The sequence below is a fragment of the Triturus cristatus genome, chromosome 11 (genome assembly GCF_964204655.1).
Source record: "Triturus cristatus chromosome 11, aTriCri1.1, whole genome shotgun sequence".
NCBI classification, from domain to species: Eukaryota; Metazoa; Chordata; class Amphibia; order Caudata; family Salamandridae; genus Triturus; species Triturus cristatus.
The window spans coordinates 92,349,366-92,421,454 of NC_140594.1; positions in this window are offsets into that span (position 1 = coordinate 92,349,366).

Genomic DNA, 72,089 nt, shown 5'->3' on the forward strand with positions numbered 1-72,089 from the left:
TTGCTGTGTTCTATTGCTGTGTCGATGCCAAGCACCATGCAGTGCCTGGAGCAGGTGGTGGCCAGATGACTAAAGCCAGTGTGAAATTTTGGATCCTGAGTAAAAATAGCTGAAACGTTGCATATTTGTAATCCTATGCGTATGGTGTTTGATTTGAGGTAGTCAGCAAGCATGTGAGCATGCAGGTCAGTGCGATTTGTTTCTCAAGCAGTACCCTGGAGGTGTTGGGTGCTGAAGGGAGAGGCGTAGAGATCTGGGACAATAGAGAGGAGCCACTGAGGATGTTCCGGATGTAATCTTCCGAGTAGGAGGGAGTCTCCCTGGAGGTCATAATATGCAGATTAGTTGAACATTATATAATACAATGATGTGTATCGTAGAGGATTTAACAAGTCTTCAGATCAGCACACTGAGCTCATGCTAAAGAGTGTAACATAAAACTCAGCACAGACAAAATTATGAGTACATCAAGCAAGAACTAACAGAGCATGACTACATCAAACATTGTACATATTTGTTGTTTGAGTAACAGAGTTTGGCATTTGAAGTTAAGATGGAGGGATCTGATTGTACATTGCCCAGGGCCCAATTTATGCTTATGAATATTTAAGCTTATTGCATTTGAATGATGTTTGAAAAGCAGGTGCTGTAAAACAAACTCACTAACTGTGGTGCAATATATGCAGTGATGTGAGGAGCCATAGTGGATCGCATCTATGACCCAAGCTGCTCCACTTACCGACTAGCTTTTGTATGTCATGCCTGCTGATTTGAAGATTGTGCGCAGTGTGCTCCCCTCCTCCACTGTTACCCCAATTGTCTCAGATTGTTCATAACACACCAGTGAGGGCCCAGCAGTTTTAAAGTAAAAAAGGGACCACTGAGGTCAACATGTTCTCAATGATGAAGTCCTTTACAGGTATGCCACCTTCATTGTGGCCAAGCTCCATCCCCTTTGTTGACTTATTTATATTTCCTGGTAAAGTACTAAGCCTGACTGGATGAAGCCTTCCTTCATATAATCTTCTTTCTCGAACACAAAATAATTTATGCTAGAATATGGATCAAAATTGCTTCATTTTTGTAGTACTGTCATTGTGCAAATGACTGATTACCTGCACCTTATTCACTACTAGTAATTATTTTTCCAAAGTTACAATACTCACAGGATTGCATTGATCTAAGAAGGTCCCTGGTTGTTATGTATATTATGTGCCCAAGTTCATCTTAACATTTCAGATGATCTGTTTTGATTCATATCTACATAAGAACCTGTAATGAAAGTGCTCCATTTCATTATGGAGGAGTGCTCTCATTGCAGGTCATTCTGTGCATAACCTTGGATTGGCTGCAGTAGTTTCTAACAAACAAGGGCCAGCAAGTGAAGCTGGGTCAATTTACTTTTCAATTGCTGCTAATTGCTATTCAATTTCAACTGGATCGACACACTCTCTCAATATTTTGTGTTAGTATTGTTAGTATAATTGTTATTACCTTTTTAAAATTAAGGGCCAGTTGTACGACCTTTTTTTTAGTCACACATTGAGAATCGGGCGATTTGCATGGCTTCAATGGATTGAGCAAAGTACCAACCCTAATTTGCGAGTTAGTAGCCTATGACCGACTTGCAAAATAGGGTTTGCGAGTCTCTATTAGAAGGGGCGTGCCAAGAGCGTCCCCTCGTAATAGCGAGTCACAATGGCATGTACAATTGTTTTGCGACCGGAATGCACACACACCCACAGTATTTGACTGCTTTTAGTGGAGTTCTCTAAAGAAGCAAACTCATCATCACAAGACCCCAACCCAGTGGTGGATGTCAAGTGTTTGAGTGATTATTCGCTTTTAAGGTATGCCTCACCTCGTTGTACATAGAAAATGTGGATTCTCTCTCCATTTTTATTTTTTCTTAAAATCGTGCCATACTTTGAAATGCTCTATATACCAATTCCTTGCTCATTTCTATTTAGACCACAAACTGTTGGTGGAGGTCTTCCACGATGTATTCATATTCTGAATTACACCAGAAGGTGGATAATAACCAATCGCATTAACCTTGGATACAAAGATTGGGTCCTAAACGTACCCTGACTATCAGCAGGATTCTTGGTAAGGGCTATTTACAGCTGTACCATTCGTAGCTGTTGCACCCACACAACTTTAGCTACCTTTTCACTATTAATGATGTTTTCTGGTTTTTGTCCCACATTAGGATCACAGTCTTCTAATTCCATTGATTGGATTATCTGTCTTTGCGGTAAGCTATTCCTCAGCTACTGCATTATACATGATAGTCCCTTTGACTATTGGAACACACCTGATCTAATTCCTCTTCAATTAATCCTATCGGCTGTCCACACCACCCTTCGCAATACTGAAGAAGACCTGCCCTGACACGTATAACTTTGCACTATCTCCAAGGGTCGAAACGTCAACGTTATTATCATACTAGTCCATATGGTCATCTTGACCCTAACACTAAATCATTCTTGGGTCTTGTATGCATGTGTAAAGTTAAAGGGAAAGAATGAAATAACCTTTGAATCCACTGCATGTATGTCACTTATGTATGTCATGTATATAATGAACCATTGACTCCACGTGTCACCACGTGTCACTTATTTCTTCTCACAACAGTCACTATTGTATCGCTGCTATTCAATGATTTTCATGACAGCCATATTCAATTCCATTGTAAATAACAAAAGAGTAAAAAACTTTATTTTTGGCAAAAAAAATGTGTTCTCTTAGTGTGTTCTCGCTATAAGGTTTCATTCCTTCTTTCAAAAAATCATTCTGCATTTGTTGATAACGGATTGAAATATACCTTTACCTGTGTCTTGAGTAGATATATCAAAGCAATTGTAATACCCAACAGAACTACGTGTTCTGTAGGCATGATAATCAAGTCAACATTGTGTCTTAATGACTCAAGACTGCTCCTTTAATCTTTAGTGATATTGTGTTTGATTTACTTTTTTTCATCAAATAGTTTGAGAACATCTCTCAGAACTACTTGTTCAAACACAAGAATCTTGCTAGACATAAGATGTGTAGGGGTGAAAGTACATGGTGTGCAGAGTGATGTAACTGAACTATTCCCACCATCTACTGGGCTTGGACTTTTGTAAAAGTAATGTCTTAGTCTTATTTTCCTGAAAAAATGATGCAACTAGGTCTTATTATTAAAACTGCTGGAAGAAGCAGAGGGTAGAAAACCTAAGCTACTTGAGAGGACAGATATTTCTGTTGGAGACAAATTAGATTTAGAGAGATTGATAATCGGATTATCCAATGCATTATTTCTTATAGCAATAAATTCCGTGAGTTGGATAATCAAAGGGGTGGTTGTGACTAAAATAGTCTCCCCTGTTTTGATATTAATAGGTACTGTTACCACCTGTAAGTTAGTCTCCTCGTCTGTATTTCCCCATGTGTCACCTGTGGGGAAAATCTCACTGCTTTCCGGCCTCCCCCCTGCCTCTGTTCCATCCTCTGTTCTGACCTCTGTCTTCCTGCAAACCCTGAGGAGGAGCCCCACCCCTGGGGGTTGGCCATCGAGTGTCACCTAAAAAAGGACCTGAGGTCAAGTCCTGGTAAATAGTCCCCTGATAGTTAGGACCTTGATAGCTGGGACCCTGAATCCTTGAGTCCTTGGTAACCTTGCTGCCTGTTGGAACTAGTACTGGCTTGGTCGTAGTCACTGTACCCACCGCTGGAGTATGAGGATCTGAGAATGTTTTGAACTTACTACCACCGTATCTACCTCTATTTATGTAGTGGCCTTTGGTGTCCTGCTGATAGTATTCTCTGTCGTTTATGGATAAGGGACTTATTTATCATATATGCTCATATCCTTAGAAAGTTTGTCTAATATCTTAGTTTCTGTGACAGTGTTAAATTAAATTATGGGTTTTTCTAGTCTTTCAAGAGTCTCTTTATCATTAGTTAGGGCCCTGTCTTCTATGATTTCTTTCCGTAATTTCTCAATTTCTTTTGATAGTTTCTTAATGTATTCAAGGACTGTCTCCACTCCCAGCACCATCCAGGGCCAGGAGCAGTTATTTACCACAAAACTGTTCTCTCAAAACTTTGGGATATCTATCACAATTGCAGGTTCATTCTTCACCTGGACGCCAACAGGGATAATGTTTGCCTGGAGATATTTGGTAAGCAAATGACCATGCCATCTGGTTCTAACTATCTTCTTCTCCAATCTCTCAAGTTTGTTTAGTTTCTCATTAAGTGTGTTGTCAAATGGGATGGCGGCAGTTCCCAGAAAGAAACCGTCATCCTGACCTTGAATCAGTCTGCCTATATACTCTTCACTGTATGCAAGCATGTCTGACATTGCATATATAAGTTATTTGTTCAATTTTGATAAGGACAACCTTCGCAGACTAGCGTCTGCTCAAGTAGTTTAGTCATCTCAATGCGGTAACCCAGTATTGTGCAGAACCTGGGGACAACTACAGAATAGGAACAGTGGTTCTCCTACATAAAACACTCCTCTGTTTATGTCCCACTTCCCGATCGGATCTTCACAACATATGTGTAAGCAGCACACAACTGATAAAACAACAATTTTTATTCATCATTTTTTTTGTATTAGAAAAATTAGAGGGATAAACAAAAATACAAATTGACAATATTTGACATACACAACAAAATACACAAAAATATATTCACAATAGTGACATGAACTGGTGACAGATTGTGACAATACACATACAAAAATCTTTACATGTATTAACAAAGAGAGAAAAACATCAACTAGCAACCACAGAAACCCTAACAAGACTACTTCAATTTTATAGAACTTGCTGGGCTGAAAACATGCTAATTCTTGAACGTCGACGTTTCAACCCCTATTTTCGTGTGTGTTTTATTAACATCACAGTGGGGTCTTCTTCAGGGCAATAAACTATTGTGTATGCCCTGTTTTAAAAGAAAAAGAACAGGTATTTTTAGATATCAGGGTGTGCGTTTCTTTAAAAAATTAGAAAGGGTGTCTAAAACATTGGCTCACCTTGTAGACTGTGTCTATGGATTGCACTTTTCATTAGATAAGAAATATTCAAATGGTCCCAAAATATTCTGGTGTCTTGTTCCTGTAGGAAAAAATATGTGTGTCAATAATTGATGACCCACCAACCATGGTTTACATTTGTAATCCATCATTGATTTCGGATGAGGACCTGAGCTTCCCACAACTTAAATTTGCCTTGGACATTTGAAATAATATTCCTGATACATCCTCATTATCATGAAGGGACAATTTGACATCCATATAATCTATGGATATTTGAGTCAAATGTATCAATTATTGTACATATTGGTACTCACAAATTGCGCATGCTCATAGGAATGAATAGGAAGCCATTCCTTAATTGCGACTCGCAATTTGCGTGTCGCAATTAAGGAATGTTAAGAAATTGCTCTTTTAATAGCAATTTCTACATGCATACGCTTTTGAGATTCCTTTAATCGCAAAAGCATTTCTTGATGCATGTAGCCCTTAGTGTCTCTAAATGTCTCTAAATGTGTATCTAAGGAGCAGTATCCAAATACTTTCAAGCTATGTTACTGAGTATTTGCCTATGCAACTGTGTGTGCAGAAGTGCCCCTAGTAGAGCTAGATACATATGATGTATCAGTATATTTGAGTGAATGCTTTGGTGCTAATGTAACTGAGTGGCTTGATGTATTAATGATGACTCTCTGTAGGGCTATGTACATATGATGTATCTACATATCTGAGCATGAATCAGTAACTGAGAGTGTGTGTAATGGTTGTGTCAGCGACTATTTCACTAAATAAGTGGTGGTGTGATACACTGTATGAATTAAGTAGTGGGTATGAGTGTATGAATAATTGTTTGGATGATATGTTGTATGAGTGTCTGTAATTCTGCAATTTCATACAGAAACATACAAAATAGGCCAAAGAAAACTATGAGAACTTATCACAAGACCGCTTTAAGTATTTCAAAACTCTCCATGTATATCCCTAATCAATATGTTTGTGTTAGAAAACATATTTTGAAACATCTTAAAATGTTGAACGTAGCCACTATTAGAAACAAAAGCACAGAAAAATATATTATTATGTGGTGTTCAAAATTTCTTATACTATAACACTGTATTACAATGTGATAAAAAATACCAATTTCCCTTTTTTAGTGTTTTCAACTTTAATACTACTTCACCACACATAGTGATCTGTAGGTAGCATCATCTACGAACAGTGAGAACAAAATCAATCAAATGTATTGTACAAAAAAAGAGCTGCACAGTATTTCATTGTAAATATTTGTTACTATGCTTTGCGCTCACTACAATTTGCTTATCAATTGTTTTACCTACACTTATTCTTCATATGTAAACAACTGCATCTGAAAACATTTTCTGTTATTAGTATACCTGGTACAGTACTACGAATAAATGTATAAAACACTTGAAATTTGAAGATTCTTTTTAAAATATCACCCCTAGTAGCCCGAATGATGTCTGAAGTCCTCCTGAGGCTTGATCGGGGAGTAGACCACCGATTCGTTTTAAATCTGTTCTTAAAAACATGAAATCTTGCCTACTTTGCACGTGCAATATTTGCACTGCTTAGAATCTTTAGGCTCCCGGGGTCTGCATTTGACATGCGCGGCCGCCATTATGGGAGTACACAGGGCTGCGGGCTAGTCTTTCCCCCCAAAGGTATTTAAATGCAGGCTGGCACGAGCGCGCAGCGAACGTGCGCAGCGGGCGTGCCTAAAGCAAGCCCGTCGGCGCCCGTCCAAGCTTGTTCCGCGCTCAGCGCCAGCCACCATGCACAAAACGCATTAGGTAAGTTTATGCCTTTACAATGTTCTAGCAGTTTCCTAAAAGGTTTAAACATGACTAACACAGACAAGAATTGCTGTGCTATTCATCTTGAATCCAGGTCCCTACAGGCACAAATGACTTGCCCAAGCTGCAGTACTAAACTACCAGAACTATTGTTCCAACCAGTCGCTGTCATAAACAATCAACAACCAGGAAGAGAAAAGGAGAATCCTTCTATAGTTTGGAAGAGTGTTCTTCTCAATGCAAGGTCCATAGTCAAACACAGCACTGATTGTGCCTCGCTCATCGAGGATGAGAAGATAAATATTGCATTTATCACAGAAGCTTGGACCGACGATGCATCTGGCCCTGACATAGTTAAAGCCACTCCTCCGGAGTATCTCCACTATACGTTGAATAGATATTAGAGGAAAGAAGGGGGTTTAGCTGTCATATATCATGAATAGGGCTCCCGGTTTTCCATTTAAACAGATTTTTTTATATAAATACAGACGGAAAACAATTTTTCCTTTGTCTGTATTTATATGTAAAAACGGCAAAATACTAGAAAATGTCGCCGCGCTGCCGTGCTCGAATCCAGAGTTATCTCACCACGCCCCCTTCGTGCTGCTGGAAATTCCTTCCCGGGCCCACACACCCGAGAACTTCACAGGTCTTTTGAAGAATATTTACTTGTTAACGAGGCTTTATCTGCTATATTTTAGATATATGTTTTCTATTTTTTAACTGTTTCTCCCCATTTGTTTGTATGCCAGGACTGTGGCACTGGCTGTGCTGTGCGCAGTAATGCTGAAGTCTTTTAAAAACGGATTCTTCTTTGTAATTGCGTTTCCTTCCAGTAGGCTGCAGAGTACCAGTGCTACGTCCTTCAATAATTTATACCAGTTAAATAACTGCTAGTCTGTGTCAGTCACTTTACATTAGGAGCACAGCGCCTTCTCCTGGAGGGATGAGGAAAGCCCCTCTCCTCTATTGGAAACCACGTCACCTCCACCAGTGGGTAAAAGTTACCTGTTCATTTTTATGCCATAAGTAGGCGTCGCTGTGCGAAGCAGCAGGGGCTGAACCCTATGAATATTGTAAACTGTGTGCCCTGAGGCCAAAGATGCACACACAGACAAAGCTGCTGCTTCTCTGGAACCGGTCCTGCAGCCCTTTCTGGCATCAAAACCTCCACTTCCGGGGTTCTTTATCTAAGTAAACAGCACAGTTCCTACTACTAAGGGCCCTTGTATGGTGCACTCAACCCCCTAAATCAATCAACCCTTCTACCCACTAGCTAGTGAGGAATGTGAAGTGCTGGATTTCTGCTTTCATCTCTCACATCACTATACATTTAGAGGCACCCTCATCTATAGGCCTCCGGGCCACAGAAGAAGGTTTCTAAATGAAGCAGGCTGTATTATGGAAAATGGGATAAGTGCCAACTCCTACACAGTATTGGGAGACTTTAACTTCCATTTGGAGCTGCTTTCAGATCTAGATACCATCAGTCTTCTAGACCTGATGAATGGCGGACGTTTAGAGCAAGTAGTGACTGCTGCCACTCACCTAGCAGGTCACATATTAGATGGCATTTTCTCTAATAATGATTTAGATGATAGTCGTGCACAGCTCCAAGGTAATCTTTAGGTTAAAGGCGTAAATCGTGCTCCTTTGTTTACTCCCTGCTTTGGAGTATGTGCTATGAACTGAGGAAAGCACTAGCGCTGATCAGTGCTAGTGTCACAAAGGGCACTGATTTTTGGTGTGCTGGATTCACCAGCAAATTTTGATCAATAAAGTTTTCCAAACTTGAAGTTACTCTTCATTGCAGTATTTTATTCATACTTATGAAAATATATTCATGGAAGTATTCAATAGTTTATACTTGGTATTCAATTCCTTTTACAACAATCCATATATTCCAATGCATTTCGGCCTGCTGGCCTTCATCTGGGAAATCTATGAAACAAAGAGTGGTATCTATCACTAATAATTCTTCAAAAACAAACAATGTTTAACTCACTAAATCTTTGTCACATATTATCTGGCACCATCAAGTGATATACATACTATGCTACGTTCGACAATTGAAGTAGCCATTTACATTTACGCGTATGGATTATTTTCCGTTGTTAAAACCAAATGCATGCGTGCTTTTTCTGCTGTTAACTGGAGCCTAGTGACATTACAAATTAATCTCGCAGTCAGATTGGCTAGCGCAGCGCGTTAACTAACAAGCATTCGTTGACGCTTTAAACCAATTTTAGCGGTTCTAATGTTAAAAAGGTTCAAGTTGCCTCGAGTGGGCTGCAAGCATTAAACGTAACGTGGTAACGTTACTATTTCAACTTACAGACAGGTTAAGTGGCGTGGCACATTAGCCGACAAATGTTTGTAAGCGCTTAAAGCAAATGCTCGCGGTTCCGATATTAAATGAGTGCAAGCTGCTTCGGGTGGGTTACAAGCATTTAAACGTAATTCCTTCTTACCGAATATGCAGGAAACTGAATTCTATCAGCGCTGAAAGCAGAACGTTCTCAGTGCAATGCAAGTTGGCGTGTGACGCGTGTGGGCTGTACTACGATGTTTTAAAGTCGCACATGTATCAGTTAAATGGCCAGTGTCTATATGTGTGTTTCATACTACGCAATACTAACACTTAATGACAATGATGATAGTTACAAGATATTGTACCACGGAAACAGTGTATCATAATGTACAATTAACATAATCATAACAGAATATTAATGGATTTATAAATAACAACTAAATTCAGTTCTTTCATTTATCCCCTGAGGACGCAGGGTTTGTAAGTGGAATATCCAGTGATTTTCACGTGTCAATAAAGTCTTTCTATTATCTCTCTCTTCATTTTTTTCCACAATTTCCAATATACATGCTCTGATCTGGTTAATCTGACTTTATTGACACGTGAAAATCACTGGATATTCCACTTACAAACCCTGGTACAATATATTGTAACTATCATCATTGTCATTAAGTGTTAGTATTGCTTAGTATGAAACACACATATAGACACTGGCCCTTTAACTGATACATGCGCGACTTTAAAACATCGTAGTACAGCCCACACGCGTCACACGCCAACTTGCATCGCGCTGAGAACGTTCTGCTTTCAGCGCTGATAGAATTCAGTTTCCTGCATATTCGGTAAGAAGGAATTACGTTTAAATGCTTGTAACCCACCCGAAGCAGCTTGCACTCATTTAATATCGGAACCGCGAGCATTTGCTTTAAGCGCTTACAAACATTTGTCGGCTAATGTGCCACGCCACTTAACCTGTCTGTAAGTTGAAATAGTAACGTTACCACGTTACGTTTAATGCTTGCAGCCCACTCGAGGCAACTTGAACCTTTTTAACATTAGAACCGCTAAAATTGGTTTAAAGCGTCAACGAATGCTTGTTAGTTAACGCGCTGCGTTAGCCAATCTGACTGCGAGATTAATTTGTAATGTCACTAGGCTCCAGTTAACAGCAGAAAAAACACGCATGCATTTGGTTTTAACAACGGAAAATAATCCATACGCGTAAATGTAAATGGCTACTTCAATTGTCGAACGTAGCATAGTATGTATATCACTTGATGGTGCCAGATAATATGTGACAAAGATTTAGTGAGTTAAACATTGTTTGTTTTTGAAGAATTATTAGTGATAGATACCACTCTTTGTTTCATAGATTTCCCAGATGAAGGCCAGCAGGCCGAAATGCATTGGAATATATGGATTGTTGTAAAAGGAATTGAATACCAAGTATAAACTATTGAATACTTCCATGAATATATTTTCATAAGTATGAATAAAATACTGCAATGAAGAGTAACTTCAAGTTTGGAAAACTTTATTGATCAAAATTTGCTGGTGAATCCAGCACACCAAAAATCAGTGCCCTTTGTGACACTAGCACTGATCAGCGCTAGTGCTTTCCTCAGTTCATTTTCTCTAATAACCCACAGTTGAGCTTCACTGGCCTTTTTCCATTAGTCTAGTCAGACCATAGGGCCGTACTGTTCGAGCTCACGGTCACGGACCACGCCACTCCCAAACCTCGAACAAAATATTTAGAGAAAAGAGCTTGGGATGAGGTCGAAGTCGAGAATTTACAGGAAGTATTATCCTCGACCTGCACCATGCTACCCATAGATTTGGACAAAGCAACCAGCAGGCACATGCATCATCCATTTAAAGAATCGCAAAAATTGTGAATCGCTAAAATAGCCCATTAGGGATCGCAAAATACTCCCCAGCAATGCATGAATGCTAATATAGTGAAAACATATGTTTCCGCTAAAATAACAAGTCGCTAAAAATTCCAGCAAATAGAATTGCGATTCTGGAACAAAATTGAGCGGACATTTGGGCTGTTGAAGAGCCGCTTCAGATGCCTACACAAAACAGGTGGAGCATTAAAATACAGCCCAGAACAATTGTGCAGGATAGTGGCTGCATGTGCAATTTTATACAACATTGCCACAAGGAAAGGCTTTCCTATAGATGTATCTCAGAGGACGAAAACCAGCAAGGGCCACATCCACGTGCTGCACATGGGACAAGCGCAGCAGAAGGGCGCAGGAGACCCTCGGAAATCTCACAAAACTTCTTCTGAGGTGAGTAATAATGAGACAACACATGGCTATTGCTATCCACACTCATTTTTATAACAAATTATAGGGATTTTAGTGTTGATGCACACCTGACATGTTCCCAGTTGGCCAGGAATGGCAAAAATGAAAAGACATAAATGTAAATAATATCAGTAATAAAAAGTCTGTCCCAACTGTTGTCTCCGCACACCCAGGCGCCTTTCGGATGCTGCATCTTCATTCCTCATGTTGGTAGCGGAGGCTGTACTGCTGCGTGTATTGTACCTACTTGCTGTGGGGACAGGCATAGATATACTGCTGAGGCTTGAGGCCTCCTCACTTCCCTCTTCCAGTCTGGCAATATTATACCCAACTGAATGAGCCTGCATTATTTCCACTACAGCCGTCACCTGGCCCAGGGCCTTAGCCACATCCCCACTCCAATGGGACATCTCAGTCTGCATTGCCACAGACCTACGTGCCAGCAGTGCTGTTGTGGTGGCCAGCCTATTATTCGATCGGGCATAAATGTGCATGCGCTGCATTAACTGGTGATGGTGTCTCCTCTGTGACACATGTCCCTCCCTCATCACCCTGGTCAGTTCTCGCACGCAATCTGTCAGGCTTCCAATGTTGCCTGACATCTTCCCGATTTGAGCCTGTACTAAGCGCATGTTCTTCGCCTGCAGGTGCTGCACCCGGAGCATATGCCCCTCCAGCCCACCCCAGACATCAGTTGGTGTTTCCTCCTGCCGAGTGTTATGTGGCCTGGGTCTTCGACTTCCAGAATTGGACAGAGCTGCTCTGGACCTGTGCTTGGGGAGCTGGCATGCTGGACACTGGTGTTTCATGTGCCTCATCCTCAGTTTCCATTGTCACTAGAGGTGGTACTGTAGCCCTGCGTGTTGTAGGTGCCTCTGCTGTGGTTCCACTGGTATGTCTGTCTCATGTACAGCGGTATCTCCCTGTGTCTCCATGCAGTCATTGTCATCTGCCTCTTCTCGTTCTGCATCTGTGATGTTAAACAGTGCAAATCTGCATTAATTTCTGTATGTGATTTAATGTCACATGAATCATCATATTCCTACAAATAAATATTTTGCTGTTTCACTCTGTTATTTTTCTTAATTTCAATATGTGTGTTTGCCAAGGTACCTGCCTGACCTGCCTGCATCTCCCATAATGCACTTTGATATGAAAGTAAAATGTGGACTGGATTAGAATTATGGACACTTGTGCTGTACTGAGCAGATGTGATTCCTGACCGATGTTCACTTGCATGCATTATACCTTAAGTTGTGTTCGCCGCTCCAGAGGTGTACAGCTGCATTACACCAACAACAGCTTCAGGCTGGAGTGTTGCCTCCACCATGTCCTCCAAAGGTGTGTTCCCAGTCTGTGTGGATGTCCCCCCTCCTGCTTCCTGGCTTCCTTCAACCTGTCTGCGATGCGTTCTTTCGCTTGTTTGCGCAGGTCATAACATCTTTTTTTTAACTCTTCAATAGTGCGGTGTGTCACCCCAACAGCATTCACTTTCGGTTGGATACGGTTCCATATTTTGCTTTTCTCCTGCTCAGGAACTTTCAGGGACAATTTCCCAACCAGTTTATCATGGCTGGTTGACACATCCTCTATTAGTGACTCTATTTCCTTTTCAGAGAATTAAATTTTTCTCTTCCTCCCTGTTTGGTTGTCTCTTGCTGTTGTTGCACCCATTTTAGGCAAGGGACAGGTGTTTATCCACGTGTTTGTATCAGTCCTCTTCAGCTCCTGCACTCTGCTCCCTCCTCTCCGTGTGACTGTGCACTGAATGGAGCATGAGCTGCTGACTTCCTGGTCCTGATGTCATCGCTATGCATCAACTGTGCGCCCTCGCTCTTTGCGATTTCACTATTAGCGAATTCGCTAATACCGAAATGGCTAAATGCAAAATCACTATTTGCGAGTTTGCTAAATACGGTCTTGCAAAATGCTTTTGTGATTTTCTGCGAATCAGTATTTTTTTGCTGGATTTTTTATGCATTCCGATTTGCGATTCCTTATTTGCAAATCCTTCTTTCTCGCAAATAAGGAATCACAATTTTTTCGGTTGATGCATGTGCCTGCATGTCTTATGCAAATTGGTAGGAAGCAGCAGTAAACAAACCAGCACTGAAAAAATGTCTTCACTTTAATAGACAGCGGTCTTCATCTCCATGGTACTCGCAGGAACTTAAAAATCAAAAATTACGTTGTAAGCACCTGGAAATAAGGAAAAAAAGGAATATAAGTTGAGTATTGCTCTATATAAACAATTGCTTCAAAAAAACAATTTAGACTATTTCACCAAGAAAATCAACTCCTCTAAAAATTCGCCAAAAGAACTCTTTAAAACTGTTACCACCCTGGCCCTCCCTATCGTTCCCACCATCCCGGCTAGCGAAGAACTGTGCAATAAAGTAGCGAAGTTCTTTTTTGATAAAGTCCATGCTAATTTTTTACTTTTCTCAGAGTCAACTATCAAGAATACTACCGATCAGATGAGATGAAAATAAGGTCTTTGTACTGTATAGTCTTGCCCCTTTATCAGTCTCAGACAGTTTCAATCTTCTCATGAAAGTGAAATCGGGCTCCTCGTACGATCCCTGCCTAGTATTCATAGTAAAATTGGCAGCTAAGCCAGTCTCACGCACTCTGACCTCTATCATAAATTCAATGTATTCAGAGGGCTACTTTTCCAGAGATTGGAAACAGGCATCCATTCAGCCCCTGCTAAAAAAAACAAGCCTGGATGCTAAAGACCCTAATAATTTCAGGCCCATATCTAGATTACCACTCCCGGCGAAAATTATAGAGAGAAACATGAACATGCAACTCAAGGTGTTTTTACAAGAATCACAGGCACTAAAACCAACCCAGTATGGTTTCAGAGAGGGGCATAGCACAAGACAGCGCTGCTCAAATCCATGGAGGAGATTAGGACCATTCTGGATCAGGGAGGAAAGGCTGCATTGATTATGCTGGATCTCTCAGCAGCCTTTGATTAGGTCCATCATGCTTGCTGATGGACTGATTGCACAAGATAGGAGTCCAGGGCTCTGCCTGGAAAGTTTTCAATTCCTTCCTATCCAACAGAATGAAAAATGGTTGCCCTCGGCGAATACAAGGCTGATTCATTCTCACTATCCTGTGGAGTGCCGCAAGGGTCTTCATTGAGTCTGACACGTTTTAATATTTATGTGTCCTCATTGGCGCCGCTAATTGAATCTTTTGGCTCAATCTGACTTCCTACAGGGACAACACCCAAATTGTGGTGTCTATACAGCCTGAGGAGATGCCAGGAACTGTGTCCCGGCTCCAGGATTGTGTGAAGTCCGTATGGGTCTGGATGGCACAAATTGCCTAAAACTCAACTCCGGTAAAACGGAGGTTGTATTGTTTGGTGATAACCCCAACTTTTGGACCTCTGATTGTTTGCCGGACATTTTAGGGCCCCTTCCCATTCCCAATAGGAAAGTGAAACATTTGGGAGTATGGATTGATAACAACCTTAGCTTTAGGGACCAGATCAACACAGTGGCATTGCGGATTTCCTATATCTTGAGATCCTGCAGGAAAATAATGCCAGTGCTCCCCAAAGACTCCCAAAAAACAGTCATCACAGCTTTAACAATGTCCAGACTCGACTATTGTAACAGCTTATATTTTAATATCCAGGAAGGACTGATGAACAAATTACAGATCCTGCAGAATGTGGCGGCCAGACTCCTGAGTGGAATACCCAAACATGCCTCCATCTCGGCTGAGATAAAAAAAACTGCCAGTTAGAAAACGCACCCGATTTAAAGCCTTATGTTTGGTCTTCAAAGCCCTTCATGGAACCGGGCCAGACTACCTTCAACAGAGATTTCACTGGTATGCACCGAAAAGATCGTTGAGGTCATCAGATGCAAAAATGGTGATGGTGCCACGTGTGAAAAAAGCTAGTTGGGGGGCAGACGTTTTGTAGCCAATGCTGCCAAGGCATGGAACGATCTCCCAATACACAGAAATATGACCAATCTACTGGCCTTTAGGAAAGCATTAAAAACATGGCTCCTCTGATACACCCTATTCATTACTCTTGAATGTTTTCCCACAGGTTGTATTTTCACTTACCTCCTTTATGTTTTGCATAATGGCTGAAGACAACTCTGTACAGCGCTATGATACCCCTTTGGGTCTTGTTCGTGCTCTATCAAACTTTTCAAAGAAATAAATGGATTTTCATAAAATAATATTGTTGTTACTTCTTCCACTCTCTTATTCTTCGGCAGGACTTCATACAGCGCCAGGACACCTCCGGGTTGCAGTAGCCCTCAAAAAATGTCAATAACAATAACAAACACTGATGATCCATGCCAGTGAAATCCATTACATTACTTTTTCTGTAGAAATAGTACATAGAATTTTGGTTGAAGGAAGAAAATATAACAATTTGTACTTCCAAAGGCAATTTTGGTTTCAATTGAAGTTTGATATAATTCCATTCTATTCTTCCAGTTTCAAACTGTAACTATACAGTGTTGTATATACATGTTATATTAACTCCTTTGCAGAAGATAAAAGGACTGTTGTATTGTAGACACTTTTTAAGGGTCTCCCTCCCAATCGGCCGAATGATATCCGTAGAAATTTGCTTGAAGAAACAAGAGATAAGAATTTCATAGTTTGAATGGTGGTTTAGCTTTGAATTTAAGGTTGCTATCACTTACAATCCGTCCATTTTCTGACACACTTTAAACAGACAGACGTTATATTAAATCATTCATCAAAGATGATAGCCATTGTTGTGTTTGTTCTTGCAGAAATTCATATTTAACCTGCTTTGAAGTTTGTAATTTTGGTTTCCAATTTAGATCCTTCCACAGCCCTATATGCTCTGAACATCATCAAGAACAACAACTGCAAACTCTCCTCACCCCTCAACACCCACAGATCATTCACCTGCCGACACTGATGACACTCCTTCACTGTCATGCGACTCATGCCCCTCCTCCTCCATCCAACAACAACACTACATGACCACAAATCCTGCAATGCATCCTCTTCAACATTTGCTCCATCCACAGATATGCCACAGAAATCTGGGACCCCTGACATCGCCTTCCTCACCGAAACCTGGACAAAAGCCACCTCAGAACCCGACATCACAATCACCATTCCGGAAAGAATACCCCGGAGAAGGCATCGCCATCACCCACAAGGCCCACCTGTGCCTGACACCCACACAGATGGACCTACAGACCTGATGGAACACCTCCACTTCAAAAATGTAGACCAACCCATCTACCACCTTCTGAGGCACCCTCATCTACAAACCCCCCGGGCCCCGTGCTCCTTTCTACGAGTCCATCACTGACATCATCTCCCCATAAGCCATCACCTCAACTGACTACAACCTGCTGGGAGACCTCAACTTCCACCTTGCGAACCTCCAAGACTCCAACTCCTCCTCCCTCCTGGACAACCTCCACAACATCGGAATCAAACAGATCGTACCAGAACCAAAGCACTCAGTAGGACACACCCTCAACTCCATCTTCACAGCACGAAAATCCATCAACTTCAGCCACACCTCCGAATTCCCATGGACGGACCATCGCTGTGTCTGCTTCACCTTCAAAACCATCATCACCCAACTTCCTCACTGGCTCAGGAACTTGAACAAGATCCCTGATGACCAGCTCACCGCCTCTCTCAACAGCTCTGCAGCTACCCATACAGTCGATGACCCAACCACTGCCGCCCGAACCCTATACAATGGGATCACCGACTGCACCAACACCATCACCCCCTTCAAGCAAACCTCCAAATCACCCACCAAGAAAGCCTGCTGGATCTCCACCGAACTCCGAGAATCTAGGCGAACTTGTAGATGCCTCAAAAAGCTAAGGAGGAGCTCCAAAACAACAACAGACTTCGACTGCTTCAAAACAGCCACCCATTCAAAAACACATCAGATACTCAAGGAAGAAAGCACTCCTGGACAGAATCTCTACCCACGCATTATCAAAATGTTTGCCCAGCCTAACAGCGAGACTGCCGGCATCCCACTCTCCTAGGACCTCTGTGACAGACTCAGCACTTTTTTTCATCTCAAAATCAAGATTATCTACGACAACTTTGACAACAGCAACCCCTACGCAGAACCCACACCCTCCACACCCTGCAACACACAGCTGATACTTGACATCTGGATCACCCTCAGGATTGAAGACACCCTGAAGACCATGAAGACAACCCACTCTGGGGCCCCACAGACCCTTGCCTCTACCACTCGCTGCTAAGTCTACGAGGCTACTGCCAGGAATCTGATCTACCTCAGCCAGCTATTGTGGGAAACTCTATTTTTAAGTTGTTACTTTTATCCGTGGAATTTGAATCTTGCTCATTTGCACATGACTGCTCCATGCTATATTTGCACATCCTTTAATACATTTTAAATTGTACTGTTTGTCCGTGAAACCTCAACTTTGCTCATTTGCACACGACTGTTTCATGCTATATTTGCACATCTTTTAAAACATTTAAAATTGCACTGTTCGCTTCTCGCCCGCTTCGCAGCCCCTGACCCCGTTCCGCCACGGCTGATGCCGATTGAGCGGAGGGTCGCTGGGGCTTATACTCACTTCCGGCTGCACTGAAAGCTGGCGTTCTAGCTTCGCACGCCTCGCACGTCCCCCTCACTATTTAACCGGGCTGAGGGCGCGGACGCGCGCAGCGCTGCTAAGTCTACGAGGCTACTGCCAGGAATCTGTTCTACCTCAGCCAGCTATTGTGGGAAACTCTATTTTTAAGTTGTTACTTTTATCCGTGGAATTTGAATCTTGCTCATTTGCACATGACTGCTCCATGCTATATTTGCACATCCTTTAATACATTTTAAATTGTACTGTTTGTCCGTGAAACCTCAACTTTGCTCATTTGCACACGACTGTTTCATGCTATATTTGCACATCTTTTAAAACATTTAAAATTGCACTGTTCGCTTCTCGCCCGCTTCGCAGCCCCTGACCCCGTTCCGCCACGGCTGGTGCCGATTGAGCGGAGGGTCGCTGGGGCTTATACTCACTTCCGGCTGCACTGAAAGCTGGCGTTCTAGCTTCGCACGCCTCGCACGTCCCCCTCACTATTTAACCGGGCTGAGGGCGCGGACGCGCGCAGCGGCGCGCCGGCGGCCCTCCCATGCCCGTCTGCGCCCGTCCGCGCTAAGCCCGGGCTTCTGATTTAGCTCCCTCCTGGCCCTGCAAGTTCCATTCGGGATTCTCTGGTGGCTACTGTCTCCACTATGACTCTGAATTTCGCTAATTTTAGCCTATTGGGAGACTTAAACCTTCACTTCGAAAGCAGTGAGACACCCATGGTGAGAGGTCTCCTAGATGACTTAGAAGCATGCCAATTTATACAACTTGTCAAAGGGCCCTCCCATGCAGCCGGCCACTTATTGGACCAAGTTTTTTCTAACATTTCGGCCATTACTGCCTTCCCCCCTTATCCTCTCAGCTGGACGGACCACTATCTGGTTCATATCACCATCCAGGTAGCTGGCAATTTTAAAAGACAGCCCCCCCCTCCTATCCCTAGGCGCCCATGGCATAAACTAGATAGTAGTCTGTTTATAGACAACCTGAAAACCACATGTCCTATCTGGTCGACGAATCTGGAGGAAGCTGATGCCACATACAGAGAATGGATTAACAAATCATTAGACCAGCAGATTCCCCTAATACTATCTAAATCTAAACGCGGAAAATCTCACCTCTGGTACTCAGAGACACTTGCTGAACAAAAAAAGCAATGTAAGTTGCTTGAACGTGCTTGGAGAAAATCCTATGATCCCCAAGCCAAAATTACATTTAGGTCTGCTACAAAAAGGTATCACAAACTAATAAAAAAAGCTAAAGCTAGATACTATACTGACATGATCTTGTCAAGCACAAATCAATCAAAAACAATATTCTCTATGATTAAAGAAATGACTAAACTTCCTGAAGGACCTAGTAATATGATTACTTCCAATGCTCACTGTAACGAGATTGCCACCTTCTTTATAAATAAAGTAGAGGGTATTTATAAGTCCTTCCCCTCAAATGTCGCAAGCTCCGACTGTACCACAGCTGAGTCTTTACAAGATCTCCCATACTCCCTCGACACCCTCCCATCTATCTCTGCAGACCAGATGGATAGGCTAACTGTTAAAATTAAATCCGGTTCCCCTGAGGATCCTGTAAAACCCGAAATAGCGCGACTTCATAAGGATCCGATTTTGTCAGAAGGTTTGAATCTGATCAATAAAACCCTGGAATCTACTACAATACCTAGATCCTGGAAGCACGCTAAGGTCGTCCCTCTATTAAAAAAACCCACTCTAGATCCTTCCAAGCCGGAAAATTTCCGTCCGATATCCTTGCTACCTTACCTATCCAAGATAGCGGAATCCCATGTAAACTCCACTCTGATCAACTACTTAGAAGCCAATGGTATTTTAGATGACTCCCAAAATGGCTTTCGGGCGAATCACAGTACTGAATCGGCCCTGCTAGCCGTTACGGAACAATTGAGGGAGGTGCAGGACCGAGGTGGCACAGCAGCGCTGGTCTTGTTGGACCTGAGTGCAGCATTCGACACGGTCTCCCATGAGATCCTCTTAAGAAGACTGTGGGAGATCGGGGTCCGAGATGGAGCCCTAAAGTGGTTTGCTTCATTCTTGAAGGACCGCTCCTTCCAGGTGCATGCTCCACCGTATAAATCAGGAAGGTTTCCACTGTGTTATGGCATCCCCCAGGGGTCCGCACTTAGCCCTACGTTATTTAACGTATACGTCCGCCCCCTAGCCATTTTGGCTAGAGCTCATAACATCAAACTAACATCTTATGCGGACGACACACAGTTCATCTTCTCCTTCTCCAGTGATACCAATGCCGACAAAATTAAATTTCAAGAAGATCTATCGGTCATTGCAAACTGGATGACTGAAAATCGTCTCCAGGTTAATTCATCTAAGACTGAGGTGTTACTGGTTGGAAAGGAGACCCTAAAATGGGACGACCAGTGGTGGCCATCTGCACTGGGACCTGCACCCACCCCTAAGAAGGAAGTTAAAAACTTGGGTATCATGGTCGATAATCGACTAGACCTTGACTCCCACGCCAAAAAGGTAGCAGGCATGTGCTATGGCCGCTTACGGTCTCTGAGACCCAAGTCCGTCAGACGATCATTCAGGCCATGGTGCTATCAAACATCGACTACTGCAATGTCCTCATGTTGGGTTCCAACCAATTCACGATTTATAGACTGCAAAGAGCTCAGAATGCGGCCGCACGTAGCCTGTTCGGTCTGCCTAAAAATTGTCATATTTCTCCCATTCTTCATCATTTGCACTGGTTGCCTGTAAAGCAGCGTATACAATTTAAGGCACTCTGCCTTATCCATAAAATTCTTTATTCCTCGGGCCCTAAAATTCTGCAGAATTTAGGTTCACTATATGCCCCTACACGCGCTCTTCGCTCTGCAGATTTGACTCTGGCCCACATTCCTATGATCAAAAGGAGCAGAGCAGGAGGCCGATCCTTCAGATATTTGGCCTCGAAATTGTGGAACACAATCCCACTTGAAGCTCGTGCTATTACAAATCATTTGGCCTTCAGAAAGAAAATTAAGACCTGGCTATTTACTACTCTTTAGGCCCGACTTTCTGTAGCTCTTCCTACACCTGGCTCGGTCGCTGCGTATCTAGTTGTCTGCAAGCGCTGGGACGCCCCGTTGCTGGGGTAGCCATGCGCTATATAAGCTACCTTAACATAACATAACATAACATAACATCTACTACAGAGCTACAGACATCATTGCCCCCGTGCTCCAATGAATCATCAACCACTCCTTCGACAGAGGACTCTCATCACACCCTAGCCCGCAGACTCTACAAAGAGGGAATCCCAAACAAGGCCCTTGACTGGATCCGCTCATTCCTCTCCGACAGAACACAATGGGTCAGACTCCCCCCTTTCTCGGGACCCACACCAACCACCTGCACAGTCCCCCAAGGTTCCAGGAATCAAGCTATCCTGGCTTAAGAGGGGTGAAACCCCGAAACCGGTCCTAGGATGCTTGTTTCCGGTCCAGGGAGGACCTGGCTTGGTTGTTCGGGCTGGACTGTTCCCATGAGGCACAGGGTCAAGACTGATTTGCATATGGCCAGGTCTAAACTGGGGTGGCATGGTGAGCAAAAGAATGATGGATTTAACCAAGATCTCTTTACTGGGGGTGAATGTTTTGATTTGTTCTGCATTCCGTCCATCAATTGTGTGTCTTTTGCTTTCTTGCCCTAAGTGCGCCAGGTATGCTCAGATGTGGATCCTGGGCTCACTGTGCCATTGGAATCAAGCTATCCTGGATGAAGAGGGGTGAAACCCTGAAACCGGTCCTAGGATGCTTGTTTCCATTCCAGGGAGGACCTGGCTTGGCTGTTCGGGCTGGACTGTTCCCATGAGGCACAGGGTCAAGACTGATTTGCATATGGCCAGGTCTAAACTGGGGTGGCATGGTGAGCAAAAGAATGATGGATTTAACCCGGATCTCTTGACTGGGGGTGAATGTTTTGATTTGTTCTGCATTCCGTCCATCAATTGTGTGTCTTTTGCTTTCTTGCCCTAAGTGCACCAGGTATGCTCAGACGTGAGTCCTGGGCTCCCTGTGCCACTGGAATCAAGCTATCCTGGCTGAAGAGGGGTGAAACCCCGAAACCGGTCCTAGGATGCTTGTTTTCGGTCCAGGGAGGACCTGGCTTGGCTGTTCGGGCTGGACTGTTCCGATGAGGCACAGGGTCAAGACTGATTTGCATATGGCCAGGTCTAAACTGGGGTGGCATGGTGAGCAACAGAATGATGGATTTAACTCAGATCTCTTGACTGGGGGTGAATGTTTTTATTTGTTCTGCATTCCGTCCATCAATTGTGTGTCTTTTGCCCCAAGGTTCCTCCATCAGCCCAACCCTGTTCAACGTCTACATGGCCCCACTCGCATCCATCGTTAGATCACACAGACTCAATATCGTTTTGTACACTGACGACACCCAACTCATCCTCTCCCTACCCAGCGAACCCAACATCTCCAAACACAACTCCCAAAAAGGAATGAAAGCAGTAGCCAGGTGGATGAAGAACTTCTGCCTACAACTTTACATGGAAAAAACCGAAGTACTCATCATGGGCCCACATCCCAATGCCTGGAGTGACCCTCCCAACAGACCACACACGCAACCTCAGAATCATCCTGGATTCTGAACTCAAAATGGACCGCCAGATCAATGCTGTAACCTCCTCCGGCTACCACTCCCTCTGCCTCTTCCAAAGAATCTTCAATTGGATTCCCCTCAAACACAGGAAAACAGTCACCCACGCCCTCATCACCAGCATACTGGACTAAGGCAATGCATTCTACAATAGGATCAACAAGAACCTCACCCACAAACTCCAGAACGTCCAGAGCGCCACCGCTAGACTGGTCATCAACCACATCAGCTAACACCTACAGACACCACACTGGCTCTCAGTCGAGAAGAGAATCACTTTCAAGCTCCTCACCCATGCCCACAAAGCCCACCACAACACCTGACCAACCTACACAAACCACCGCCTTTTGTTCCACCCACCACAAAGGCCCAGCTCTCTTCGGCGGCGGAACACTGCATCAAGAAGACCAACACAGGAGGACGCTCCTTCTCCTTCCTTGTGGCCAAGCAATGGAACGCCCGCCCTCTTCACCTTTTATAGACACCCTCACTCACCAAGTTCCTGAGGGGACGCAAGGCCTGGCTCTTTGCCGTTGTACCATAACATCCTGGAGACACATGCCCCCTCCTCCAGAGCCTTGAGACCCTCTTGGGTGAGTAGTGTGCTTTACAAACCCCTGATTGATTGATTGATTGATTGATTTGTATTACTGATCTGCTACATGTATCCAAAAGATCTTGAATACCTGAAGCAGATGTATTAATTTTCTCTCACTGACTAATTGTTAGAGTAAATGATACAGTACAGAAAATAGCTTTTTTCACATTTTTGTTCAATTTGATTAACAAGATGTGGTAAATGAAACACTACATTGAGAACCACATTTGCCTAGCAGTTGATATCTGAATTCTTTTCCAACTGGTTTCCTACAATATATCCCTCAGTTTCCACTTTTTTTTTCTTACAGCCTTCTACCTTGTCTTGGTTTCCTTTCTTTTCTTTGACAAAAGTTGAGTCTTTTGTATTCTTCCACTTTGGACAAATTATTTGTTTTTTATAAATCGGTATTGGCCTAAATAGGGAGCGCATAGACTTCTTAACCAATTATACTCTCTTTTACAACTTCCATCAGCACTAACTTTTTTGTCATCAAATTCCATCAAATACAATCCGCAAAATGTTCTTACTCGAGACAATGAAACATCTGCCATTTATTCTTTTTAGTGTTTTAAGAAACTGCTTAATTCTTTTACCAACGTATCTCAGAATGCCTAGATAGAAATAATACTATTGTAAACAATAAGGCACAAAACTCAGATTGCTGTATAGTGCGTACGTTTTATTCAAATGTTAACATTAACATTCATTACACATACATTGAGGGCTGCCAGTAAAATAAATGATTTGTGAATAAGGTGATAGTGACATTAGTGCTCAGTGAGCAGTGCAATATATACAGTGTGGTGAAGGTATTTACATGTGGGTAATGGGTCGGATATAATAAATGAAAAACAATGGGGCTGTCGGAAGGTGATTCTTTCCTTGGGCAGTACCTTTGGATGATCCGGGCCTAGTGTGGTTGTCGACGTTTCGACCCTGTTATGCTCCCTTAGGTAGTCAAAAGCTGGTCTTCATCAGGAATGGAGTCGGGGTGGGGGAACAGCCTACAAGGTTAAGGAGGGTATTATTTATCTGGCAGAGATGCGAAATCAGTCACGACAATTATTTGATAATTGGCGGGAAACACTCACCCTAAAGATGCCCAGGGAGAATCCTGGATCAAGTACAGATGGTACGATTAATGAAACCACTGGCGGTGGTGATCTACAAAATAAAAGATGTCTAATTAAATATAACATCTACAAGTGCCATCCTAGTTCTGGCTAGGAGCAAAGTATTGCCTACAATTTCAGGACAGTAAGAAAAGGCTCAAGAGCCTCAGCGTTTATGGGACTTACAGCTGTAGCCATGGGTAATAGTCCACATGGGAATGCGGTTAGTACGCCCGTACTACGTGGGAAAATTAGCACGTTAAAAGCAATTAAGGGTCAATTAAAGTCTGTGCGTCCATTCTGGTTACCTGATCAAACGTGAGGACTAAGCGGTTGTTAAGCCATGGGCCCTGGAGTTACTTGGGAAATAGACTCCTGTAAAAGTCGGGCTCAAACGCGGTTCAGATTTGACACGGTGTTGGGCGATTCAAAGGCAGTCTCTTCTGGGACGGTCTAATAGCCGTTCATCAGGTACTGAGAGTACTGTGTGATTCAATGGCTGTCGCTGCTGGGACGATCTGCCAGCCGTTGCTGGGACGGTCTGACAGCTGTACATCAAGTATTAAGAGTCGATATGGGACCCACACCTGTCGCTGTATAAAGAGCTGCGCATTCAAGGGCTGTAGCTGCTGTGACAGCCGTGCAAAAAGGCACTGAAAAGAGGGTAAAGAGGGCGCTGTGGAGCTAAGTGTGGGATCCCACAACTCCCACTCAAGAAGGAGCTGCGGGTGTGGCAATCCGCTGCATATCTTACCTTGAGAAGCGGCTGTAGGTGAATACGTGGCTCGATGGGAGAGCGTAGGCAAACGTCCTATCTCTTTGCTGCAAAGTCAGGGAATGGCACCGTTCGCCGCTCAAGTATATATGAGCTAAGCAGACGTTGCTGACGTGCACGCATGCTTGCATGCGTGGCGGCAGTCTGCCTAATCGAGAATCCTATGATGCATCGGATGCATCGGAGATTCTGGAATCATAGAGCGTGGTCTGTGTAGAAGCATATGTAGTGGTGTGTCAACATATGACAGTTGCTAGTATCATCTAATACTGCTAAGGCTACGCAATATTCAATGTGGTACGTCCCTTTGGCATAAGTGCATTTAAAATTGGCATGCTCACGCAAGTACAGTTAAAAACAAAGAAAATAAATCATAAATGTCATTAACAAACATTCAAAAGCATAATGTCATATACAGTACGGTTGGCCTACGGGTGTCTGTTTGATGGAGTAAAAAACAATCCACTAATCGGCAAAACTCTGAGATGGCATGCTCACATGTGTACATTTAAGATTAAGGTATAAGTGGCCTTAGAACACCATTCGGTGATGCTTTAAGTACATTGCATTACAATAGATATAGTCCATTAATCGGCAAAACTATGAAATGGCATGCTCACGTGTGTGCATTTAAAATTAAGGTATAAGTGACCTTAGAGCACATTTCGGTGATGCTTTAAGCACATATAATTATATACATTACTGGTGGAGTACACATTACGGTGATGCTTTAAGTATATATTGTTACAAATGGCAAGGTTGGCCTGCTCTGGTATTTTTGAGAAAATAAATTAAATAAAATACAATGTAAGGGAGCCAATTCACTGAGTATAAGTGAAGGTAATCAGTGATAAGCCTATTTAGACGCGTGAGGTGTCAACTCTGAGCAAAGGTAAGCAAGCAAAGCAAGAACTGCAAGGGTTTCCAAGGTGTCAACTCTGAGCAAAGGTAAGCAAGCAAACCAAGAACTGCAAGGGTTTCCAAGGTGTCAACTCTGAGCAAAGGTAAGCAAGCAAAGCAAGAACTGCAAGGGATTCCAAGGTGTCAACTCTGAGCAAAGGTAAGCAAGAAAAGCAAGAACTGCAAGGGTTTCCAAGGTGTCAACTCTGAGCAAAGGTAAGCAAGCAAAGCAAGAACTGCAAGGGTTTCCAAGGTGTCAACTCTGAGCAAAGGTAAGCAAGCAAAGCAAGAACTGCAAGGGTTTCCAAGGTGTCAACTCTGAGCAAAGGTAAGCAAGCAAAGCAAGAACTGCAAGGGTTTCCAAGGTGTCAACTCTGAGCAAAGGTAAGCAAGAAAAGCAAGAACTGCAAGGGTTTCCAAGGTGTCAACTCTGAGCAAAGGTAAGCAAGCAAAGCAAGAACTGCAAGGGTTTCCAAGGTGTCAACTCTGAGCAAAGGTAAGCAAGCAAAGCAAGAACTGCAAGGGTTTCCAAGGTGTCAACTCTGAGCAAAGGTAAGCAAGAAAAGCAAGAACTGCAAGGGTTTCCAAGGTGTCAACTCTGAGCAAAGGTAAGCAAGCAAAGCAAGAACTGCAAGGGTTTCCAAGGTGTCAACTCTGAGCAAAGGTAAGCAAGCAAAGCAAGAACTGCAAGGGTTTCCAAGGTGTCAACTCTGAGCAAAGGTAAGCAAGCAAAGCAAGAACTGCAAGGGTTTCCAAGGTGTCAACTCTGAGCAAAGGTAAGCAAGCAAAGCAAGAACTGCAAAAGTTTACAAGGTGTCAACTCTGGAGGAGAGCATGGATGCAGTATAGAGGTGGCTGACTCAGGTACAACTAGCGAAGGGCAATGTGGTATTGTCAGAGTTGGCCCATCTGCTTTGCTGTCTCTTCATGTTCATTTAGGCCGTTAGCCACTGAGTTGAGAGAATGAATCCACCTGCATTCCTTATAGTTCGAGATTTGGTAACAGAACCACCTCTTGGGTGGGGGGAAACTTTTTCAACTACTCGCCATCTAATGCTTTCTAGGGAATGATTGTAGGAGGTGAAATGTTCCACTAGAGGCGCTCCCTGAGTCTTGCATCTGATTCTGCTCATATGTTGAAGGATCCGAACCTTCACCTTCTGAGTGGTCTGGCCTGTATAAACAAAGTTACATGGGCAACGGATGATGTTGACCACATTCATACTGTTGCAGTTCGAAAATGATGTGAGTTTGTGCGTCTGATTACTGTGTGTGAAGCTAGCCCCTTCCATGGTTAGAGGACACGCTTTACATTGCTCACACTTGAAATGCCCAATTATGGGAGGGAGACCCAGTTGACTTCTAAGATCCTGTTGTTTCGGTGGTTCCAGGTATGCTTTAACCACATTGTCCTTGATATTTCTTCCTCTCTTGAAGGCAAATAACGGACTTTCTGTGCAGTTTAGTTCGCTGGATACCAGGTTCCAGTATTTTTTGATGATTTTCTTTATACCATTGCTTTTTTAAATGAATGTGGTTACACACACAATATTCTCACTCTGGGCCTTCTTTTCTTTGGTTTGCAGTAATAGATCGCGTGGACAGGATCCTTCAACATATGAGCAGAATCAGATGCAAGACTCAAGGAGCGCCTCTAGTGGAACATTTCACCTCCCACAATCATTCCCCAGAAAGCATTGCCCTTTTCTATGTAGTTATATGAGATTTAATTTAAAGTAAAACACTGGATGTATAACTGAGCAAATGGGCCTTTAATTGTGCATGTAGCTCACTGAAACTACTAAATACATACATTTTATGCACATACATTTTATGCACATAAGAGTGTACGCTATGGTCTAGCTATTGGCTACCTTACAGGTAACTTATATGTTCGAGAACAGAAGATTAAGGCTTGTCAAGGGGTTTTAAATGTCAAGTCGGGATGCAGAGCCTCAAGTGTACCAGGCCTGAGTCATGTTTAAAGGGCTACATTCCTAGATGGGTGACTTGGTAGTGTCAGTTCTTAGTCACTCTGTGGGTCTGTAAGTATGTATAGAGAGAGCTGCATGGATTGGTTACTGGATGTATTACAGAGCATTGGGGAATGTGCGGCTTTGTGCAACTGCCTCCATTAGGTCTAGTTACATAAGAGCCCTCTCATTCTGGGAGTGAATGTTTGTAGTGCCTCTATGAATGTCTGTCTTCTGCTCTGTAAGTGCCTGTATCATTTTACAGATACGTATGTGAGATTGCATGTAATGCTGGGCATATCAGCCTGTAACTGCATAACAAAACACATTGAAACTTGAAATATTATATTATGTTTTTAGTACATATGTCACTTCCAACGGCCTATTAACAGTCTACCTTATGAGTGACTTATATGTATTAAAAGAAGGCTTTTTATCATGTAAACATATTGCAAGTGTCAAGTCTACCTAGCAGTAACCCTGCACACACACGCTCTGCAGTTGCAGGCCTGAGACATGTTAAAACGGGAAGTGGTCCTCATGGCTGACGTCATACTGTCAGCTCCTTAGTACATATCTGTATAAATGTGTCAACCCCAACTTGAGTCTGTCTTTGCATATTTAAAGAATTATGCTAGCATCTGAGTGCCTCTTTTACTGACTTGATGTGTCTGTAACTGTGCATGGAGAGAGCTGCATGGATCGATTACTAGTTATTACTGAGCACTGGGAAATGTAAGACTTGTGCAACTACCTACATTAGGCCTAGCTACATTGGAGGTCTGTGTGCTCCAACAAATCATTTTGAAGGCTGAATGGCTGCCTTGCTCTGTAAGTGTCTGTTTCCTTTTTGCAGATAAATATGTGAGTTGCAGAATCGATGTGGGACTACAAGTACTGCTGGGCATATGAGTCTATAGGTGCACGAGAAAGACACTGAAACTTGAAAATATATGTGTTATGTTTTTAGCACATATCTCATTGTCTATGGCCTGCTTAGAGCCCACCTTAAGGTTGACTTACATGTAGAGCTCGAGGGCTTTTCACTCTTCAAAACATGTTGTAAATATAAACTATGCCTAGCACCCACACTGCACACACAGGCAGCCTAGTTGCAGGCCTGAGATAGTTCTTCAGCATAAATCTGAATGAGCGTATCAGTCCCTACTTTGGTGCGTTTGCATATTTAAAGAAATGAGTTGGGATATAACTACCTCTATTTCTGTGTATAGAGTGTGCTGCATGGATTAGTTACTGGGTGCATTGCAGAGAAGTGGGGTATTTAAAGCTGTGTACAGCTGCCTCCATTAGGCATAGTTAAATAAGAGCTCTCTGTGTCTGGGAGTGGATGATGTAGTGCCTCCATTAATATCTCTCTTGCTCTGTTAGTGCCTGCATCTTTTTTCAGATGGGTATGTGAATTACATGATAGGTGTGAGACTGCATGTAATGCTGGGCATATAATTCTGTAACTACACAAGAAACACATTGAAACTTGAAATTTTATATGTTGCGTATTAGCACAAATGTCATTACCTACAGCCTACTTACAGTCTACCTTAAGGGTAACTTAGATTTAGTAGAAGAGCACTTTTTATTCTTAAAACATGTTGTAAATTTCATGCTACCTAGCAGTAAAATACACCCACACACTTTGCAGGAGCAGGCCTGAGACTTGTTAAAAGGGAAAGTGATCAGCATGGCTGGCGTCTTACTGTTAGTTCCTCAGTGTTCATCTGTACAAATGTGTCCACCCCTTCTTGAGTGTGTCTTTGTATATTTAAGGAAGCATGCTAGTATCTGAGTGCCTATCTTTCTGATTCTATAGTTCTGTAAATGTGTATGGAGAGAGATACATGGACTGATTTCGAGGTTTATGACAGAGTACTTGCATTTGTAAGGCTGTGTCCTCCATTAGGCCTAGGAGCTCTGTTTGTTTAGGAGTAAATGTTGTAGAGCTCTGTGAATGGCTCACTTGCTCTGTAAGTGCCTGTTTCCTTTGTGAAATAGGTATGTGATTTGTAGAATAGGTGTGAGACTTCAGGTAATGCTGTGCATATAAGCCTATAAGTTCACAAAAAAGACCCAGAAACTTGAAAGTATGGGCCACATGCATCAAACTGTGCATTTGTGATTCCTAAATTGCAATTTTTAAGAAATCACAATTTAGGAATCGCAAATGCATATGCAAGTAGGAATCCTACACATTCCTTATTTGCGACTCGCAAATTGCGATTTCGCAAATAAGGAATTGCTTCCCATTCATTCATATAGGAATCAATGGGAATTGCATGCGCAATTTGTGAGTACCAAATAGGTACTCGCAAATTGTGCATGCAATTTCAAGGGTGCAATGGTGCCAAAAGGACACCCTTATCCACCCCTGAAATTGCAACTCCTACACATGTTGCATACACACATGCCCCAAGGACATGTATGGATGCAACATACAACTTTGAAAAATGCACTTTTGTGCATTTTTCAAAGTTTTCGCAAATTACCATCAACTTTGACTTGATAGTAATTTGTGTTTCATAATTGCGAAATCGTAATTTATTTTGATTTGTTGCATTGCATTTCGGGCATCGCAATTTGTGATTCCCTAAATGAAATTGTAATTTAAATAATCACCAATTTAGTGATTAGTTAAATAGATATTTTTGCATTTGGGATGATGCATCCCAAATGAAAAAAATGTGGTTGCAATTTACAATGATGCATGTGGCCCTATATGCCTTATGTTTTTAGCACATATCTCATTGTCTTTGGCCTACTTAGAGCCTACTTTAAGAGTGACTTAAATATAGTGCAGGAGGGTTTTTTACTCTTTAAAACATGTTGCACATATCAACTTTGCCTACCACCAACACTGCACACACCGGCTGCCCAGTAGCTGGCCCAAGATATGTTGAAATGGCAAGAGGTCTGCACGACTGACTTATTAGTGTCAGTTTCTCAGTACATGCCTTAATGAGTGGTCAGCCTTTGTTTGGGTGTGACTTTCCAAATGTAAGGCATAAGTTTGTATATGACTGCTTCTCTTACCTACTCTATGGATCTGTAAATCTTTATAGAAGGAACTGCATGGATTGGTTACTGCGTGTGTTTGAGAGAATATCGCAATAGGGAATTGCAAGGTGCACACCTGCTTAGCTCAATATTATGTTCAGTCAAAAATGTGAAAGAAATATATACATATAGGTGCCACGGTACTACATCATCTGTCATACAGGATGAAAAGGGAAAGAGAGAATATCGCATGCATCTGTATGTGCAACTGTCTCAATTACACCTCATCACATGAGATCTGTTATGTCAGGGAGTGGATATTGAACAGCCACCCTCCATATCTGACTAGGTGTGTAGGAGGCTGTATCCTTTTCTAGATAGCTATATGAGTTGCAATACAGGTCTCAGGCTGGATGTATACGTAGAAATATGGATCTATAAGTGCAGATATGAGTCACTGAAACTTAAAACTATATGTCTTATGTTTCAAGGACATACCACACTACCTATACCCTAGTTACAGCCTACCCTATGGGTGACCTTTGTATAGTACTAGAGGAATTTATAGAGTTGGGAACATGTTTTAAATATCAAGTCTGCCTAGCAGTTACACTGCACACCCAGACTGTACAGTTGAACAGCCATGTTGAAAGGGAAAGTGGTCTGCATGTCTGATTTATTAGTGTCAGTTCCTCAGTATATATCAGTCCCTACATGGGTGTGTCTTTTCATATTTAAGTATCTGAGCGTTTCTCTTACTGACTCTATCTGTATGTAAATGTATATGGAGACAGTGCAGGGATTAGTTCCTGGGTGTATTACAGAGCATTTGGGTATGTAAGGCAACTGCCTCCATTAGGTCTAGTTACATAAGACCTCTGTGTATTTGGGAGTGAATGTTGTAGAGCCTCTGTGAATGGCTCTCTTTCTCTGTAGGTACCTGTTTCCTTTTCCAGATAAGTATGTGATTTGCAAAAAGGTTTTAGACTGCATGTAATGCTGGGCATATGAGCCTATAATTGCATAAGAAAGACACTGAAACTTGAAAGTTGAGAGTATATGTCTAAGGTTTTTAGCACAGATATCATTGTCTGTGGCCTACTGAGGGCTTACCTTAAGGGTGTCTTATATGTAGTGCAAGAGGGTTTTTACTCTTCGAAACATGTTACAAATATCGACTATACCTAGCACCAACACAGCACACATAGGCTGTACAGCAGCATGCTCAAGATATGGTGAAAGGGAAAGTGCTAGTACATGAGTGGCTATCTTACTGAGTAAATGGCTCTCTAAAAATTTATGGTAAAACCTGTATAGATTATTTGCTGGGTGTGTTACACATTTTTGGAGTATGTAAGCCTGTATACAATTGACTGCATCAGTCCTACTCACATTACAGCTGTGTGTGTGAGAGGAAATATTGAAGTGTCTCTATGAATGTCTCTCTGGGTGTTTTAGTCACTCTACCATGTTATAGATAGGTATGTGAGTTCCAGTGTGGACGTGAAAACTACACATATTTGTCTGTAAGTGCACATGGAACACACCTATGATTTAAAGTATATAATTTACATTTAACACACATACCTCATTCAGTGTTTGTTGCGTACACTCTAGCTAACACTTATATGTAGTACAACACCAATTTAAGAGTTGGCAATGAGTTTTAAATCTCAAATCAAGCAAACAGTAACACTACATACAAATGCTGTAAATACCAGATCCTATTGTAAGTAGCACTGAAGTTGAGTCTTACAAAGTGATTAAATAGACCAATTGCAGATAAGGTACCAAAACTATTTCTAGGACATAAAAATATTCACTTAACCACCAACAATGTTTTCGGTTATCTAATTCCAAATAGATGATTCATCGCATATCTTCGTTTGCTACTTAGCGTTGAATTATGAAAATGCCTATATTTAATGCTTTTTACATGTATATATCAGGTACTACTTAGTTAGTAAATAGTTACCTAGTTCCAGTCCTCAAGTATTAGCACTCTTTCTGTTCAAATGTTTTTTCAAGGAAAATGATTAGTACCACTCTCTGTAAGTAAAAACTAGTGATGGCAAAGTTTCCCTCTCTTTTTCCAGTGATACTGATTTAGTTAGCAAATGAAAACGTTTCCCTCATTGTTTCCTTGTCTTATACCAGTCTTCATTGGACATTTTTCAACCCTTTGTTCCATCATAAGAAGCCAAATTTGGTAGTAGCTGTGAGTGGATCAGTGACCCTGTCACGTTGCCCAGCACGGCCCCCATGTATCTCTGTGACAGTCACAACGCCCTAACAGGAGTCCGTTAGAGCATAAACTAAGATAGTGCTATGTATTTTCAACTACATTTTCGAATCAATGACAATACTGAATTTGGAAAATCATATTTTGCAACAGATGCTATGTTAAAACTACTATACTTTGCAGATTCAAAGTACACTATAATTGGAACCCTTCCTCCACACTGATTTCTCTCAGGTGCCCTACTACCTGGTTTGAAGCACTCAACTGTACTAGTAAGTCAAAAGTTCATACAAGTTCTAACCAGAGCATACCTGCTTCAAGTTCAACTGTAGCAGGTATGGTTGACTGTTCGAAAATATAAGCATATCCACAATAGCGTAACTTGTGTACAATTTATCCTATTTTATTAATAAAATCACTACCCTTACTTTTAATTATCCATTATTCACATAACCCTATCAAATACATCCTTTTGTAAAAGCAGGTACACTCCTAAATTTTAACTACCTTTCAATTTACCAACTGTTACATTCAGCTGCAGCCTTCTCTTGTGTGCTACTGCTCCCTCCTTTAAAATGGCTAGAGTGTGGATTGTGGGTGACAGCAATATCAACCCGGGCCAGAGAGTCTGCTAGAAAGAGTAGTATTGACACAGACTTGGGTATGCCCAATGTGGAAATTATAAGGATTGGCCAGAGATGGTTAAAGTGGCAGCAATTGCTGCCTTTGGTTGAGAGTATTACAGATTGAAAATATCCGGACCTCTTTAATGTGCACTGTGTGGACAATGACCTAGGCACTGTTACTGGGGTTGGGTTGGAAATCACAATGAAGGAATTCTTAGGCCAATTATGGGCACTTTTCCCTCACACTCACTTGGTGTACTCCAACGTATGCTATAGGCAGAAATGGAGATGGTCAAATCAATTCTGTCCACAGATTGACAAAGCCAGGAAGCATGTTAATAAAGCTGTTTCTGCATTCCTCAGAGACTGTAACATGACGGGTAAGTTGAAATCAAAACTAGATTGTTTAGAAAAAAAAATATCTAAAACTGCTGGTTTGGAAAAGACACTGAATGTGTCTGTAAACTGTCGGGTAATTTTAAGGTGTAATTTGGATGTAGAGAAAGGTTTAGTTAATGGTGCAATGGACAAAGTGGTGGATTTTGTGAATTATCAGAAAAAAGAAAGAATTGAATTTTTAAAAATTAAATTTGATCGGATTGATGAAGTTAAAGAAATTGGTCGTTGTTCAGTTCGTTTTTTGCTTGTTAAAGATTTATATGTCCGTAGGAAACAATTTCCATTTTCTTTTGCATATGCAGTGACTATTCATAAATCTCAAGGATTAAGTGTAGACAGTGCATTGGTGAACATTGGACCTACTGTATTTAAAGAGGGTATGGCATATGTTGCTTTGTCGCGTGTCAGAACATTATCTGGTTTGTTTTTGATTGATTTTGATGAGACATAGGTTACTGCATATGCAAACTGTGTAAAAGAGTATAATAGGTTAAGAAGGATGTATGCTCCAAATTTGGGTCAATATCCTGTATTTGAAAAGCGTATGGTTGGGCGAAAAAGAAGGTTAGAGAATATCTGTTCTGAAGGTATGAAGAAAAGAAAATAAGAAGCTAATGTTGTGATTGCAGGTAAAAAGAAATTGGACACTGTTGAAGAGATTGTTGGTTATCAGTTTGAAAATAGTTCTGGTGTCAACTGCTATGCTAATGTAGTGGTCAATGTTTGTTTTTTATCTGGAAGGTTTGCAAGCACAAATTATGCAGAATCGGGAAAAAAGATTTTGTTCTCTGTTGCATTCTGTTTATGAAAAATTGACAACAGATAGAAATAAAATACAATCTGTTTCAGATGTACGTAATCTTTTGGATGTGTGTTCTGGTTCTACACAATTTTCACAAAATATCCAACAAGATGCTCAGGAATTTTTAATGTATATGCTTACAATTTTTGAAAATGAAGGTGTAGAAATAGAAAATATTTTTGGCCTTTCTTACAAATGGGAACATTATTGTGAAAATTGCATGTATACATGTAGCACCAATGTAGACACTGTGAGATTTCTGTATTTAACATTACCAGACTGTAAATCAATGTTATCCACAATATTTTTAAGAAAATATGGAGAATACATCATTTTAATGATGCAACGTTGTACAGCTGACAAAAGAAAATTGGATACTTTAATAAAACAATTTGTAGCAGCACAACTATCAATATCAGGAAGGACTTTTGTAGCAATTGCAATAATTTTCCCTGATGGTCCTTCCACCACATCTGGACATTACACTGCCTATCTAAAAGGTGACAAAGGCTGGACACTTTGTAATGATGCCCAGTTGGTTTTCAAACAACGTTTGCCTAGGGAATTACAAAATTCCTACCTAATATTTTTAAAGCCAAAGTTTTAGGAAGATAATTCACTCTCTGAGGAATTTATTATTATAATTTATTAGGACTACCATTGGACAATTTACATAAAGAAGAAGTGCTAAAATACCATTTGGTCTCAAGGAAAGGTATATTTTTGAATTATGGACTTTTTGGTGGTCATTGTTCGGTGATTATTTTAATGCGGCAACATTTACAGTTTTTATAAGTTAAAGTTATACAATTTTGAAATCTGTAAGCATTTCATATATGTATGATTTGTATTTTCTGGTATTTTACTGAGAATAATATGTTGGGTTTTTTTTAACAATCTTTCTGATTGTTTTTTTTTTTGCCCGCTGTTAAGTGATGAGTACTATTGAAATCATTATTTCTAGTGAAATTCAATATATTCTGAGAACAGCAAAAAAGGCAAATAAATTACTTTGTGGACATTATGTTGTGTTGTAAAAAATGTATTATTATAAGTTATAATTTTTTTTTTCTTTTCTTTCACAGATCCAAAATTTAAAATAAGCAATTTTTAACAATTTATATTAGATTGAAAAACAGCAAAAAATGAATACTATTTTTTATTCGTATTACTGTGAAGGTAAGTTTAACTAAGTCTCAATATGCAGAATGAAGAGGCCTGCAAGAAGCTACAAAGTAGAAACACGTTTCTAAAAACACTCTGTTTATGTATTTTTGAAATCTGACCATAATCAGATATCATGTGACCTGCAAAAAAAGATTTGAGGGGTTCATATTATTTCACCTTTTTAGCTATTGAAGCACTGCAATCATTTCAATCATTCTTCTTTGAACATCTTTGCAGACAAAACTCTGTGCTTACTTTTATCATTCGCTAGGAATTTTAAAAACGGAAATATTACAGTTTTTGTAAAATAGTTATTGTGTAAGATACTGTTTCATATTTAGAAAGAGAGGAAAAGGCACTCTGTGCACTTTTTATACTCCATGTAAATACAACCTCATCATGCAGACCACTTTGCGTTGATAGGGTGTTCTATAAGTGTTGTTGTGCATGATTGCACTGAATCCTCATAGAACAAGACATATGTTTAGATTTATCAGAAATCATGAATCTCGATATGTGTGTGAATGCTGTACCATTCTACAATTGGTGTAGGAAAGCACAACAAGAAGGATTGTTTTCATTTCTCCATATTTTTATATCTTCATGCATGCTGAAACGTTCAGCATACATTGAAGGAGAAAAATGCATTTTCTCATTGTTTTTGTGCAGGAAGGTGTGTCTTCCTGCAGAAAAACAAACAGCACATGACACAGATATCCTTGCACTATGGTGCAAGGGTGCCTGTGTCACTACGTGGCTGCAGTTTAAGCAGCCGTGCAGAGAGAAGCATAGACTTGCAACATATTTATGTACATATGTTGTATCCCTGTGCTTCGGAAGTACTACAGCACACTGCAGTTAAAGAGGTTACTGTGTGATGCTGCAGCACTTCCTCATAGTTCTGCACTTATACATTCGCCGTACACAACTAATGCATTCATTCAGTCAATTACGTACTACCCATACATTCATCTAAACTTTCACACACTAACAAAGAAATTAAGCTCCTTTTTGAAACCAGGAAAGTTAGTTCTTACAAGAACTTTTTTTTTTCTTCTTTCTTCTTTTATATATTTTTTTTTGTTATTGGTTATTGGTATTGGAGGATCTATGGTTGTCAAAATGGCCGTCTGAAATTTTGAGTTGGTGTATCAAAGGTTATATTAGGGTGTGAGAAGATGTACTAATTTATCACATGGATGACGTCATCAGTGATGTCATCAGTGATGTCATTTGAGATGTCATCAGTGATGTCATCAGTGATGTCACTGAGCATGTCATGAGTGATGTAATATGTGACGTCATCAGCAGTGCATTGCGGGGGCACGAGTTATAGTTAGCTGAACTAACTATAACAGGGGAATTGCTAGGGTTTTGTACGAGGGAAATGTCCAGCTAACTATAACACACCTGAAACCTATGGTTTTTCAGTGAATATAGATATATTTGAGAATTCTGAGATCTGATTGGCTGAGCCCTCCTGAGCATGAGCTTGACTTTGATTGGCTGCCAACACTTCAAACCAGGAAGTGTTAGCAGGCATCTTTTGCCTCGGACCGAGTGAGAGGGGAAAAAGGTAAGAGAAACGTTTAAAAACAAAAGAAGGGGGCATGGTAGGAATACCCTGATACCCTGACCTCCAGGCCTGCTCAGGGGGTCCCACAGGGAACCCCAGGCCCCAAAAAAGCATTATTTTTTACATTTTTGGCTGGGTCGCACTGGGTGCGTGAACCCCGTCAAAAATTAAAGAAAAATGAAGCACTTCTTTTTTTAAACCCCTCGGGTGGGCCAAGTCCCGGGGGCATTCCTTAATTGTGTAGCGGGGGCCCCTGCAGCCCCAAGGACCACAACCTCCCCAGTTCATATGGGTGGGGGGCACGCAGCCCCCCTGCAGCCCGTGGACCGACACCTCCCGGGGCTTTATGATTATAGGGTGGGGGCACCTCATGGGCCTTCCCAAGCCCGGGGACTACCACCTCCTGGGGCTTTAGTATTATAGGGTGGGGGCCTCACAGGCCCCCCCAAGCCCCGGGGACCGCCACCTCCCCAGGGCTTAATTAAAAACTTTAAAGTGTGTGGGGGGCTCCTGCTCCCCCCCACTGCCCCGGGGACCTCCACCTCCCAGGGGCTTGGAAAATGTAGGGAGGGGGGCTGTGCATCCCTCCTCCTGGAGCCCTTGAAGGCCCTGAGGACCGCCACCCCTCCAGGGCCAGATTCTGCAATGTCCCGGGGTGCCCACCCCCGGGACATTGCTGTTTGCTATGGCAGGGCGGTAGCACGGCTACCGCCATGCCATAGCAAACTTCATTGAAGCAAGCGCAGGAAAACCTGCTCTTCCTTCAATGTATCAAAGCAGGATTGCTTTTGCACAAGGGCAGCTGTATGTCAGCAGCTCTCCTTGTGCAACAGCAATGCCAGCTCCCGCAGGAGGCAGAGAGCCGGCGGGACCATGGGGACATTGGGGCTCCCCCTACAGTCCCCAACAGAGAGGCCAGGCCCCAGGGGATTAAAATTTTAAAAATAAATAAAAAATGCAAAGGCCGGCTCCGGGGGATCGGGTCCCTGGGGCCATAATTGGCCTGAAGAGGGGAGCCACGCGGCTCCCCTCCCAAAAAAATAAAAGAAATAAGGCTTCCAGGCCACGGGGATGGGGTCCCCGGGGCCATAATTGGCCTCGGGATCCCCTCTCCAAAATGTGGCCCAGGGAAGGGGGGCCATGCAGCCCCGCCACAATAAAAGAAAAAAAAGTAAAAAGTAACCGGCAACTCGCTGGAGGCCCTGTCCCCTCCCTGCACCACACTGCAAACGCGACCCCTGGGGGCCAACTTGCCCACCAGGTACCTCCAGTAAGCACCACAGAGGTGGATTGCAGAGAGGTGGTCCGAGGCCACGCCCATTTTTACACCACTCTGCAAAGGCAGGTCCTGGCGCACTGCTTCTCAGAGTATGAAGTCCACTTGTGTCCTAAGGTCCTCAGAACACAAGAGGACCTCATCACCCCACCAGCAGTGTGCCAAGAGGCGCGTTTGCAGAGGACTAGGAAAAATAATGATTACACAGAGAGTGGTAAATGACACTGATTATGTGTTTTACCTTATACTGCAGAATTTGTATTTATTGCATGTGTAAATACTGAATGTTTGGTATTTACTGCATCAATATCACATGTACAAACATCAATGGGGGATATTCACAAGGATCTATCACCGAGTTAATGGCACTTTATCGCAGCCAAAGTTGCGATAAACTAATCGCCCTAATCACAAGCTGGTGTTAACATACCACAGCACCAGTTTACCCGTGATAGCAGCCGCAAAAAACATCGCCACAGATGACCCCCGAAACTATCGCTGATGAGATGCAGAGTAGGCATTCCCGTGCCAAAAGCCGCGACAACATCACTCCACAACATTCACAAAGACCAGCCAGAACTGCAATAAGAACATTAAACAGGCGATAAGGCGCTTTAGCAGCAGGAAAATGACACCTGCTCTGACCTGGTGCAAAGTCGGACCACAGCCTGCACAACAAAAGGGAGCCCAGACCACAGCCACATCGGAAGGGCAACAGATGCCATGGAGCCACTGGTCATGCGGCCCGGACACCCAAGAGGGCCACAAAACCCACCGCCACCACCCCAGGACACCAACCCCCACCTGGAACACACCCCCAGACCGCCACAGAGGCTGCGCAGACAAAGACAGCGGACCCCCAGGAAACGCACCAGCCTCACAGACCCAACACCTGACAATGTCATTGCCCACTACAGGCTCAAAAGGACAACCATCATACGCATCCTGACCAAATACGCCCAATAGGCCGACGGCACCACCACAGCAGACAACCAACATCCCACCCCACACAAAGCTGCTGGCTGTGCTGCACCTGTTGGCCCCTGGTACCCCCCAACCAACACCCACAAGAGTTGGAGGAGTCCAACAGCCAGCCACATCCAAGTCCCTCACACCTGTCCTGGACATCACCATCAGCTTGGTACCCCAGTCTCTAAACATCCAACACAATGTGCAGGATCTGCTGGAGACCAAGCAAGGACCATACGCCATATCTGAATGCACGCACGTCTTGGGGGAATCCACAGCACACGTGTCCTAACTGTGCCCCCTGGTGACACAGCACACAATCACCGCAACAGAAAGCACACGTCTCACATCAATGTGCAGGCAACATCGGAACACCGTGGAACTTCCAACAATCTCACCTCCAATTACCCAGCCAGTGTGCATGATTATTTCATCCTCCGACAGTCCATCAGCATCCAGTGTTCCCAGAATGGCACCAAAGGAAATGCACAGCCCTTGGCAAGTTCCAAATGAACACCCCACTCACCTCAACTCCACAACCATGCAACTCATAACTTTGGCAATGCACACGTCACAAAATCACAACCAACATGCAAAACAACATGCCCACCCACCAGACATGACAGAGCAACTCACAATGGTAACCTGGGCAAGCCGTGAACATGAGCCATCAACGGCATGGCGCCTAAGCCACACGCGAGCCAAATGTGGGGAGAGATGGCAACCAGGCATGTGTGAAGGATGCAGGAGAACCATGATTGGGAAAGTACACAATGCCAAGAGTGGCAGAGGTGTGCTGGACAGACCGCAGTATGCTGAACACACCCATATCCATGGTGACATACACCGCTGGTGTATGGAGTGTAGTGGACAGTGGATGCAACCATTCACCCCAGCCAGTCGGGGAGTACACGGAAATGTTGCCAGTTACGTCCCGCCTATAAGCGTGAGTGGAGTGGGATGGCCCGGTGTATGCCAGGCCAGCGTAGGGGTGTGAATAAAAAGCACGTAGCCCTGGGCATGGTCATCTTCCAGAAAGTCGAACATCTCTGTCAGGGCGGCGCCTCTCACCACGCCACAAGGCCGACGCCGTCCTCATGAGTGGAGTTGCCTGCGATCCTGCGCGCCTGCCGTACCCCGGCACGCTGGACCCCGAACCCGTCAGACCCACCCCTGCGCAGCCAGGCCACACTGATCACCTTCCGACACCGGCATGTGTCAAGGAGGGCCCACCACATGCCTGCTTAAGCTCCAAGCCCGAGGCCCGCGACCTTGGCAGCCTCTCAGACCATCACGGCCTCCACGACACAGGCCCGCTGTAGTCCTTTCTCGTTGATGTACTCAACTGCCGCCTCTGTACTACACCACGGTCAAGTAGGTCACACATTTGGAACTGAGTCTTGATTACACCATGGCAGTGAACATTATTTAAGGCAGAGTTCATGTCACTATACTCCCTTCGATGTGGTGCCACCAAGTCTCTGCATAGCATTACAACCACACGTGTCTGTGGGCCTACGAGGACTACTGCCCTCGGCCTATGCTGCGCACAAGTAGGTCACAGAATTGGAACTGAACATCGATTATTCAATGGCAGAATACATATCATTGCACACAAGGAGAGGTGTAAGAGGATGACGCATTGCAGTCCAGAGGGAACAGGATCATCATTATGGAAGTGATCGAACACTACCGACAACTGCCCTGGTGTCACTAACTCTGTGCATTGGGAGCCAACAACAGGTGGGTGTGGTCCCCTGCTGACTACTGCCTTCGGCCCACACTACGGACAAGTAGGTCATGTGAGACGTTGGCCTGGCATATGCTGTCCACTAGTTATAGTGGGCACCATGCACCTGTCCAATCAGCGCTTTTTGATGATAGGTTTAAAGACAACCTTTATTGAAAGCTATCCTAGTGGTAGCTATGGAGAGCAGCCTTACGGCTAAGTCTTGAAGAAGTGTGAAGCAGCTTGGAGAACCACACAAGGTATATATATAAAATATATGTATTTATTTCTAAACACTCTCTACTAACCTCTTTATGAAGTTAAAGAGCAAGGCACACAATAATAGAGTTCTAAAATGACAGTAAATAGCACAATATACAATGGGCCCTAGGGGCGGACCAAACCATATATTTAGAAAGTGGTATAAGAACCACGACTTGACTAGATACAGTGCATAGAGCACGTAGAATCGCTGGGACCCCAAGGAACCACCGAAGGTAGTGACACAGGAGACCCACAGGGGATGCGTGCAGTGTGAGAACACAGGCACAGGCCGCTTACTATTCTATGGGAAAGTCGTGGTTGGAATTTTAGAAGTTAAGAACACTTAGGGGAGGACTTTGAGCAAACCCCTTTTGACCTAGGGGGTTCTAGGGCCAGCACCCATGGGAGCACCGGAGTACTCGAGTTACCTCACCCAGGGAAGCCGGGTGCATAGGTGTCAAATGGTGTCGGGAATCGACGTTGATTTCAATGGCGATCTGTTGCAAAGTTCTGCTGCCGGGAAGGAGAAAAGTGTCCAGTGTGATCCAAACCTGGATCGAAGATCAGAAGAACCTGAAAGCAGAAAGGACCAGGAGGCGTTGACGACAACCAGGAGCTGGATTCGAGCAGTCCCACAAAGGATGTCAAGTGCTGCCGTGTCGGAGCCCGGATTGGACCAAACATGCCTTGTCAATAGCAACCCACGCAGGAAAAGAAAAGATGCTTCGGTGTGAACCGGCAAGGTCCTGGGGACTCCCCAAGTGATGGAGAGTCAGGGCACGTCTAGAGCAACCAGGTAAGCCCAATTAGAAGTAAAGTTGCCTTCACGTACTAGGGATCGCGAAGGGGCCTCAATAGAAAACACAAAGGGCCAGCTCACGGAACACTCGAAGTGTAAGCAGGCAATCTTCAGTGCAAATGCTGCTCAGGGACAGGGCTACAAGTAACCCAAAGCTCAGATGCAGGAGTCGCTGAAAAGCTGATGCTTCTACAAATGGTCGCAGTGTCCAGGGGTTTGGATTGCACGGTCTTCCACAAGGGATACAGGCCTCAGAATTTCTGAGGGCACAGATCGACCTCAGAGACTACGGAAACCCACATCCTGTGTTGCAAAATTCTTTGGAGTCCGGCAGGAGCGTCGGAGATGCAAACCGGACAGATGCGTCTTTGGTGCCTGCCTTGCAAGGGAGTAGCTCCTTTACTCCAAGGGAGATTCTTCAGTCATCTAGTTCAATGTAGATCAATGAAGTTCCAGGATTCAGTATCAAAGTTTTGTCCAGGTGTAATCTAAGGTCCTGTAGATAGGGGTTCCTTTCTTATACCCAAGGAAGGGGTTGGACAAACTCTTGGGACCCACCTATGGGAACGTCAGGAAAGAGGGGTGGCTACACACATTCCCTTTGTCCAGTTTCATGCCAGAGCTGGGGCTGGTAGTCCCTGCAACCAGTTTTAACTGGACTATGAACAGGGACACCCAGTGTACCCCCAGTGCTGAACTTCAAAGCACTCTTGGAGTGCTCCCACCCAGCCCCAATGCACTAAAGCCTGTCTGGGAGGTGGTGACAACTCCCTGTGACAGAAAACCTATTGTCCAGGCCTCCCCTGCCAGAGTTTCTTCAAGCAGCAGGCGGGCAGACTCGTGTCTTTGGCTGGCAGCATCCATTTTGTGATGCCAGGATTCTGTTAGCTGGTACTGGGTACACTGGTGCTGTCATATATCTCCCTCTAGAAGTATGGGATCATACTCCCACACCAGTTACTGGTGTGGGGGTATGATTCCAAGGTGTTTGACACCAAACACAAAATGTTTCCGCGCAGCCATCCCAAAGTTAGCATTTACCATTTGGTTATAATGCACTTAACAGTATATGGTTTGGCTGCATCATAAAGAACCCCGAAATAAAGGTTCCGAAGGCTGCAGAGGGTCTTTGCTCATGCATGGGCACCCTTTCACATAAAACCAGCACCCTGCCTTCAGGATTAGTAAGGCCTGCCATAGGGGTGACTGATAGGTTTATGTGTGCAGTGATATGGAGAGATATAGTGAACATATATCTCAGTAAGGGGTGCATGCACCACCTTACCCAGGCAGCAGTAGCAGTCCTGTGGTGTCATTTTGGAAGGCTTCCTAGGGGTGGCATAATACATGCTGGGGCCCCTGGTAGGCCTCTGGGTACATAGTATACCATATACACTAAAGTACTTGTAATCAATTTAAGGTAGAAAGCAGATAGGCTGGCGTCCTGAATAGCAGGATCCCAGCCAGACTAAGTCAAGAACCAGCAACACACCAGGAAAAAAGTGGGGGCAACCATGCAGTTATAGTCCACCTTCCTACAGGTCACACATTTGGAGCTGTGTCAATCAATCAATCAAAAGCTTTATTTCGATAAAAATTGTATCATAAAAGCGTTGACATACAAACATACAAGATACAATATATCAAAGGGGAAGCATTAAATTTAAAATATGAGGAAATGTAAATAAAAACAAAAATTTAAGCTGGTCAACTAATCTTCTTAACGCCAGCGTACAAAATATAACAGTTTTAAAAATATGTATAAAAAATCAGTATGGAGTATATTCATTGAAAATTAGTGAGAAAAATGTTTACATTTCGATACTAAAAAGACGGTTTCCCTAAAAAGTGAGTAAAAAGGAATTCATAATGATAGGCGTAAGAATTTAGCCCTAATATTCCAAGACAACCCAAAGAATTTAGCCACACCACAAACTAGCACTGGGCTGGGGTCGGAACGTAATATTCAACCCGGAAGTTCGACGTGCACAGCAATCGACATACTGGTCCCAACCATCGACTTCTTGGGTTTTTATAGGCTGGGCATTCGAACATAATATGCGCCGTATTTTCCACCAACCCACTGCAACTCAAACAAGTTGATGGGGTTTGGTAGGGTGGCTTCCATTTGCTGGTGCGCTCACGGGTTGGCAATACATCAAGTCTGAATTGGATGTACAGCGATCTATCCCTAGGGTTCTGTACAAAATCCAAATACGGCTCAAGGCTGGCGGCCTGTTTGTGTATATAGAAGGCTTCGGTCAGGTTACCCAGATTAGGGTTACTGGACTCCTGGGTGTCTATCCAAGTCCAATAGGCTCTCTTCAAGTCTGCCTTACCCAAGGGTGCACCTTGCTCCCAAACTTCTCTAAGGCCTTGCTGCAGTAGAGACTTCTTAATACAACAAAGCCAACTGATTCTGTGAGACCCCGGGGAGCTCATTACTTCTCTTAAGCCCTCAGTATATTTCGTTAATTCTGGGGTACGCCATAGTCGAGCCCAGAAGAGCAGGGGGCGTAATCTTGCCATGTCCTTGATCGTGCGTCTGCCCAGATCTCTTAAGAGAGGTTTGAGTGGAGTTCCCCTTGGGAGTGAGACCAGTTCTCTCATGAATTTATTTTCAGACCTGGAGATTTGTTCGAGATTGTTGAAGCCCCAGAGTTCGGCACCATACAGTGCCGAACTAACAGCTTTAGCCTGATAAATCACTAGAGCGGGGGCGATTGGTCTGCTGTGCGAGGTACGATGTTTTTTGATGATTGTTCCCGCGGCCCGTTTGTGATTTAGCAGCATCTTATCAATATGGGGTCTCCAACTTAGTCTGTCAGAAATTCTTATGCCAAGATAGTCAAATGTTTTAACAAGCTCCAAGGGTGCACTGTCAAGCTTGAGGGTGACTCTAGATGGTTTTCGTAAATTAAACGAGAGAAGCTTGGTCTTTAAGGTGTTAATACCTAAACCTCTCAAATTACAGAACAAGTGAAATCTGTCCAGGAGCTTTTGCAGCCCTGCCGGGGTTTTAGAAATTAGCAGGGTATCCTCAGCAAATTATAATGTAGGGACTCTATCGCCAGCCAATGCCGGGGCGTCGGCGGGAATATCTTGTAAAAACTTCACCACCCCATTTACAAATAGAGAAAAACGGGTGGGGGCCAATACACAGCCCTGTCGAACTCCCCTTTTTACGGGCATCTTTTCAGTCTTCTGGGCCTGGGTACCCCATCTCACCGGAGCGTAATTGCCCTCGTGCAGTCAGACCAAAAGGTCAAGGACAGGGGAAGGTACACCCATATCCTTCATGACCAGCCATAATCGATCTCGAGGGACCAGATCGAAGGCAGTCTTCAGATCTATAAACGCCAAGTGGAGGCTACCCTTGCCAATCAAAACCACCTTAAAGTATAGGAGGAGGAGTCTGAAGACCTGGTCAATTGTGCTTGTATTTGGTCTGAATCCCGCTTGGTAGTGGGAGAGGATATTGTTCTCGTTAGCCCACAGCAGGATTCTTTCCAGTAAGACCCTGCCAGCAACCTTCTGACCAGCGTCAATGAGGCCTCCTCAAGAACCCTAGCAGCTCTCCCCCAACCTCCAAATTGGAGGACTCCACAAAGAAAGCTGCGGATTTCGCTATATTCTTTGACAAAAAGGTGAAATCACTTGTAGATCAGGTCATTCATCCTACCCCTACAGAGGAGCGCAAATCCTTAACCATTTGGCAAAACTTTGACCCCATCTCTGATGACGCCCTCCTTAAATGCATCCTCGATACAAAGCCCTCTAACCACTCTCTTGACCCCATCCCTAGTGCCATTGCCATGGACTTCTATACCCATTCTCTTTCCTATTGGACCACTCTGGTCAACCTCTCCCTCAGTCAAGGCTCCCTTCCTGTTTCCTTCAAAAATGGACAGGTCTCCCCTCTGCTTAAAAAACCCACCGCTGATGCGAACGACCTCAACAACTACCGTCCCATCACTAACCTACCCTTTCTTGCGAAAATCACAGAAAAATGTGTAGCGAAACAACTCTCTCGCCATATCAAGGACAATGATCTTCTTGACACTTTCCAGTCGTTGTTCATTCAAAACTGCAGCACTGAAACAACCCTGCTGCTAGTGATTGATGACGCGCTGCGGATACTCGATTCAGGGGAGTCTTGTGTTCTAATTCTTCTTGACCTTTCTGCAGCCTTTGACACAGTCAATCACAACACTCTCCTTAACACTCTTCAACAGAGAATGGGCATAGAGGGCACTGTGCTCAAATGGTTTGCCTCCTTCCTCTCTGATAGATCCCAAATGATCAAAATAGCGAACAGCCTTTCATCTCCTTTAGCGGTCAGCCAAGGTGTCCCTCAAGGCTCTATACTTGCACCCACACTATTCAATCTCTATTTAAAACCTTTGGGAAATCTCCTGAGTAAATCCGGGATCCATTATCATCTATATGCGGACGACACTCAAATCTATCTTAAGGTGGCCTCCACTCACGATCTCTCCTTCCTAAGCTCTACTCTCGACTCCATTCAAAACTGGATGTTAACTCATCAACTGATCCTGAATCCCTCCAAAACTGAATTCCTCCTCCTCTCCTCATCACTTTCTCCTCCCCCAGTGCAATCATGGATGGATCAGACTAATCTACTGAACAATAAACCCATCATTGTCAAGAGCGCAAAATCCCTTGGTGTCTTACTCGACAAAAAACTCAATCTACACTTCCTCATCGATTCCATTGCAAAGTCTGCTCGATACCAACTGCGACTTCTTTGGGGGATTCGTCGCTTCTTCCCGGAGCACGACCTTAAAACCCTGGTCCAATCGCTGGTTCTCTCCAGATTGGACTACTGCAATTCTCTTCTTACTGGCATCCCCAAAACCCACCTGTCCCCCCTAAAGTCCGTTCTCCATTCAGCAGCTCGTTTCATTTATGGGGCCAAAAGAAGCGACCACATCACACCCATTTTATCCACCCTCTGTTGGCTTCCCATAGAGGCAAGATCTATCTACAAGACTGCTTGTATCACCCACAAAGCCTTGCACTCCTCCTCCCCTCGCTACCTGGCGAATAAACTGAAACTCTCCGGAGGCTCCAGACCTTCACGTAATGCAGAAAATGTATTGCTTGAACCTCCCACTTTCAAGAAGGAAAGATCGATGGCCCAATCCTTTTCAGGCAATGCGGTGAGAATCTGGAACTCACTTCCGCCTCATCTCCGGACCACCACCTCTTCTCAGGCCTTCAAATCTGACCTCAAAGCTCTCCTCCTTCAAAGACACTTCCAAATTTAATTTACGCCCTCTATTTTCTGAAGGAAGTCCTGCCGTTATAAGAAATTCTGTTCTCCATGCCTATAGAAGTGCCTTCCCAGTGTGTTTTTGTGTGTTGAGTGTCTGCCATTTAGTGCAGTAGTATACCTCTACTTGTACTTTGTACTCTTGTATAACATGCAGACGTCTCCTTTCCTTTGTAACGTATCGTTTGCTACCTCTTGTATTTTGTTTGCTTTTGATACTTGCACAACGGCCACCACTGCCTCATGTAACGTAACTCTTATTTTAGTGTTTTGAGTGTCTGCCATTTATTGACCTCTGTGTACTTTGTATGCTCTTGTAACCTGCACACGTCACTTTTTTCCTTTTGTAACGTATCGTTTGCTCCCTCTTGTATTTTATTTGCTCCTGATACTTGCACAAATGCCACTATTGCCTCATGGAACGTAACGTTTGCTTTTGTAACATGCTCACTTATAATTTTTCTCCTTATGTATCATTACTGCTCCTATTGTGAAGCGCTCTGACACCTTCGGGTAAAGTCCGCGCTATATAAAAACGCATTAAATAAAATAAAATAAAATAAATTAGTTAGCAGGATCCTCCCTGGAACCCTTTGTGAATATTGGGATCACCTCGGCTCCTTTCCAGGATTCTGGAATAGGCGATCCCTTAAGGAGAGCGTTGAGGAGGATGGCAAAATACTTCGCCCAATGTTTAGGGTCCGATCGATACAAGTCACCGGGGAGACCATCAGGGCCTGGGGCCTTTGCTGGGACTATTTTGCTGATGGCAATCTCAACCTCCGTCTCTGTAAAGGGATCATAACCCTCGAGATTGGGGGCGGCCATCACAGTGTGTACAACAGACCAGGGGATTTGGGCATCCTCTCCAGAATAGAGCTTCATAAAATGGACCAACCACTCCTGGTTCGTAATGTGATTTGGAATTGCATCGGGATCACAACCTCTTGAATATCTACAGAGATTCCAGAAAGCGTTTCCGTCTTTAGCCAGGCTCGCGGCTTTGAGAGCCAGCCAACGGGATTCCTCCCAAGCTTGCTTGGCTCCCGACACTGCCTTTCTATATTCTTTCCTGGCAATTTGTACTTGGTGGCAATCGCGATTTTTGACGGCGAATATTAGGTTGTTCTTTTTTTGCCTGCACTCAGTGGTGTACCAAGAGTCAAGGGCTTTATGCTTGTTAAAATTTCTGGGAGAAAAAGGTACCCAAAAAAGTGACCCAATCAGCTCTACTGTATCTGTATAGATTTTCCCAACCCTTAGGTGCCCATCTGGTTCGTTACTTGCTCCCTGGAGTTCCGTGGTTTTAGCTAATAAAATCTCTTTGATGGTCAAAAGTTTTTGGTCATCGGAAGAGATTTTAGACCATTTGAGATGTCTCTTACAATTTGACGGAATAACTTCCTTGGTGGACATGATAGGACTAGTGCCAGAACTTAATGAGTCGAGAAGCCATGGGCTCTTCATGGTCAAGCACAGAGGATTATGGTCACTATCAATAGTGGAAGCTATGACCACATCCACTGTGTTTTGCCATAGTCTGCAATCGATCAAATATAGTCAATTCGAGATGGGCAAGAAACTCTATTGAAAGTAGTAGCACCTTGGGCGTCAGATGGCAGTCGGCCATTAGCAGCTCTCAGGCCGAATTCCAATGTTAATGCACTCAATTGGATTGCCACTTGGGTCCACTTCTTGATTGGTGGTATTGATAGAGGTGGTATGCCCCACTGTGCATCCTCATCCTCTATCTCCAGTAAATCTTCAGAGGCCAGAGGTTCATAGGTGCAATTCATGTCGCCTGCTACCAGGATAAGAGAATCGGGTGGGCAAGAAGAGAGTCCATCTCCCAAGGTTGTAACAGTCGGTGACTTAGAGCCTCCGTGGGTGCCTCGGATGCAAACAATGAAAAGCTCAATAGCATGCCCACCTTTTGTCCCTCTCAAAGTTAAGCACATCACGTCTGGTGATATGATGGAGAACTGGGAGACCCTACAAGCGAGTGCAATATTCATCCATATTATGAGACATCCTGAAGGGCGCCCTCGCCAGATTGATATAGCTGGGACACAAAAACAGGTATAGCCAGATTTATGCAGTGGGACTAGGCTCCAGGTCTCTTGAAAAATACATATATCATGGAAAGCAATATATTGATTCCAGTCTGGGAGTGAGAGTTTACCTCTCAGGCTGGCAATATTCCATGAGATTATTTTGAGGTTGATATTTGATGAATGGGGCGATAGAGTACACGGGTCAGGTGCTAGGAGTTCAATCTCTTTGTTACCATGATTAAGGAGGATAATATTGGTGCCTGGGTAGTGTAACAATTCTACAGTAACATTAGAAGAGCCACTAATCGATGCAAACGTTTTTTTAGATAGGTTGATGGGAGAAGTTAGTCAGTCAATATTGTCGAGAGTGGACTGATCGTCTTTCATTAAATCTAGTGTCCCACCCCTTATCCTAGTTGGTTCAGGAGAGGTAAGGGGGGAGCGTCTGAATTGTATAGAGGACGAATCTGGGGAAGATGATCTAAATTCGAGGGCCAATAGTCCCTCGGCCACTGGGAAACTAGCCAGAGTGAGCTCAATGGTATCTGTGTTGTTGTCATCCGATCTTCGTCTGTGGGCCCTAATTATGTCGTCTCTTATCAATGATCGACAGCCCCTAACGTGTCAGATCCAGTGAGTAACCTTATTTTTTAGTGATTCTTCATCCTCACGCCCATTTGCTTTAGGAGCACGAACCATATAGACCGTAGGATTATCATCAACTTGGGAGGTTTAAGTATTGTGCTGTAATAAGGTTGAGGGGGAGACAGAGACTCTATGAGATGGGTTAGAGAGTCTACAATTATTATAAGAGCTGGGAGTTGCTCGAGGCTTCATTGCAAAATTGTCAGGAGTAGCCCCAGCTCTAAGTAAAGGTTTAGGGTCATTCCTGCCATGGGAGAGAGCAGCAGCAGAAGAAATCGTATTGTTTTCGTGGGTTGGGTGGGTTATTTGAGTTGGATTAAGAGCTGAGTGGGGAAAAAGATTATCAGTATGAATATTCAATGTGGGAAAATTTGTTTTTTTAACAAAAGACATCACCTCAAAACCACTTTCCTTAGCTCACTAATTTCTTGTTTTAGAGACTCAACGGTTTCAACAAGTTGCCCTACACCAATTACCCCCCCCATCAGGTTGCTCTCGAGGTTCCCTTTCTATGTCCTTCGAGGCCCCATTTTGTTTATCTAGCTCTAAGGGTGAGTTTGTTGATTCGAACATTTCAGAATTATCAGCCAATGCTGCATAGCGGTTGTTACAAATAATGACAATAGGGTCAAGAGGAACGGGATTCGCAACAGCAGCAGTAAAAACTGGTGCGTCTGTAGTTGCTGGTAAGTTACCCATATTACTCAGCGAATCAACGGTCTCAGCAGCTAAATCGTAGGGGGGAGCTTTGCAAAACATTTGCGGAATGGTAACAGTGCCAGGACTTATTCCTTACGGGTGATTGGGGAGGAACATTTTCTAAAATAAGTTCACAATCATTAACCAATGTCTCTATGCGATCCAGTGTGGTGGCAGGTAAAGATTTCTTCGAAATCCTCCTAGCCTTCTTCCTTTTGGCTGCCCCGCCAGTGCCGAATGTAATCCCTCCATTGGCATCAAGCAATTTTCTCTTGCCCATCGTGTGTGTAGCAAATAATGAGAATAGGGTGGTTTCAAACCAGGAAGGACGTTAGAGGAGCAAGACTTAGAACAGTGTCGGTGGTAACCCCCACCGGGATCGTTACAGTACCTTTGAACGTGCCTCAGTGTGAGGGCCGCATACACGGTCAGTGGACAGGAGGCCAAAGGGGGATGGTCCGGCCCGGCCTCCTCTGGCCCCTGACGGCCACAGACGGCCCGCCCTTTGCCCGGGCTTCGCCCGGCGCGCCCCGCGCACGATCCCGCGACGCTGAGCCTGCCGGGAATTTGTAGCGCCTCCTGGCGCAGGAACAGCGGTGCGGGGAAGCAGAGCAGGCTGGGAGGTGTAGTCTACCTCCACTCGGCGGCCGTTAAGTGACCAGCTGCGGCGGCGGGAGGGAGGTTGATAGTGGCAGCAACACACAGGTAAGTTCCCCCAAGGACGGCACACCACCCGCTCCACCGAGCCTGCCGGGAATTTGTAGCACCTCCTGGCGCGGGAATAGTGGTGCGGGGAGGCAGAGCAGGCTGGGAGGTGTAGTCTCCCTCCACTCGGCGGCCGCTAAGTGACCAGCTGCGGCGGCGGAAGGGAGGTTGATAGTGGCAGCAACACACAGGTAAGTTACCCCAAGGACGGCACAGCACCCCTGAGCTGAGTCTTGATCATACATTGTCCGTGTATGCACAAAAAGAAAGATTCTACTTCACTGTATTCCCTTCGGTCAGGTGGCAGCAACCATGTGCATAGCATCCCAACGACACGTGGCAGTGGGCCCTTGCAGACCGCTGCCCCTGGCCTACACTGTGGTCCAATAGGCCACACACACCTTCGAATTCAGCTTTGGTTTATTTATGGCAGACTTGATGTCATTGTACAGGCCTCATCGCAGACTGCATCCCCTTTCAGCCCCAGTGCCACTATGTCTAGTTACCGAGACCCATGGACACTTTCTGGTTGGACTTTGGTGGCGACTGAGTCCATGGACTTTGGGTTGTCGTCGCCATCATAGCGGTTATACTGACTTTGTGGCGAAAATGAGGCTGTGGCATTCCACCCCTTCATTTGCTGCTTCTGGACAGCTTCCACCCTCTGCATCATGCCCTGGAGGACACCTTCCACTGTCCCCTGCAACCCTCTGCAACATACACCTCGGACATTGATGAGGATCCGCTCAGGTCGCATGGCCCATCTGACTGCACCGCAAGTCACCGTCCCGTGGCTGGGTGCCTGTGCCGCCCGCAGTGCATCAGGGCCACTAACTCTGTGCTGGTCATGTCTGGGACCCCTTCTTCTGAGATATTGGATGGCCTCTAAGGCGATGACCTTAGGGTCATCAACGCCATTTGTCTGTGGCCCTGCGCTGTCTGCTGCCTCCGGCCTCAACTGCGGTCCAACAGGGTTCACACATCAAATCGAGTCTGGACCGGCCCGGACGTCGCATCACCGCAGAAGGCACACGCCACCAATGCCAGGACCACCTCCAACCACCATCTGCCAGAGTCGAAACGGTGGTCCTGACAGACTTACGGAGTTGCTCACATCTGTTGTGGATGCCATCATTAGACTGATACCCTGCTCGGCACTCCAGGTGACACTGACTCAGTGCACCGCAAGCCATTGTCCGTTACTGATTGAGTTTTGTGTTGTGGAGAGGTTCACAGTAATGTCACCTCAAGCAGTGTACCTGGGACGTTGATGAGTAAGATGATGTGGGTCTAACACATCCCACCACATCCGCATCAGGAATATCTCGAGGGGACACAACCCGAGACTTTTTCTTCACATGGGCGTGCTTGTCTGTAGTGCCCCAAACTCAGTGCACTGCAGCTCACAGACACTTCTGTTTGCATGTTGTGTGTTCTCTGGACTTTCTCCGGCTCCCTCCATGTTGCTTAGCAGTTGACTCGGTTATACAGGTGTTTTCAGTTTCTGTTTTACTGGTGTTCACTGTTCAAGTGGTTGCCAGCACAAAGCACTCCGTATGGGCTGGCTTACACTCATCCCACACACATTCAGCACAGGCATCACTGTACATGTGGCCCTGCCAATAAAGGGTCCGGGAGCATGTGCCAGTAGCCAGTTCAGCATAATATCTGCGTGTGTCCCTGTGGTCATGTTGTATGCATGAGGGTCCTGGGCCCTAGGACATTACATTGTGCTGTGTACAGCCGATGCAGACATGTCACCGCAGGCAGCGGGTTAGAGTTAGGACATGTAGCTTTGTCATCACCCACTCAATTTATAAGGGGAGTGGCATCAGCTGTCATACGCAGAGCCAACATGGGTGTGTGACTGCTATTTGCGTGCCCCTGGGCGTGGTTCTGTACTGTGAATGTGCATCTGCATGTGTCTCTATGGCAGCGTGGGTCTCCTTTGTGGGGGGTAGGTGGTTCCTGAAGGGTAATTGACACCAATGTATGTGATCTAGTTCTCCTTCCATGGGTTCGGACCCCACCCACACCTGTTCGGCTACCTCCTTTTGGCATGCTGATACATGGCATTGGGGTGCCATGTCTGAGTGGGTGAAGTGTTGTGGGCCAGCTGTGCTTGCGGGTGCTTCCTGCTGTGTGGTCTGTTGCAGGCTCTGTTTTCTCCTCTAAGTAGCTTGGCTGCCCTGGTCCTGGTGGTAGGTTGCGTGGGATGTCCAATGGGCTGTTGTACGGTGGCAGTGTCGAAGATGTGGTGGTCCTCTCCGGCATTACAGATGTGTTGTCTTCTGTGCTCTGCTGGAGGTGTTGTGTGCCCCTCTGCAATGTGAAGGGGAGATGCATGTTGAAATTGTGTTGACATGTATGTTGGCGCATTGTTCAGGGTGACACGCAGATTGTATGACAATGTACATTGTGACTGTTTGGGATGTGCTAAATACTACTGCGGGACAGTGTACATTTGGACTACATGATGTATGTGAGGTCATACACATACATTTCAATTTCACAGTTTCCTGCTCTGTCAGATGTAGTAGGCATGTTTCTGTGCATGTGTGGAGCCAGTTGTGTCCTCTGTTCTGCAGTGTCGGCTTTGCGCATTGTACCACGTTTCCGTCAATGTGGGTGTGCTGTTCTTGCTATGTGTGTGTGCTGCAGAGTGCCAAGGGGATCAGGGACATGATCCTGCGTAATTGTGGGTGTGCAGTGTGCTACACCTCGTTATGCATGTGTGCCATTGTGCCCATCTCCCCCCGTGATTCCAGTCCCTGTTCGTTACACTCCCTGTTGATGTTGTGTCATGTCCTCTCGAGCTGTGTCTGTACTCCCTACTCCTTGCACCGTCTCCACATTGATGACTGTGGCCTCAGTTTCCTCCAGCTCCTCCTGTGGCGCAGGACTGCCACCTCCTGTTGCTGTTGCAGCCTTCCTGTTGGCAGTGGGTTTGTGCCTGGTTTAGGTTGTCACATCATGAACGTCATCGAGAAAACCATCAACAAACAGCTGACCCGCTACCTCGAGGAGAACAACATCCTGGACCCGTCCCAGTCCGGGTTCTGCAGCAACCACAGCACCGAAACTGCCCTCATCACCACCACTGATGACATCAGGGCCCTGCTGGACAATGGCAAAACCGCGGCCCTCATACTCGTGGACCTATCAGCCGCCTTTGACACGGTCTGCCACCGCACCCTACGCACACGCCTCCACAATGCAGGGATCCGAGACAAGGCTCAGGAATGGACCACCTACTTCCTCTCCGGCAGAACCCAGAGCGTCCGCTTCCCCCCTTTCCGTTCCAAAGCCTCCAAGATCATCTGAGGCATACCCCAAGGATCATCCCTCAGCCTGAAATTGTTCAACATATACATGCCCCACTCGCCCACGTCGCCAGACTGCACAACCTCAACATCATCTCTGACAACACACAGCTGATCCTCTCCCTCACCAAGGACCCCATCACCACCAAACCCAACCTCCACGAAGGAATGAAAGCCGTCGCCTAATGGATGAAGAACAGCTGTCTGAAGCTGAACTCAGAGAAGATGGAGGTATTCATCCTCGGCTCCACTCCCTCAGCCCGGGATGACTCCTGGTGGCTGACCACCCTGGGAGCAGCACCGACATCCACTGACCACGCATGCAACCTGGGGTTTATCCTCGACTCAACGCTCTCCATGACCAAGCAAGTCAACGGCGTCTCATCCTCCTGCTTCTACACCCTGTGCATGCTCTGCAAGATCTACAGGTGGATCCCTACTGACACAAGAAGAACGGTCACCCAGGCCCTCGTCAGCAGCAGGCTGGACTACGGAAACGCCCTCTAAGCGGGAGCACCGGCCAAACTGCTGAAACGACTGCAACGCATACAGAACACCTCGGCCCGCATGATCCTCAACATCCCTCGACACAGCCACATCACACCCCACCTGAGAGACCTGCACTGGCTGCCCATCAACAAGAGGATCACCTTCAAGCTCCTCACCCAAGCAAACAAGGCACTCCACGACACCGGACGAGCATACCTCAACAGACGCCTCACCTTCTCCACCCCAAACCGCCAGCTCTGCTCCACCGACCATGCCCTCGCTACCGTCCCCTGCATCTGAAGAGTGACGTCTGTGGCAGATCATTCTCCTACCTTGCCGTCAAGAACTAGAACACCCTCCCCATCCTCCTACCGCAGACCCAAGACATACTTACCCTCAGGAGGCTACTCAAGACCTGGCTATTCGAGCAGTAGCACCACCCCCTCCCCCTCGTGCCTTGAGACCCACACGGGTGAGTAGTGAGCTCTACAAATTCCTCATTGATTTGATTGATGCCAGCGCCTCTTGGCCTCCTCGGCACTCCGACTGCATTCCAGGTGGTCTACTTGTGGGTCAGTTGCTGGTAGTGTTCTGTCACCTCTTTGACGCTGATTCGGTTTTGCTGCGGACTACTCCCCGTCTTCCTCTCTCTCTTCTCCTCGGCCGTCCCTGTTGTTCCTTGCTGGTGGTCTGTGGGGGTTGTGGGGTTCGCGTTGGCCTCTGCGCTCAGTCAGGGTACATCCACGTTGCTAACTGCTATGGTTTGTTTCTGGTGTGTTGTTTCTGTGGTTTTTATGGGGCATTTTCCCACCAGACGCGTGGGACTTGCAAGCCTGTGGCTGGTTTTCGCTACTTTTTGTCCCACAATTGGCCTCATCGCATGATTTTTTGCGTTTGCGTTTCCCATTTTTGCGGAATAGCGTTGAATTTTGCGTGGCCATTTGATGTGTTATCTGGTGACTATCGCATGCTACCGCCACGTTGTGAATACTTGGTTGGCACGGCATAATTTTCCCCCGATAGGCTGCGATGTTGAGAGTTGCGTTAAGCTACTCTTGCGATAGTTATCACACGTTCTTGCGAATATACCCCTATGAGTGCTCATTTTTAGGCCTCTGTAGTTCTTACAGTGAGACAATTAATCATCTGAGAACCGAAACAGCCAGAGCAACACCCAGAAAGATCTCAGGACACCTAAAAAGTACACCAGCAACTCCTTCCTGTGTAGGAGTGTGCAGGCATTCATTTTGTGTGGACAAAGCACCTTGAACTACGACAAGCAGAATCGACTGTCATCCTCTGATATCCTTTAGTCATCATAAGAGGACACCTGCCAGACTCTTCCATCATGGACCCAGTCCGGGAAAGGAAGGGCACGTTTTCAGATCCTGAACTAGAGGTCCTTGCCAAACCACTGTGACTTCCTAAGGTGCCATCTCATGTTGAAGATATAATCAAAGACAAACAAAAATGTGCCCCACATTATATTGAGAACATTTAAAACAGATTCCAAACTTTCTAGGTACTTAAGCGGGGTGGCAAGCACAATTATTAATGCATGTCAACTGGTGATAGTTCTCCACCTTGAGGTCTAGTTCAAACCTTGAGAAGAAAACATTTGGACCAATTTTATTATGCTTGAAGTGGAAGACATGGAAAAAGTTCTTGAGGTTGGAGGAATTCAAGTTAAGAGACATAAGAGTTGTAATAGAAGTACATTTGGTAGTTAAAAAGTTTACTTTGCTGAGAACTATCATTGCAAACAGTGACCATTTGCTATGCATATTCACATTGATCCATATATGTCTTAGGGGGCAAGCAACTCTCTAATAGTACTGCTGACATGTATTGAAATTGGACTACAACAATCATATTGTATTGCAATCTTGATGATGAAGGGTTTATTTATTTCTTCTATACGTCGAGGGTGATGTGTTACATGATGTGTTACAACTAATGTTGCTTCTCCACAGGATCTTGACATTGCAGGTTGATCGAGAGCACCTATCACAACAGTTCTGTTTGAACAAGTTCTCAGCACACAGCATTTACGAATTAATAATATATTTCATTTTAAGGTTGCAGTACACTTGTTCCTGTATATGTGAGGCCACCAGGAGTGAAGTCAATCCCTACACTTTCAGGAATTTTTACCACCTGCTTTTGACTGGAGGTATCTTAAGGTGGTATTTTCCACTGGTTTTCAATGACATCTCATATCTATTATTGAGTGTTATTTACCACATATGTTATTCTTTGCATATGGTAGATAGCACATTGGGTAAATAGCATGTACTTTATATCACACATGAGGACGATAGATATGCTGTGCTTCACATATGTGCTAAATATCACATGCAAATTCTATAACTCATGATCAGATGATTTGGTAAATTCATGTGCTAAGTACCCTGGCATACGGTTTTTACCACTATGCCTAATTCATAATTAGGGCTCTGGTGTTGAGGGGAGCTGGGGCGGCCATTACAAGGGGTATGCGCTGGGACGCTTCTAGGATTTTTGGGTCCTCAGGCAGAAAGAGAATGTAACAAGGCCCCTATAATGTACCTACTATGTGGCATCACAGGAAATGACATCACAGCCAGTACCATCAATTGACTATTAGTCCGTTGACATAATTGAAGCGTTCCTGATGCGTATATTTGTAAAACAATATAAATATCACTAAAAATGCTAATAAAATTAATTTAGATATTTTAAAGTTCTATTATTTCTATTAATCACACGGGTTGGAAAGGTTTGCCCTAGGTATCTCCAAAATGTACATGAAAGTTTAACAAAATATTTGCAGATTAGTATTTATGTATGCATGTATGTGTGTGTGTATGCAGGTAAGTATGTATATATGTTTGTATGCATGCATGTATGTATGTATGCGTGCATGTTGTATGTATGTGTATATGTGGTCTTTATACAGCACGAACATAAATAGAAAACAGTGACGAGCTCTACAGGATCAAAGCCAAAGACAGTCAAATTCTGATTTGTGGATTATTACTGAATCATGATATAGTGCTCTTTAAAAAGGTGAATATTCAACTGTTTCATAAATTGGGGTTGCTGGGTGGATATAGGAATATCATTCCAGATCCTTGGTAAATATGTGGGGAAAACCAGTTGCTTGTTTTTTTGTTTTTTATTCACTTTTTCGTTTTCCGTCTGAAAGGTGTCCTGGCTGTGAATTTGCAGAGAGCATCTGGAAATGGTGAGTTTGTAATCCAAGTAGGTATGAATGCCACACATGATTGTTATGTAGATGATGCAGCTGGTTTTAAAAGGTGATATGGGTTGACAAGAGAAGACTGTGGAGGATCATCAGGTTGTGGTAATGGGGGTCATGTGTCTAAAGGCGCTATTTGAGTGCGATACAGCATGTAGGATACCTTGAAAGGGGTCCATTGAGGATTCAAATTTAAGATGGTTTTTGTAGATACCCAGTAAAAGATAAAGTGTCTGGCACAGAAGAGTTTTAAGAAAAGAAAGATATGAAAGCATACAAACCATTAGAAAATTGTTTGACTTCTATGAAGCAAATTAATCAAATAACTGCAAAATACAAAGATATTAAGGCTAAAGGGTTTAATGTGTGTGCCCTAAGCCATCACTACAATCCCTATTGATGCCCTCTGCAGCCAGTAAAAGGTCTGATACTAATTATCAGCATGCACCTAGATAGTTCTCAAGTAAATTTTCTTCTGTAAATTAGCATGTTGCAGATTCAGTTGATTGTTTTGAGATATAGCTCCTTTCAACTGTATGCAATGATGTTTTTCCATTTTTGCAGCACAATTGGAAAGTACAGGTCCAAATGGAATTAAATGATGCTGCAAACCTGGCTCACTAACCTACCGATTTCCAAGAGCCTCAGTAATGGGCTATGGCTGCACAGCCCAGGGGAGGGAGACCAGGCCTCTAATTCTGCTCCCTAGTCATTATTCTAGCAGCAGGTCCAGAATAGCCATGTCCAGATCATAAAAAAACAAGCATTGGCATAGCCAATAGGTCCCGCCTTTGGGATCTTATAAGTGTTCAACGATGCAACAGTTGATGTTGTTGCACCAAGGATATTGTGCTGCATAATTAAATACTTATAAGATCCCAAAAGCAAGACCTATTAGCTATGCCAATGCTTGTTGTTTAATGGTGTAAATCCATTCAGTAGTTTTTTAAATGTTAAAGGAAAAAGAACTTTATTATATCTGGGCGGAACCTAACCACACATCTCATCATGAGATCTGATTGGCTGTCACCACAGAAGACACAAGCTACTAGCACATCCACCCAATGTTATAAAAACAAGCAAACACCACACGCCAAAAATGCCGAGCGTTCTGTGTGCTTTCGTTTTCATGGTTTTACCATTCTAATCAACGCCGAAAAATACACATCTTTGTATTCCGTTGAAGGGAATAATTTGAACGTCTACTGCAGGCTGCACGGAGCTGTGAATTTATTTTACAGGTTTATAATCAAATTCGACACTGAGTAACAAACTAAAGGCACAGCTCAGACCACGGTGAGGGATGCCCCTCTAGCTTGTGAATTTTAAAAAAGCAGCATTATGAGAGAGACTGCGTCCTGTGCGCACATGACCGGCCTGCAGAGAAAGGGCTGGCTCGAGAAAAACGCGCTGCTCCCTCGGTCGAAAAGCACCCAGTCTGCCGGAATCCCCCTGTCCACCCCGTGACCCTCTGAGCTCCGTGCCTGCCTGGATCGGAATAAACAAAGCTATAAAACTTGTAGCAAACCCGCTTCACGGCTGTTGTGAAGACTTTTCTTATCTGCTTGTTAAATAAACAAGCAGATAAGAAAAGTCTTCATGACAGCCACAAAGCAGGCGAGCCAGTCCAGGTGGGCCGGCACAAAAAGCCAAAGGGAGGCAACATAGATAGCTCATTTCCAATTGCTGGCCACCATTTAGCATGAGGAGCGGGGCTTAAAGACCTTTTCTAAAAGTACTCATCTGCAATAAATCTCGCCGAGCGTGATGCGCATATGCCCAGCGAGACCTAAAAAGGAGAAGGAAGCAGTCGCAGGATTTTCTGAGCCCTGCTTGCATGTCTAGTGTTTGGAAATAGATGAAAACCTTCATTCTAGAGAAAAATGAAGCACATTTAAAAAACATATATTAAGTCCCTATGTTCTCCACATGCCTAAATGTAGCCAACAATCAGAATAACTAAATAAAAAAGTAAAAATGTCAACCCTCGGTGCATTGGGCAAAGTGTGTTTGGTCTTGTTTAAATTTCTGCCTTTGCGTTGAAACGATTTGCCTTTGTGGTTCTGGAGCATATCAGATGCATGGCCGTGTGAAGCACATTTTGCACAAGTAGGTGTGATGTTATTGAAGTCTGAAAAATAATAGGCACACATTTCAGTTTTTTGTGGGGCGTTTGTTGGCCAGGACTGGAACATGAGATTATTATAGATATAAAAACATAAAGATAGATGAGGGCTGTACTTCTGAAAAAAAAAAAAATAATGATAATAATCACAGTCATAAAAGAATATAGCCTTTGATAGTGGCCAATTGGATATCCCAACTTGAATGCAGTCGACTGAGTTTGGCAAGTGTATTTACCATTTTGCATCAAACAAATTATTTTCTGCCGTTTGCCTGCATATTCAGCTCCATGTTACTATAGTATGCAAGGTTTTCCACAGCGTCTTCCGAAGCCTAGCTGATGACACACATCATTGTGCCGCTCTTTTGGCCTCTAGTTTCCAGTATTAGAACATTAAAATCACACCAGTTGTCCACTTTAGGCATTGTATACAGATTTTTCCGATTTCTGTTTTTTCATTCTCTCCTTCCAGGGAGCCTGCATAGAATTTAAAACTGGAGCTGTGTTAGAAATGTTTTAATTGACGCCCACGCCTTTTTCGATCTGACGTGCCTCTTCGCCTGCATCCAACCATGCCTTTTTCGGTGTCTTGTCCTTGCAGACAGCTAAAGCGCCTTCCCCAGGGATTCCATGGTGTGGCCTGAGCTGCCGACTTTATAGCCGATGCGAACCAGGTTGAGTCTCTGCTTCAATATCCTGTGATTCTGGGCAAATCACTTAATCTCCCTGTGCCTACAATTCAGCGCCTTGAGACCCTCACGGATGATTTGCCGTGCTTTACAAATCCTGGATTGATTGTACTACTGTACATGCTCCAGGATGCCTTTGTGATGAGCGCGCAATGTGTCCCATGTGTCTTTACTTTATAGAACATGGAGTTGATTACCATACAATAGCCTTGGTTAAGCCAGTATAACATTCAATCTGTGTACGCTTTTAGTTGCAGATTGTCTTGTTCAGTGTATGCTGAACTGATTGTGGTTCTTGCCCTTAGATGCCTCAGTTGCTATATTTTTTGGGGCATATTTATAATAACTGACGCATCCCTGCATATCAGCAGGGATGCACCAGTTATTTTGCGCCCCAGCTCCGCCACCATGGATGCGCCGTATTTATAATGCAGCGCATCATGGGGCAAAAACGGCACAGATGCGTCACGCATCTGTGCTGTAAAAGTGGCGCATTGCTGGAGTTGCGTCGCAAGCGCGACGCAGCTCCAGCAATGCTCTGGGGGGCCCTATCTTCACAATGCTGCGTCAATCCTTATGCCTGCTTCAAGCAGGCGCAGGGTTTTGACGCAGCATGGGCTCAAAAGTGACTGAGTGAAATCTTGTAGATTTCACTCAGCCACTTTTAGGAGGCGTCCCTGCGACGGAACGCCCCCCCCCCCTGCACAGGTACGCCTACTGCTGGCGCAGGGCTTTACAACGTGACGCATCTCCCAGATGCGTCACTTTGTAAATACCCCGCACCATGGCGCAGGATTTGCGCCGCTGTTGCGTCACAAAAGTGACGCAACGGCGGCGTAAATGAGGCGCAAGTCAAACATAAATCTGCTCCTTTATTTTCCTTGATCAATTTTACTATAGTGACCCGTTTTTTTGATCCGAGCTATTTTACCAGCTACAAATATATGAACACAGGGCGTTGTAATCTGAAGAAATGAGGTCATGAGCAGTTGTTACTCTGGTAGATCACTGAGGTGATGTGGTTAGATTTGCGAATATTTTTATTGCAATAGTTTAATGGCCATTTTACTTTAAGCATATCAAAACATGTAGTATAATAGAAGTAGTACAAAACGTAAACGTTAACATAGTCGCAAACATATGCCATCCCTTCAGCATTTTGTAGTTAATTAGCTACTTCTACTCGCTACATATTCTTGTTAGCAACTGAGATGATGCGAGGAACTGATTGAACAGCTTTCAAATGTGCCCAGTTTGAGAAATCTTGTCCTGATTGATTAACACAAGATTCTTGTGGAAGTAGCATATCAAGCCAGACATTCATTTACTCAGATGTTTTGACATTGCCAAGGCTGGTTGTGGAGTCGTTCTTCATTTTTGGAACACTAGCAGCCCCCCCTGGAAGAAGTTTGCTATGTGGCAGTTTTGCAAATGTTTCACAGGATTTACGAGTTGAAATTGGTTCATTATCCGCTTAGTTGACGGATTCGTGCAAATGAATACAGAAGGTGGTATAATTATTTCACAGCTCATTAATGCTGCCTGATGGGATCCTCCAGGACCAGTCTGGACAGGGCATTCTGTTTTGCTGTTGTCACCCTAAATGAACAAACAAGTAACTTCGAGGGCATTCACAACATGGATCCAATGTCAACTTCCAGGTGAATCCCCTACACAGGAGCTGCCTTGTGGGGGGAACGTCTTTTCAGAATATCTGCCTCCTTTTCATCTATGGATGTTTTACGATATGATAACCAAATTGTGTCACCATATGTAATTATGGGGACCAGTTTCGCGGGACATGCTTTTATTAATAGTCTAGATGAGTAGCCTCAGTATTAACGCCCTCCCCTTAATATGCTACTCTGTTCCTTGGTGAAGAACGGCTCCCAACGTAATTTATTGTTAATCATATCTGTTTGTCATACTACTCAACTGTTGAGCTTTCAAGAACCACTTTTTATTCTTCAAGGGCTTCACAAACAAGGCTCCAAAACACTGAAAGTGAGCCCGAGTGCGACTGGCAAATCATGACCGCGAAAACGGCGGCGATCGGGCCGGTGCAGTGGCCTGGATAGCGACAGAGCTGGGCAGGTACGCAGTAGGCCCCGGCGGGGAGGAGGGAGGGACGTGGCGGGAGCGGAAAGGTGAGGCAATCCCTGCGGGCGCATATGGAAGATCTGGAGCCTGTCCGGGAGAAAACAGCAGCTCAGACGATGAGCCAATAAGGAGTGTAACCAATAAGGAGTGTACTACCGCGGACTCATGGTGAGAGCAATACGTGCGGCTGAGCTGGGGAGAGTTTAGACGCACGGCTGGGGGTGGCGGTATTGGAGGAATGAGCCTAACAAAGAGGTGGAAGGAAAGAGTATGGCAACAATTTTAAAAACAAGCATTGGCCGCGCGCGCGGCGGGAGAAGCGGGAGTTGTGTGCGCGCACGGCCAATGCTTTCGAAAACACGAAAGTCATTGCGATCACAATCGCTGTGAAAGCGAAAGTCATCGCGATGACGCGCTAAAGGTGTTCCTGAGTGCTGCTGGCTGGCCTAGCGCATGGCGGCTGCGCGCGTGCACGCTCACGTGCACGCAAGCGCTAGGCCAGCCAGCAGCACTTAAAAAACGCACATACAAAATGTCTCTCCGAGCCAGCGCATGCGCTGGGCTCAGCAAGACCTAAAAAGGATAAAGCAACAAAAGCTGAAATTTGTATGTTTTCCACTCGAGAACCAAGGCTGATTTGCATGTTTATCCTCGCCCGTAGTCGCAATAGCCTGGAATGCTTCCTACAATAGTTACAAAGGCTGAATTAATTTAAAGCATTCTGACCATCATCTTTTTCTTCTGCTCAGTAAAATGTCAGCAGTGCAAAGGGGATGCCAAGATTTGGTTTCTGTAAATCATTGGGATATTAGATGCAATCTGTACCTCACTAGCAAGGCTGAGAATAGTCTGGGGCTGTTTTTTTTCTTGAGCAGAAACACAGAGAATACATAGAATTACTGCAAACAGTTTAATAAATAGGTATCCCTATATACATATAACATTAGACAGAACAAACATATATAAAGTGCAATATACAATATTTAACAAATATCCATTATTCCAATAGAATTAACGTTGGCTTCTATCGGTTGATATTGGCAAAAAGAAATGTGTTTTTTTTTAAAGTGCAGTAAGTGCTGTGATTTCCCCCCCCCTTTTTTCTTCCCCTTGATCATTGGAATACAATTAGCTTTAGTTTCTTATGAGCAACATGTTTTTTTCCCATAAAGTACAATGTGCTGATTTACCGTCCAAGTATCATGCTAGGAATTCATCTTCCATGCAGACTCGCCAAAAATGCAGCCAATGCAATTTATTACAGCACTTTCCAACATAAGAATTACTAATGTCCGGTGCTAAAGTGCAACTTTTTGTTCGGCCCTACTTTTCGACGAAAGTCTCTAGCCTTTCCATATTATTCCATACCGCATCAAATCTTTTATTAGCACCTACTCTTTTAGCGTATGCTTCTTCAAAATTCCAAAATTTATAAAACCATTCCAAATAGGTAGGTATTTTGAAGGACCTCCAATTCTGGAGTACCACAGAGCGGGCCACAAGGGAGGCAATTGCTACAAATGCCCCCTCCCCTCTCAACATTCCGAGGTTTTGTCTCTGACTAGCAAGACCAAAAAGCGCAATCTTGGAGTCAGGATCCAAACATTTCTGAACTCCCCAGCTTAAAGCCGGGAAGATCCTTTCTCAAAATTGTCCCAGCTTTGGGCAGGTAAAAAAAGTATGCAGCCAATATCCCTCGCCCAACATCTGACAGCGGAAGCATCTATTCTCTAGTTCCGGGCGTATCGTGTGAAGAGCTTTGGGGGTATAATATGCCATCCAACATGACAGGAATGCCAGTCTTTTCAACTTAGCCACTCTTAAGGCCTTGCTGTCTAGCTGTGAAATAGCTTGCCAATCCCGATTTGAGATCCTACATTGTGTCTCCTGGGTTACTTTTTCTAAGAATTTATTGACCATGATTGGCTCCCCCTGCGACCGTATACAGCAATACCAATTGCCCACCCCTCTTGGCTTTGATCTAAATAGGGCAATCACAAGTGGAGTTGGGCCTGAACTAGATAGGAGACTGCACTTATTTAGCAGATGTGAAATCTGAATATGTTCAAAGAAAAGAGGCATACTCTGGTCACCACACCTCGCTTGGACCTCGTGCCAAGTAATGCCTCTACCATCGACTAAAAAGTAATCTAGCTCCTTAAATCCCCAATTACTCCAAAACTTTAAATGACTGCCCTGAATTTGAAGGCCCAAGCTTTTACATTTGGCTAATTTTAGTAAATAGGATCCTGTGGAGCAAGCCTGCTCTAAATAGAAAGTCTGGAGTCTATAGATGTATTCCTGCAAGTTCTTATACCTCACTTATTTGGGGAGTTTAGCTGTTTTCAGATATACCGGAATCTGTGAACCAGCTTCGTACACCAACTTCTCTAAAACTAAATTATCGAAGGATCCCTTACGGTCAAGTGACCAGGCTATTAGATCTAAAAAGGCTGCTTCATAATATGTACAAACTTGAGAAAGTGCAAGCCCACCCGATTCATTTAAAGTTGGAGCCCTGAGAGTTTAACTCTCCGTGCCTTCTTATTCCACAGAAGCCTTCTAAAAATAATTTCCAACTCTTTAAAATAGGTCATATTAATATAAACGACTTCATCTTGATCAATTTTGGGGTAAGCTTCTTTGGGAAAGCAAAAACCGTAACTCAAGAACATTTTGGGCATTACTGAACAGACAACTCAATGGAACAACCAGACAGGGGAGTGCAAACATTGCTGAGGCAGAATGGGTTACATTTCTGACCGACCACTTTAAGGCCAATGAAGGTGCAGACTTTTTAGTAACCAACACCTCCTTTACGTCTAAAGATGGGCCTTTGGAGAACCAGGATAATACCCAAGAGCTGACGCAGCCTCAATGCGAGTTGATTTCTATTACTCAAGCAAGGCTGGTCAAAATATTATCAAAAGCGAGAGCGGATGGAGCACCAGGCCCAAATTGTCTGCCATAGGCCCTGTTTAAAGCAAATGTTCCCTATTGGGCACAACAATTAGCAACCCTCTTTAGATCTGTGCGGAGCTGTTCAACTATACCAGACTCATGGCGAGGGGCAGTAATTCACCCAATATATAAGTCTGGCGCCCATTCGTCCCCAAACAACTATAGGTTGATAGCCTTACTGGACAATGAGGCAAAGTACTTCGCAAGCATTTTACTTGAAGAACTGAGTGCCTGGGCAAACCAAAAAAGCTTGATTCCAAAAAAACAAACGGGCTTTACTGTAAATTCAGGTACTTCGTCTAATTTATTGGCATTATCAGTACTTATCGACAAATCGCTTATTTCATCAAAGCTGGTCTTCTGTAGTTTTGTTGATTTTAAAGCTGCCTTTGACCGGGTCCCCAGGGAGGCACTGTGGGCAAAGTTAATGAAATGGGGAATCCCGGTCAAACTACTGGAGGCCATTGTTCAACTATATTCCAGCACCTGGATTCAAGTCGAGCTTGGCACTGGCACACATCTGTCTCGAAAAATGTTAACAACACGAGGAGTGAAACAGGGGTGTGTGCTAGCCCCATTGCTTTTCAACCTGTTTATTGCCGATCTCTCAGCCGACCTGGACGAGACAAATAGTCATTCCCCCAAGATCGGCGGGGTGCAGTTAAGTAACCTTCTGTATGCTGATGATCTTGTCCTTTTTAGCCTTACCTGAGTAGGGCTGCAACGATTGTTAAACAAACTACATAGTTATACCGTTAAGAATAACCTAGAGGTTAATTTAAAGAAAACCCAAGTGGTTATATTCGGCAGAAAACGTTATGGAGGTGGTGGCTGGTCATACAACAATTCCAGTCTTGTCGTAGGAAAATCCTATAAATACTTGGGGGTTAACTTTGACTCTAGGGGCACCTTCATCAAGCATCGTAGTGACATTTCATTGAAAGCCACAGCCCTCCGATTGAACTTTTCAAAACTCTCAAAAAAACTGATGGGTCTGAGTTTGGCCCCAATGATGGAAGTTATGAAAGCTAAAGTCGGCCCCACATTGTCATATGGTTTTGAAATCTTCAGGTTTAAAATCACCACAACACTAAATCAACACGTGACTAAGATCTATAAAAGTGTTTTTCACATGCCGAAATCTGCCTCCGCTGCACAGATTAGATTAGAACTGGGCCTCCAGAATTATGAAATTTCCAGCGCAGGTGCCTATTTAAATCTGTGTCATAAGCTAAGGCAGGCTGAAGCCGGTTCCCTTGAGTATTTGCTGTGGTTTGATATTGGCACTAATAATCCAAGTGGGTCCTATAGTACATTTTTTAATGAATGTCTTCAGCAATTTTCAGCAGGTGACCTCTGGAACCTAAACCTTTAAAACCAGCATTAAGAAGCGTACTCACATTCTGTCCCACACCATCGACAAAGCTTCTTTTGCCAAACGCAAGCATGCATGGGCAGTCATTAACTCTTATCAGTTGGCATCACCATCATCATACCTGCCCTGCACATATTCTTTGTATTTAAAATTGTGATTTATGGCACTCAGACTGGGGGAATGGCACTTGCTGAAACATTTACCTATCTGGCGTTGCTCGTCAAATAATCAACAGTGCAGGGGTTGTGGGGCCTCGGTGGAATCTATGGAGCATGTTGCATGCCACTGTCCCGCTCTCCTGACTCAGCGTAGACTAAAATTGAGGCCAGAATGGAACAGACCGGGAGCTCGGACCTGCAGGCAGGCAATTATTGCGGCCTTGAATCCAGAGAATACAGTTTTAAACATAAGTTTTACTATTTTTATTTATCATGTAGATCGTAAATTTAACCAGCAAATTGCAGGCCCGGTAACAATTCTAAAGAGAGTCACAGGTGTCTAAAACAAAACTGCAGACCTACAAGACTTCATTCTGGTCTCTCCTGTGCTCTCAACACCTGCAATATCAGGGTATGTGACTCCGATGATTTTTATCGACACTGCTATTTGATGACTGTTTTAATTAAATGTTTACATTCTCTGGGTTTCCTTATAATTCCAGGCTGCCATCTTAGACTCTGACAGTAACACTAATTTCTTTGCCACATCATTAACATTCTGCCGCTACATATTTTTAAAATTTGAACTTTCATATAATTCTTGCCCATTTTAATTATCTTTTCTTGTATATGTGTGGTGTGTATGTTCCGCTTTTATGATTATATTTTTTTAATCAAATAAAGTATTTTCAAGGTCATATTAATATTTAAAGGGACATTTCTGATCAAAAAAACAAGTAAAGGTAAAATTGACATTTTTATAAGAGTCATTCGGCCTATCAATGTGAGTGGTAGTAACGGCCATTCTTCTAGTAGTTTTATGATTTTCTTCCGCATGACTTCATAGTTTAATTGATAGATTTCAGTATAATGACTAGTAACATAAATCCCTAAATATCAGATTGGATTGGGACTAAGGGATTGTTGTTTAAAATTGTCGGAAAGAAATCATTTGAAGTATTAATTGTGAAAATCTCAGTCTTGTTGCGATTAGTTTTGTAAGCTCCAATTAGTTCAAAGTGTGCAAATTCGGCTAATATTAGATCTATATTCTGCCTTTTCAGGCTAAGATAAAGAATAATGTCATCTGCAAACAACTTCAATTTGGCCAATCCTGGTATTGGTGCTTTTATCTCCATGTTGTTACGAATTCTAGTGGCTAAGGGTTTGATAAAAAAGGTAAAAGGCACGGGGGAAAGAGGGCACCCTTGTCTGGTCCCCTGCTTGACATTAACTATCCCAGCCAGCTTGGAATTAATAAACACTTGTACCTGTGCCCCTTGGTAAATATTACAAAGCATTTTTATAACCTGGGAGGGAATCCAATACCTACCCATACCATAAAAAGAGCATCCAAATTCACCAAGTCAAACGCTTTTTCTGCTTCGACCATCATAATAAGAGATGGAGTTTGATTGCTATTAAAAAAAGTCAATTGCCTGTACTAAAAACCCTGTATTTGTGGACATCAACCTCCCTGCAGCGAACCCTGTCTGGACTTTATGGATCACTTTTTGTGTCAGAGGAGTAAAACGCTGCGCCCAGATTTTCATTAAAATTTTATAAGCCGAATTGAGTAAACTAATTGGTCTATCTGAATGAACATCTCTGGGGTTTTTCCCCTTCTTTACAAAACTGACAATGATGGATTCCTTAAAGTGTCGGAACCATAGGCGAGGGCTAGCTGAATTTCAGCTGCTGAAATGTCATTTTGAATCTCCTCTGCCTGGCTATTCAACATCTGTGGGAGATTGATGTCCTCAAAGTATTGTCGAATTGCCTCTTGCCCCACCACATATTTAGTCGCATATGGCTGCTCACACTGCTGCAAAAAATCTTGCACGATCTTTTCCTTATCAGTCACCGGGGCTCTTGTTTCAGGTTCTAGTACTGCAGTAAATTAGGGCTGCTTCCTGTTTGACCTTAGTTGACCAGGCCAGCAGTTTGCCTACCATTTGGCTCTCTTCGTAGACTCTCTGCTAAAAATGTCCGGGAACTATTGCTCTCTTCTAAAAGAAAAAACTCTCTTAACTCCTGTTTAGCTTTTTAAATCTGCCCCCCACCTAGCTCATTTCCCCTTAAAGAGGCATTCTTTTGGAGCAAGACCGTATCAAATGCTAACTGGAGTTCATCTATGTGAGTCCTCCTAATTTTAGACTGTGCAGCCATAAAGGCCACCAGCAGACCATGGACTGCGGCCTTGAAAGCCCCCATACTGAAAATAGTTCATCTGTACCCTTATCCACCTTAAAAAACTATGATATTAATTTTCTTATATCGGTTACCCATTGTTGGTTTGAGAGAAGAAGTTGATCTATCTGCCATTTGGACCTCACCCTCCTTCCCTCCCCTATTTCTATTTCTATTTTGACCAAGGTTTGGTATGAAAATGAATTAGCCTCCATTTTCGAGCCAGAATATTTCAACAAACGGCATATTTTTAAAAAACCAATGCGGGAAGCTGAATGAAATTGTTTGGAATAGCAAGCATACTCCAGTTCTTTCCGATGGGCTCTACGCCAAAGGTCATTTAACTGATGGTCTTGTGTAATGATATCAAATACTTTTTTAATCTTCGGCTTCAACTGGTTGTTTTTGCTTTCAGAGGGGACATGTCTAGACTGTTCCCATGTAAGACTGATTTTGCATAAGGTTAGTCCCTGACCAAAGTAACACAATGAATAAAAAACATTGGAACTTTGCCCAAGTAAAAAACAGTGTCTAGATTAATTCAAGCATTGCTCCCATCACCTTTTTTCTAAGAAGAACAAAAGAGCACAGTTCTCAACAGATGTAATATGTAGAACATAAAAATCTAAGTTCCCTGACAAATTAAAATCTCTCTAATTGAAATAGCCCAGGTTATAAAGACAACGGGAAAGAGGCAATTATAGAAATAAAATAATACAATATCTCAACAGAGCTTCCACCTATAAATTTAAAATGAGGTGAGCCAAGAAAAGCCACTTCTCAGGTTATAACCTTTTAATGACAACTCACAACAACCAAACTTCGATTAATTTCAACTCTTTCACACCAGTTGATGAGGGTGATCTTGACGCTTCTTTAAAAGGTGTCATCGGATCAGCTTATGCCCAGTTAAGTTCATGAAACTCGTCTTCCCTTCTCTCAACGTTGAACTGCTGGGCTTGTTTGACTTTTCTTTAGAACAAGGTATTTTCCCAATCGGAAGGAAAAATGCCACTGTGAACAATGTTTTTTTTTACAAAGACCCCTTGACCCACAAGTTGTCAAAAACTTGTGGTTTA